Source organism: Helianthus annuus, chromosome 7 (genome assembly GCF_002127325.2).
Source record: "Helianthus annuus cultivar XRQ/B chromosome 7, HanXRQr2.0-SUNRISE, whole genome shotgun sequence".
Lineage (NCBI taxonomy): Eukaryota > Viridiplantae > Streptophyta > Magnoliopsida > Asterales > Asteraceae > Helianthus > Helianthus annuus.
Genome location: NC_035439.2, coordinates 125,366,999 through 125,439,087, shown reverse-complemented (window position 1 = coordinate 125,439,087; position 72,089 = coordinate 125,366,999). Strand labels below are relative to the sequence as shown.

The following is a 72,089-nucleotide window of genomic DNA, read 5'->3' as shown; positions in this document are numbered from 1 at the left end:
GCCATCCACGTGACCACCTGATTACCTATGAATCAACAAATAAGTCATTAGCTTTGACGTTTATGAATGATAGGATTTCAAGGTTTAACATCACTTTGAAACAACAAAAATATAAAAGTTTTCCAGGCTCCACCGTAATTTACGGTGCCACCGTAAATTACGGTGAGTGTTGGAAATTCTTGGATTCACCGTAACTCAGTAGAAAACCACCGTAAAACATTAATCTCTACCGTAATTTACGGTGACACCGTAAATTACGGTAGCACCTGGGAATTCATGTTTTTGGTTTGGTTTGAGCATTTCAACCAAAATCCCAACTCTCGGGTTTCAACATTCTGCATTATCAATGTAATAAAAGTCTGATATTTCTAGTACGTCATAATATAACCACTACATACATCAATTTATCATGTTTGGAATGTAGATCATGTTTTACTTGATTATTTGACCCGTTTGGCTTGTCTATGGAATTCCTTCCTTTGTGACAACTACCAACGAGTTTAATTCATTATTCAAACAAGTATTCAATACAACAATGCCTTCGCTTCAATTCAAAATAACTAGAAACTTTGATAATCAACTACAATGATCTAATTTCTCATAATGTAACGAGTCATGTTACATACCTTAGCGCACGCCCTTCGAACGAGAATCACCACCGGCTTGTCCGCTCGATGTCCCGGTATCTTGTCCTATAGAGTTCATTTTCAAGACATGTTTAGAACCCTCTTTAGACATCATTTCGCATAAAATACCGAAACATCTTAATTAGGCGTTAAAGCTTCAAATTTCTATTTATCAGCCTTCTTTGAGGCATTTCTACAAACACCTTGAGGGCAGAATTTTCATATCATTATATTCAAGTTCTTAGTTCACTTTTTGGCTAACTCATCATCAACGAAACTCTCATAAAGCATGTATATATCTTACTCATATTGGAGATTACCTTCTATGATCAATTTACACTAGGATAACCATCTAAACCCTAGTGTTCATCATCATCATGTAAACCCCATAACCACCTTCAAGGTGTTCATGAAATTTTCCTGAATTTGGTCATGGTTTAACATGAAATCAGTTAGGTTTCACTTCTAAACACCTTATCAATTCTAATTAAACCCAATAACACACATGCAACATCAATTTTCAGATTTTCTAAAATCATGAGAATTTCAAATGAAGAATTAACACGAGTTTTTACATACCTTGGAATCCTCTCACGATGAGGATCACTAATCTATGTTTAGATTTCGTTTTTGATGAGATTTGAGCCTTCAATTTGATTGTTTTTGTGAGTTTAGGGTTTTGGAATGGGGGTGTCGCCCCCTGCTGCTTGTCTGGTCGACCAACACTCCAATTTTGGAGTGTTTGGTTACTAATTGTAACTTAGTTTTGATTTTTTTTGACAATTCAGGCCCCTCTACTTTGTTCTACACATTATTTAGTAGGTTTTAACCCTTCATGAGCTATTTCTAGTCTATCAACTAACTAGGTTAGAAGTTTCTAGTTAGTAAATTTCCGTTTATTTATATTTTATAATTTTAACATAAAGTTTTATATTTTCGGGGTGTTACAAGTCCACCCCCCTTAAAAAGGGTTTCGTCCCCGAAACCAAATTACGTACCAAATAATGTAGGGTGGAGTCGTCGCATCTCTTCCTCGGACTCCCATGTAGTGTCTGACCCCTTTCTGTGCTCCCATTTGACTTTGACTTGGCTTATTATCTTGTTCCTCAAACTTTTCTCCTTACGATCCAAAATCGCAATTGGTTTTACCGCATAGTTGAGGCTGTTATCCACCTCAATGTCATCGTAATGGATATGAGCAGTTTCGTCGGCCAAACATTTTCGAAGATGTGATACGTGGAATGTGCTATGAATTCCACTCAACTCTTCGGGTAATTCAAGTCGAAAAGCCACTTTACCAACCCGTTCAGTGATTCTAAATGGCCCAATAAATCTCGGGCTTAACTTTCCCCTTTTTCTGAATCTAATAATACCCTTCCATGGGGAAACCTTTAGCTGACCATATCGCCAACCTGAAACTCAATCGGCCTATTTCTTTTATCTGCGTATGCCTTTTTCCGGTCTTGAGCCGCTTTCAAGTGTGCCCGAACTATGTCGATTTTCGCATTTGTAGCTCGGATTACATCATTTGGTGCTAGCCCTCGCGGACCCACTTCTCCCCAACATACTGGAGTCCGACACTTTCTGCCATATAATAGCTCATACGGGGCCATTTTAATACTCGCGTGATAGCTATTGTTATATGCAAACTCGACCAAGGGTAAATGGACATCCCAACTACCCCCAAAGTCAATAATGCAAGCCCGTAGCATATCACCCAATGTTTGTATTGTTCTTTCGCTCTGCCCATCCGTTTGTGGATGGTAAGCAGTGCTAAGGAACAGTTTAGTTCCCATCTGTTCTTGGAATTCACGCCAGAATTTCGAAGTAAACCGGGTATCTCTGTCTGACACAATGGATATCGGTACCCCATGCCTAGCTATGATCTCATTGGTGTAAACCTCCGACATTTTCTCAGATGTATAGGTCTCACGAATGGGAATAAAGTGAGCGCTTTTAGTTAACCTATCCACGACTACCCAAATAGCATCAAAACCACGACTTGTTTTAGGCAGTTTGGTCAATAGGTCCATCGTAATTTGCTCCCATTTCCAAACCGGAATTTCTAACGGTTGAAGTTTACCATATGGTTTTTGATGTTCCGCCTTGACTTGTAGGCACGTCAAACACTTTTCCACGTATTTCACGGTGTCCCGCTTCATTCCGGGCCACCAATAGTTTTGCTTCAAGTCGTGATACATCTTGGTCGCTCCCGGGTGAATGGAATAACGGGATTTATGAGCTTCATCAAGTTGAAGCTTCTTAACCCCACATGTGTTAGGGACCCAGATTCTATTAAAACGAGTCTTTAGGCCGTGACTGCCTACCTCTAGGTCTTTAACTTGGCCGATAATCCTTTCCTTTTTCCAGTTTTCTGCCTTTACAGCTTCATCTTGTGCTTCTCGAATTCGTTCTAGCAAGCTTGAAGTCACAACCAGTTGCATTGATCGTACCCGTATTGGGGTATAATCTGTTTTGCGGCTCAGCGTATCGGCCACTACATTAGCCTTTCCTGGGTGATAACGTATTTCACAATCGTAGTCTTTCACCGTTTCCAGCCATCTTCTTTGTCGCATGTTTAACTCCTTCTGGTCGAAGAAGTATTTCAAACTCTTGTGGTCGGTAAATATGGTGCACTTTACCCCATACAAGTAGTGCCTCCATATTTTTAATGCAAACACTACCGCCGCCAACTCGAGATCGTGTGTGAGATATTTCTTCACGTGTATCTTCAATTGCCTCGAGGCATAGGCTATTACCTTGCCCCGTTGCATCAACACGCAACCGAGTCCTGATAGTGAAGCATCCGAATAAACCTCCATGTCTTCGACTCCGTCCGGCAATGTTAGTACCGGAGCTTGAGTTAACTTTTCTTTTAGCGTTTGAAACGCTTTCTCTTGGTCAACACCCCAAATGAACCTTTCTTTCTTTCGTGTTAGCTTTGTTAGTGGTGACGCAATCTTGGAGAAATCTTGAATGAATCTCCTGTAATACCCCGCAAGCCCCAAGAAGCTTCTAATTTCTGAAGGGTTCTTCGGGGGATTCCATTTTGACACGACCTCTATCTTTGACGGATCCACCAGTACTCTGTCGGCACTTATAACATGGCCAAGAAATAGTACCTCTCGTAACCAAAAGGCACATTTAGAGAATTTTGCGTAAAGCTTCTCTCGTCTAAGGGTTTCTAACACTTCTCGTAAGTGATGTGCGTGTTCAGCTTCACTTTTCGAATATACCAATATATCATCGATAAACACGATGACCGACTTATCCAGCATTGGTTTGCAAACCCGGTTCATGAGGTCCATGAAAGCCGCGGGTGCGTTTGTTAGCCCGAATGACATCACGAGGAATTCGTAATGTCCGTATCTCGTGCGGAAAGCCGTTTTCGGCACATCTTCTTCTTTGACCTTTAATTGATGATACCCCGATCTAAGGTCGATTTTAGAAAACCAGCTCGCACCTTGTAGTTGGTCGAATAAATCGCCTATCCTCGGGAGCGGGTATCGGTTCTTTACCGTGAGTTTGTTTAACTCCCGGTAATCGATACACATACGCATACTCCCATCTTTCTTTCTCACGAACAATACCGGTGCGCCCCAAGGAGACACACTCGGCCTTATGAATCCCTTGTCGAGCAGGTCTTGGATTTGGGACATCAATTCTTGTAATTCTGACGGCGCAAGTCGGTACGGGGCTTTTGCTACGGGTTTCGCGCCCGGAATCAATTCGATCCCGAACTCTACTTCCCGTTCGGGCGGTATCCCCGGTAAATCTTCCGGAAAAACATCTTCATAATCTCGTACTACCGGTACATCTCCAATCTTTCGTGATTCTTTTTCAGGTTCATTAGCGTATATCATAAATGCCTTGCATCCTTGCTTCATTAGCTTGTGTGCTTTCAACATTGAGCATACTATGGGATTGCCTCCTTTTTCGCCATAGATGGTGACGTGTTTCCCGCTAGGAGATGTCAGTTTTATCTCTTTACGGAAACACACGACCTTTGCATGGTGTCGAGATAGCCAATCCATCCCAACGACGACTTGAAATTCTCCCATCGACATCGGGATTAGATTTATCAAATATTCTTCATCGTCAATGCTCAGTTTGCAATTTTCACATACATCGCAAACAATAAAACTTTTATTATTACCTATCTCTACTTCTAAGGGCACAGGTAATTTAGTTAGAACAAATGAAGGATGTCGAATAAATCCATATGAAACAAAGGATTTATTCGTACCCGTATCAAATAACACACGTGCAGGAATCGAGTTTACAGTAAATATACCTGAGACCACGTCAGGTTCTATCTTTGCTTCTGCGGCGGTTAATTGAAAAGACCTTGCCTTGGCTTTAGGGGCTTCACTCTTCGGTTCCGGCCCATCCTTCTTTTCAACCAATTCCGGGCATTCAGACTTCTTATGACCCGTTCGATAACAATTATAACAAACCGTCACCTTCTCCGGGCACGATATGGCTATATGTCCCGTTTTCTTGCATATAGGACAAGGCTTGTCCTTGTAACGACATTCGCCTTTATGACCCTTCCCGCAAATTCTGCAACTTGGTGACCCGCCTTTCGTGTCAGATTTCCTTGCGCTCTCATTTGTTCGTGCCTTCTTAGTAGGGCTTGGATTTACATCATGTGCTCTCCGTTCACCCCTTTCGATACTCTTTTTCAGCTCGATTTCCCTCTCCCGAGCAGCATTTATAATCTCGGTAAGGGTCTCGTATTTGGAAGGGGTGATAAACTCCCTATACTCGGCACTCAACATGTTATGATAGTAGTATATCTTTTGTTCTTCGTTTGTCACTAGATCGTCACAAAACTTCATTTTGTCCATAAACGTTGCCGTGATCTTGTCTATGGTCTCGTTTTTGTGCCTGAGCTGCATGAACTCTTCCTTGATTTTATTCATAACCGCTTTGGGGCTATGATGCTTCAGAAATGGCGTCTTGAATTCATCCCAAGTCATGACCTTAACAGCTTCAATACCGATCTCTCTCTTCTTGTTATCCCACCAATCTTTTGCTTGATTTCTTAGTTGACCCGTACCATAGGCTACATAGTCATTTACATCACAATGGGTCCTCTCGAATACCCCTTCGATATCACTTAGCCATCTTTGGCACACTATTGGGTCAACCTCCCCATTGTATATCGGTGGTTTACAGGCCATGAATTCCTTGTATGAACAAGGTTTCCGTCCTCCATGTTTTTCCTTTTCAAGTTTTGAGTCATCTTCTAATTTCTTGATTCTATCTTCTACCATTGATAGAACTGTGTTTTGAATTCTATCAATGAAGCTTGTCAGACTGTTTTCGATTGCCTTTCCAACCTCTTCGGCAATCACTTCTCTCACTTGTTCGGTGACTCTTGGCACCGCATCATCATTACCTTTATCAGCCATCTCTGTTTCTGAAATGTTTACACAAGTTGTTAAAACATTCCATTTATAACACATGTTGTTCTTGTTTGATTTAATCAAGTTCATAACTTGATTTAGTCGTTCTTGCTTTTGATTCAATCAAGTTCACAACTTGATTTAATCGTTCTTGCTGTTGATTCGATCAAGTTCACAACTTGATTTAATCGTTCTTGCTGTTGATTCGATCAAGTTCACAACTTGATTTAATCGTTCTTGCTGTTGATTCAATCAAGTTCACAACTTGATTTGATCGTTCTTGCTGTTGATTGAGCTTACTTGCTCTTTTCATGCATATTTGTTCATTTCTCATTCTTTACGTAATATAAGATTTATTAACAGAAATTAGTTCTTACCGGATGGTCGATCAAGCTTGAACCGAACACTTATTGGCAACCTGAGGCTCTGATTACCAACTTATAACACCCTTGAATTTATACTAAAATTTAATAGCTTATTTATACCAGAAGATAATAGTTTAACGTAAGTTTCAAAAATGTTACACATCTTAGTCTACTAAGGACTAAGGTAGAACGTACTAAGTCGTTTAAGAATTTGTTTACAACCAAAGAACAACTAATTAACAAGTTCAAAACATAGCGGAAGCTTCGAAGTGGAGTGTTCGGTTCATCATCTAGTCGCTTGATCGCCATCCATGTGACCACCTAATTACCTATGAATCAACAAATAAGTCATTAGCTTTGACGTTTATGAATGATAGGATTTCAAGGTTTAACATCACTTTGAAACAACAAAAATATAAAAGTTTTCCAGGCTCCACCGTAATTTACGGTGCCACCGTAAATTACGGTGAGTGCTGGAAATTCTTGGATTCACCGTAACTCAGTAGAAAACCACCGTAAAACATTAATCTCTACCGTAATTTACGGTGACACCGTAAATTACGGTAGCACCTGGGAATTCATGTTTTTGGTTTGGTTTGAGCATTTCAACCAAAATCCCAACTCTCAGGTTTCAACATTCTGCATTATCAATGTAATAAAAGTCTGATATTTCTAGTACGTCATAATATAACCACTACATACATCAATTTATCATGTTTGGAATGTAGATCATGTTTTACTTGATTATTTGACCCGTTTGGCTTGTCTATGGAATTCCTTCCTTTGTGACAACTACCAACGAGTTTAATTCATTATTCAAACAAGTATTCAATACAACAATGCCTTCGCTTCAATTCAAAATAACTAGAAACTTTGATAATCAACTACAATGATCTAATTTCTCATAATGTAACGAGTCATGTTACATACTGTAACACCCGACCTTCACAGGGTGAACACAAACCCTTATTAACTTATATATATTCACTTAGGCATTTCGTTTGAATTCAGATGAACCAAGTGTCTCGAAAAGATCACATACACTCACGACACAATATTTTTGAGCAAATAGATATAACTTATGTGAAATTCCCTACAATTTGAAATAGGTATAAAAATGATATGCAACTTATGTGACTTTACGTGATACATGACTTTATGTGCTATGTGTCTCACATGATTCGTTTTGTGAACCTTCATGAAGCTATGTGAATTTACGTGCGACCATAAGGTTAATAACAAATCTACAGATAAGAACACGTCGTATATATTAGCTTAAATTTCGAGGACGAAATTCCTGTAACATGGGGAGAATGTAACAACCCGTACTCTCGATCCCAATTATCGAGAAGCCAGTTATTTTACCGTGTGATTATTATTATATTGCTATTATTGTTATTTAATATTATTATTTTTGTTATTATTTTATTTGTAAAATAATAATAGAAACACGCGGCGAAAGGTTTGATATTTATTTTAAATACCGTTATTTTATTAACAAAACCGGGCCAGATTGTTGAGCGAGACACCTAATCGTTTAATGGGTTCACACACTTGGGCTATGCCCAACCTAACTAACCTAAACCCTACCTATTTAAATCTCTTTATAATTCCTTACCCCCTCATTTATAATAAAACCATGATCTTCGCATGGGAATTACCCCCCCTCGAAACCATGCAGCCCCAACCCTAATCCCATAACCATGCAGCCGCACAAACAATCCCTTTCCTCCTCTAAACCTCCGATAACCGGAAAGGGGCACTCCGGTCAGCGACCAGCTCTGACCACGTCACAGCCTTAGCGACACCCCTTCCCCACCTTGTTTCTCACTCGCACATATCTCTTTCCTATACATCATCTTCCCTAAACCTCCTTCCTTATACATACCCACCCACCTTGTCCGATGCTTTGTCCGTTAAAGAAGAGCAGGAAACGGGAAAGAATAACAGAGAGAGAGAAAGAGACGGCTGAGTAGAAGTGAAAAGCCACAACAGTGGCGGCGCCGGTGACGGCGGCCGCACCAGCGACGACAGCGAGGAACGGAGCGAGAGAGAGGAACGACGGGGTTATTGAGGGAGCCAACCATCTCCGGTGACCTCCCTGTCTTTCCGGTGAAGTACGGGACTCCAGCGATAAGCCAGGTTGCCGGTAGAACTCCGAGATAGTATCGCGAAGGCCGATGAACTCCCTGGTGGCGGCAGCGGTACTACGGTGGTGGCTCTGGCTCGGGTCCGACAAGGTGACAACAACAGAAAGGATGGTGGTGACGTGCACAGCCCACCGGTTAGTAATCGGTTGTCGATTTGTTGATTTTGAATTAAGGATGTATATATGCGTTTCTTACATTATGAGCTTTTTGAGTATATATGAGTATTAGCTGCTGTTTGCAAAACAAAATTTAAAAAAAGAGGGATTCAGGAGCTGTTAAAATGTAAGCATGAGCTGTTTGTTTTGAATGAATATTGTTGTATGATTTATTGGGATATCTGTTGGTTCTTACTTATATTTCATGATCCCTAGCTAGTATATAACAACGAACTGTTAATATGTGATCATCATCCTATGCTTGTCAATTAATTTAAAAATTGGGTTTTACAAAGGTCACGATTGAAATGTGCATGGGACTATGTAAATGCTAAAATTGAGTTTTAGTTATTAACAGCTGCCTTTCCTTGATATATTTGAGTATGGTGATATTGCAACTGAGATTGAAATTTCGATCAAGTGTAATATGAAGATATAGGAATCTGATGAATTTGTGATAAATGTGATCCTGTACGTAATAGACAGAAATAACGCCTTTGTGATACTCCATTCATTGAGATATTGTAACAATACTTCGGTGTAATAATGAGTATTTGTTATAATATAATATTTCTGATTAGTATAAGTTATTTTACCATACTAAGATATGAACAATACTCTACGAAACATGTGTCATAAATTGTGATGTTTCAATTATTAAATGTTGTTAGTGAATAATATGTTTTAGTGAATAATATGATTCAATGATGTTTCATTTATATGTTAAAAGATGTCGATGATCCTTTGGACAAACTTGAACGATACAAGTTGTTTGATTGAATCATGGCCGCACAACCTTGTGTATTCGGCTCGATCTAGTAGGCCACACACTAAAATGAGCCCCATTCCTTGTAAATTTCGCACACTTGTACTATTTACCTTAACTTAAATTCAACTGATGATCGATATGATATCTTGATGATTATGAATATGCATATGCCTGGTATAAACTGTTACTTGATTTAATGCGTATACACTGCTTGATTTAAATACATGTATGATTAAGGTATTGTACACTACTTGACAAATACGTGCTAGATACGTGTAGCTTATACGTGATTACTTGTTTACCGTCCTAATAAATGATAACCATAATAGGATATGATTGACCAACTTGGAATACGTGCTTTAATCTTGCCGAGCAAATCAAAGGTGAGTTCACACTTTCTACAAGGCATGGGATTCCCAGGGGTTGGGAATGGGTAAAGGATTTAAACTGAAACTGCGTGATCTCCTGGCTTGGGACACGTACACACCCTCTTTATTGAAGGGTGACAACACGTACTAAGAACTTAATCGGAACCTGCGTAGTCTCCTGGTTTGGGGATTACGTACACACCCTCTTTATTGAAGGGTGACAACACGGAATACTAGACCAAAACTCTCTATCATGAAGTCCCTCCTTTTATATCGACTTAATCGCCGGGCCAATGGCGAGCGGGTCATTAGTTAGATAGCGCTATTTAGGTTTGACAAGCCTCACACCGTGTCGCAGAGGACGGGCGTGAACTAATGGATCTGGGCACTAGTCAATGATGATAGACATTGACGTTAGGGCACCAACTTACTTTAGTCAGTGGTCGATATGGTAAACAGGTCTAGTGGTTAACATGGGGAAGCCCCCACCAACTATGGATATGTTTGGGAAATGGGGTAAACTGGTTAACTTACGACTTACAAATGAACTCCTGGTTTTTGAAACAACTTAATAATGAACACCAACTGTGAACTCGCTCAACTTTGTTGTTGACTCGTTGTTACATGCCTTGCAGGTCGTTAGAGGTTTAGCTGGAGCTTGCAGGGGAGCAGGAGTCGTTGTGGGACATGAACCGCTGTGTGTTCATGAAAAACTTTATTAAATTAAAAACTTAAATTTTGGTTTTGAACTTAAATGCTTCCACTGACTATTCAACTTGGTTTTGGACTTTGGTTTGGAGAACTTTAGACGTTTGGTTTTACTTTACTTTATTTAATGTTTATTATAATTGGTGGTATGATCCTGGTCAATCACACGCCTCGCGGTAATACTCCGCTTGTGGATTTTGAGGGTGTGACACATACCTTAGCGCACGCCCTTCGAACGAGAATCACCACCGGCTTGTCCGCTCGATGTCCCGGTATCTTGTCCTATAGAGTTCATTTTCAAGACATGTTTAGAATCCTCTTTAGACATCATTTCGCATAATATACCGAAACATCTTAATTAGGCATTAAAGCTTCAAATTTCTATTTATCAGCCTTCTTTGAGGCATTTCTACAAACACCTTGAGGGCAGAATTTTCATATCATTATATTCAAGTTCTTAGTTCACTTTTTGGCTAACTCATCATCAACGAAACTCTCATAAAGCATGTATATATCTTACTCATACTGGAGATTACCTTCTATGATCAATTTACACTAGGAGAACCATCTAAACCCTAGTGTTCATCATCATCATGTAAAACCCATAACCACCTTCAAGGTGTTCATGAAATTTTCCTGAATTTGGTCATGGTTTAACATGAAATCAGTTAGGTTTCACTTCTAAACACCTTATCAATTCTAATTAAACCCAATAACACACATGCAACATCAATTTTCAGATTTTCTAAAATCATGAGAATTTCAAATGAAGAATTAACACGAGTTTTTACATACCTTGGAATCCTCTCGCGATGAGGATCACTAATCTATGTTTGGATTTCGTTTTTGATGAGATTTGAGCCTTCAATTTGATTGTTTTTGTGAGTTTAGGGTTTTAGAATGGGGGTGTCGCCCCCTGCTGCTTGTCTGGTCGACCAACACTCCAATTTTGGAGTGTTTGGTTACTAATTGTAACTTAGTTTTGATTTTTTTTGACAATTCAGGCCCCTCTACTTTGTTCTACACATTATTTAGTAGGTTTTAACCCTTCATGAGCTATTTCTAGTTTATCAACTAACTAGGTTAGAAGTTTCTAGTTAGTAAATTTCCGTTTATTTATATTTTATAATTTTAACATAAAGTTTTATATTTTCGGGGTGTTACACGCAACCCAAACCGGTGCCAGAGAAATCGAAACGCGGCAGAAGGTCGCATAAGAAGAAGGAAAAGGACGAACCACGACGTAAAAATACTCACCTTAAATGGATGAAGGAGAAGGAATTCACGTTGACTCGGGTGTGACCCGACCGCCCGGTAGAAGAAAGGATAAGCGAACCGGGAAAAAAACGGTGGAGTCGTCTTCCGATCTCGAGTTGAAGGAAGATTTCGAGTAGATGAACCGTCGTCTCCAAGACATTCGTGACCTCGGCCACCAACGTTATGAGATTATGAAAGAACGAATGGCCAAAACCAAAAAGTTTAACGAGATGCAAGAGGCGAGGCAAATGGAAAAGGACATTGAGTTTTTGTCCAAACCGACCGACCACCTCCAAGGCGACGCGTTGATATTTGCGCAAATGCATCGCCAAAAAATTCGGGAAAATATGGACTCTAGATCATCTTCTTTTTTTTTAAGTTTATTTTTTTCGGGTTTTTTGTTTTCTGTTTTTTTTTATTTCAAGTAGTGTAATTTTTATTTTAAATTAATGAAGATTTATATGTTTTAAATTAAAAAATAATAATCGTGAAATGATTGCATGGGCGTTATTGGGCATTATTCTCATTACGACACTTTTGCAATAACGCCCAATAATGCCCCATGCTGGCTGGACTATCACGTGTCGTAAAACGCCCCATCATGGAGGCATTATTTGGCTAAACTACTACACATGATGTAACAAATATGTATAAAAACGGTTATTGTATGATTCATTTATGTACGTTGATGACGGGGGTAGCCCAAGACTAAATAAAGTGATTAAATATGTAAATGCTCAAATGGTTAAACGGTTCAATGGTTAAAAAGCTGCGAGATGGGAAAAGCAAGGTGGAAACAGTGGCCAGTCACATCCGGAGATCGCTTCACCAACCCATAGCCGCAAAAGCAAAGCAGGTCTGCACAATGCACGCTATTACCTAGGGGTCAAAAACCTTTAACCCCCGAAAGGGGAAACCCTCCACTGCAAGCAAGGTTACTAGTCTAATACATTCTACTTCGGGAGATGTCTTCTCTTATAAATTGACACTTCATTTACTCAGAAAACATCTCCTGGCCAGTTCTGATTCTCCAATCTCTGGTCATTCGTGTGGAGTACTTGCTTACATACAAGTCACTCCTTTTCACATCCACCACACGCATTCCATTTGCTCCCACTTCCGAATCTGAGTACATCTCAGAGAAGGAATCTTCAGCAAATAACAACAACAAACTAGTAAACCTCCTTCCACGTCTTGCAAACGTGGGGGGACCCCGCGACCTGCGTTAGGCAAAGTTGAACCCCTCAACCCTTTTGCCTAACCAACCCAGCTACTACCGTTGGTCTTGCATTTGTTGCATCAACAAGTTGGCGCCCACCGTGGGGCTACGCCGCTATTTCTTCTCAAAAAGACCTAGTAGTGTAGCTCTCTTCGCTTAAAATCACCATGTCTGAAAGTGGATCTCCGGGAGAAGTGAATCAGATACCAAACACTTCCACCCCGGGTAGTAGCCAAGCTCACGTGGCTATTCCAACATCCCTCTCAACTCCGGGGAGCACACCCGAGTTCCTCACCTTCAACACGCCGACTCCATCCAGATCCGGGGTCCCATCTCCCAATATCGGTGTCTCTGACACCCCAGCACGTGTTGAACTTACCCCCGAGGGGGTAGCAAACAATTTCCTTGAATTGAGGTCACTTCTCAACCAGCATGTGAGTAAAGAAAGAGAAAAAGGAGTGAGGATTCGTTTAGACTACGATGAACCTGAACCAACACTGTCTCCCGGACCACCTCTGCCTCCTTTTGCTACAAGGAGCGAGGCTGGTCCCAGTAATCCTTCAAACCCTCACCCTTATCTGTCCACTATGATAAATCCTACGGTACATCCTATCTTCTCTTCCCAACCAATTACTAGTGGTGCTCCTCTGGGACATGAGCTAACACTTGACCAGCTCCTACAGTCCCCAGTAACAAGCCATCCAGCATCTGTAACAACCACGTGGGAGCAAGCTCTGTCCGTGCTCCTTTTAGCACGAAGTGCTGTTATGAGCACCCCTCTCGGAATAAACTGCTCGGTTGGTCCAGGAAGCCTTCAAGGATTCAACCTCATGCCTAATATAATGACCCAAATAATGGCCAACTTCCCGTGGCAACACTTCATTAATCAAGTGCTAGCCACTCAGGGGAATCACGGCAATGGCAACAATGTAGATGCAAGGGCTGAAGAAGACTTGGCTAAACCTTACAAACCCAGTAACCTTTCATGCTTTTCAAGGCAGATAGCCGATTATGATTTCCAATCAAAGATTAAGATGCCGTCCCACATCATAACGTATGATGGGACTGAAGATCCTGAGGACCATCTTCAGATCTTCACTGGTGCAGCCCGGATAGAGAAATGGTCAAACGCTGAATGTTGCCTGATGTTCATGCAAACTCTTGTTGGATCCGCCAGAATCTGGTTTAACGACCTACCTGCTCAAAGCATTCGAAGCTTTGACGACCTAAGCAAGGGATTTCTGGCAAACTTCTCCCAACAAAGGCGATATGTCAAAGACGCAACAGTGATCTTCCAGATAAAGCAACGTGATGATGAAAGTCTTCGTGCGTTCATTGAACGATACAAAAAGGAAGGTCTGACTTATGTAGGGGCGGACGAGAAAATGAGAGTGGCTGGTTTTATGAATGCCATAACCTCTAAATATCTCACAAGAGATTTCAACAAATCCCTGCCCAAAACCCTGGAATAGGCTCTTGAAAGGGCCGAAGCTCACATCCGGGGAGAGGAGGCTGTAGACATTAAAGAACAAAGGAAAAGAGGATCCGGCTGGCGAAGCAACAGCCCAGCTAGAAAAAGGGGGAACTTCAACTCCTACGACAGGCGGCCAAAGGGTTCAGACCCTCGAAGGTCTGAAGGCCGGAACCCTTCAAGCAGGGAAAAAGGCATAAGTTTCACACCCCTCACAAAGACCCCTCAAGAAATCCTTGCAACAGAAGAAGTTAAACAAAACTTTCGGCCTCCTAGGCCTCTCCCCAAAAGTAGAAAAAACGAGAACTCCACCCAATACTGTGAGTTCCACGAAGAAAAAGGTCACCACACCAATGATTGCTTCCAACTCAAGAAAAGAATAGAAGAGGCTGTTAAGTCCGGAGAACTCGCTCATTTGGTAAAAGGAGTCCGGGACAAAATGGCTGAAGGAAGTCAATATGGTGAATGTCGATGGAAGGGTTCCTCATAAAAGACAGCGGTTGGAAGCTTGGGAGTTTCAGTGTGTCTGCTTCCCCCCTACGGAGAAAGACCCTCTTTCTAGCCCTCTTGTGGTAGACGCTACCGTAGGAACGTTGCAAACATGTAAGGTATACATAGATACTGGGGCAGCCACTGAGATCATGTTCGAAAAATTCTTCAACCGTTTGAGCAATGAAGAACGTTCAAGGCTTCAACCTTCTGGAACCTCTATAAAAGGTATCGCTGACATACCCCTCAAGCCCTTAGGGCAGCTGACCCTTAATGTTCGTTTCAGCGAAGGTTTAAAAGAAAGAACCCAACCATTAACCTTTGTGGTTATTAACATCCCCTCAAGCTATGACGTGATCATCGGAAGACCAGGACAGTGTGCATTTTACATGGCAGTGTCTGTTGGGCATGGCACGGTTAAATTTCCTACCGAGAGGGGGGTAGCAACCCTTCAACCTTCTCAGGAAGCTTACATGATTGAAGGTGAAAACTCAAACAGCGAAGAAGATAGGCAGAGGTTGGTCATAAACCCTAGGTACCCTGAACAACGAATAAGGGTCAACCCAAACCTTTCTCAAGAGACCCTTTCGTACCTTAAAAAATTGCTAACACATTACAGCGATGTATTTGCTTGGTGTCCAGAGGATATGACCGGGATCCCTCGGAACGTTGCCGAGCATGAGAATACCACCGGATGTCAAGTCGGTGGTCCAAAAGAAAAGAAGCCTGGCACCCGAGAGAAGTCTGGCAGCCTGCCAAGAGGTTGAAAAGCTTGTGTCGGCCGGTATTCTCCGAGAAGTCAAGTACCAATCATGGGTTGCAAACCCGGTTATGGTCAAGAAACCTGACAACTCTTGGAGGATGTGCATAGATTTCAAGGATCTTAACAAGGCTTGTCCTAAAGATTGCTACCCACTACCGGAAATTGATCTCAAGGTTGACTCCCTCACAGGTTACTCGTTCAAATGCTTTCTTGATGCATACAAAGGCTATCACCAAATCCTCATGAAGAAAGAGGATGAGGAAAAAACAGCCTTTCACACGGACAAAGGGATCTTTTGTTATCAAAAGATGCCTTTTGGCCTCAAAAATGCAGGAGCTACCTATCAACGACTCGTTGACAAAGCCTTCGAAAGCCAAATTGGCAAAAACATGGAGGCATATGTTGACGACTTGGTGATTAAAAGCAAGACGGAACATCAAATGCTTGATGATATTCAAGAAACTTTCAAGAACCTCAGAAAGGTTAACATGAATCTTAATCCGGAAAAATGCTCATTTGGATTCGAGGAGGGAAAATTCTTGGGTCACATTGTTGGAAAGCAAAGCATCAAAGCCAACCCTAACAAAGTGAAAGCCGTCCTCGAAGCCAAACCACCAAAAACCAAGAAGGAGGTTGAAAGCTTAAACGGGAAGCTTGCAGCCTTGAAGCGTTTTACCTCAAAGTTGGCCGAAAGATCTCTGACCTTCTACAAAACGCTCAAGAACTGCTCAGACAAGAAGGATTTCAAATGGACTGAAGAAGCTGAAGAAGCTTTCAACCAAATGAAGCAACATTTAGCTTCCCTACCAGATATCACGGCACCAAAAACCGGGGAGTTAATATCAGTGTACCTCTCAATTGCTGATGAGGCCATCAGTGCAGTCCTCACCATTGAGCGAGACAAGGCCCAGGTACCCGTTTATTTTTTCAGCAAAACTTTAAAATTAGCTGAAACAAAATACCCTCCCCTTGAAAAACTTGCCCTAGCCCTAGTTCAAACAGCTAGAAGGCTTCGAAGGTATTTCTAAGCACACCCCATACAAGTGGTCACTGACCAACCTATTAAGAGTGTGCTCGAAAAACCTGAAAACTCGGGGCGATTAGCCAAATGGGCCATAGAACTGGGTGAACATAACATCACCTATGTCCCAAGAAAAGCTATCAAGGCACAAGTCTTAGCCGATTTCATTGTGGAAGTCCCAAACCAGGCAATCACTGAAGTGAATGCTACCACTACTGAACCCTCCAACCCTAAAGCCTGGAAGCTTTATACCGACGGGGCTTCAAGCGTTGAAGGGTCAGGGGCTGGGCTAATTTTGATTAACCCAGAAGGGCTGGAATTCACATATGCTCTCCGTTTTAATTTTCAGACCACCAATAACGAAGCTGAATACGAGGCACTAATAGCTGGCTTAAGGCTAGCTAAAGAAATGAAGATTGAAAAGCTTGAAGTGTTCACAGATTCGTTGCTGGTCTCAAGCCAAGTGAATGATAGCTACATAGCTAAGGAACCAAACATGAAAAAATACAGAGAAAAATCCAAGGAACTGATGAGTACCTTCCAGGCATGCAACATCAAACAAATCCCCAGATCTCAAAACAAAAAGGCTGATGCCCTAAGTAAGCTTGCATCTCTCACTTTCGCCCACCTTACCAAGAAGGTGCTGGTAGAAGTGTTGAAGGCCCCATCAATCGATGAATTGGAAATTCAAGATGTAGTTACCGAAGAAGATCCAAACTGGATGACTCCCATCAAAAAGTTCCTCAAAAATGGTGAATTGCCAAATGATCAAGTAGAAGCTAAAAGGGTTGAGATCAAGGCAAGGCAATACGTACTACAAGGAGAAACCCTTTACAAAAAGAGTTACCTTGCTCCCTTGTTAAGATGTGTCGGTCCGGAGCAAAGTAAGTACTTGATCAAAGAAATTCATGAAGGTGTGTGCGGAGTCCACTTCGGAGCTCGGTCGGTGGTTGCAAAGCTCATGAACCTTGGATATTTCTGGCCATCAATGCACCGCGATACAACCGAAGAATTGAAGAAATGTGATGCTTGTCAAATTCATGCACCAATTCCAAGAAGTCCCAAGCATGACTTAGTCCCAATAACCTCGGCATGGCCATTCCACAAATGGGGGATGGACATTGTTGGTCCATTTCCCCCAAGCAAAGGGGGAGTAAAATTCTTACTGGTGGCAGTAGATTACTTCACCAAATGGCCCGAAGTCAAACCACTTGCCAAAATCACGGGAAAACAGGTCATTGACTTTGTTTGGGAAAACATCATTTGCCGTTATGGATTGCCGGGAGTACTTGTCACTGACAACGGAAGACAATTTGCTGAGAAGCCTTTCAGCACTTGGTGCAAGGAATACAAAATCGATCAGGTCTTTAGCTCAGTGGCTTATCCGCAATCAAACGGTCAGGTGGAAAGAACAAATAGAAGCATAGTAGAAGGCATCAAGACAAGATTGGGAAGATACGAAAACAACTGGCTTGAGGAATTGCCTAGTGTTCTATGGGCAATTAGAACAACCAAAAAAACAAGCCATAAGAAAACACCTTATAGCTTGGTATTCGGATCTGAAGCTGTGATCCCCGCTGAGATAGGAGTTGTAACCCAAAGAATTGTCAACATGAATCCCGAAACAAACCAAAAAGAGATCATGTTGAATTTACAACTCCTAGAGGAAGCAAGAGATCAAGCCGCAATTCAAGAGGCCAAATACAAGCAACAGATGGAAGCTTACTACAAAAAAAAAAAGGTCAAGAACGAACGTTTCAAGCAAGGGGACCTGGTCCTCAGAAACAACGAAGCCAGCAAGAAAGAAAATCAAGGAAAGCTCGGCCCAAAATGGGAAGGCCCATACACCATCCTTGAAGCACACAAAGGTGGATCCTACAAGCTGGCTGACTCAGAAGGCAAAAGGCTTCCAAGGCATTGGAACGGCAAAACCCTAAAAAGGTTCCATGTTTAAACAGGAAAGTTTGGTTTGTATCAAAATGTATTCCAAGCAGAATTATGAATATCTTTTGTAAAAAGCAAGTATGGCTGAAATGAATGAAGTTGCTTTATCAAACTTGTCTTTCTATCCTAAGTTCAGGTTGAGAACCTAGCAAAAAACTCCATGGCAAGGGCCATGTAAGGGGATGAGCTCCCAGGCCACATCGCTCAATAGGTTCAAGGGTTGAATGGACCTATATAAGAGGTGAGTTCCTAAATCAATACAACTCCATGAGACTTATTAAGAAAACCTAAAATTGTCTCATAGACGGGTATGAACAGCCTACACCAAATGTTCCCTAAGCCTTAAAAATATAATCAACAAAAAGGCTTGAAAAATTCAAGTGAAAACCAAAGAAATAATAAAAAGGATAGGTGCTAGATCTTCTTGTTAAAAATACCAAAGCTAAGTGTCTGTAGCACTGAACCCTTTTAGGTATAACAAACATAAGGGCAGCACAAACTGGATAAAGACAAAGTCACAAAGAGAATCTGGAAGAACAAAATCATTTGGAAAAAAAACACAAAGATACAAACCAAATCAGGCCACAAGTCTAAGAAGCCTTCAAGGCTTCAAGCCACTTGAGTAACAACTCGAAACCTTAAAGGCTTCAACCTACTAACAGACAGCCAAAAGGCCTGGAAGGTTAAAGCCAAACATATTGCCTTAACAAAAGCAGACACAAGTCTAAACACATAACATAAATAAGAAAGTTAAGATATCATACCATACCATAGAAAGCCCTAAAGGACTTCCAAACATAAGTTAAGGCAAGTCCTAGTGACTTGCAAACCTAACAATTGTTCAAACGGCCACACAGGCCTTCAACACAACCAACAGGAACCTTAAGGGTCCCTGAAAACCTAATATTGTTTAAAGATTACAAACCATAAGTTGTTTTTAGTGCTAAGAAAGCTACGAATTAAGAATCAACAGACTTGGAAACTCCAGAACCTTCACCCTTGGTCTTCTTTGTTTTCTTCAGCTTCTTAGTCTTTAAACATCCATCACCCCCTACCGCTGAAGCCTCCAAGCTTGCATCCTTAGGAACGTCCGGCTGACCTAAAAGGGTGTCATCACTATCCCCCGAATAGGATCTCTTCCTTGAAAGAGAACCCAAGATTTCGGCACAAACTTTTTCATTTAGGCCCTCCGGTTTCAAGTCCTGCAACACAGTAAGAGGCTTACCAAAACAACCAGAAACCTGATGGATGTAAGGATAGGTCAGTTTCTCCATTTGCTCAACGGAGCCTTTAAAAACATCAAAAGCCTCGGGACGAAATAGAGGCGACTTCTCCAAAGGATGGCCGGATTCATGAAGCTTGTAACCAGTAATGAGGCCTTGGTGTTTCCCCAGGTTGAGGAGCTTAGTATAAACATCACCAAGGGCAGAATTGAACTCCTTGGAATGTAAAAGATAAGTAACAACCTGCTGGAAACCATGCTCAATTAACCACTAATTGTCAGCGGTAGAACGAGCAACTGAAGCCTTCAACCCCTCTTTCTCCTCACGAAAAGCCTGTTGCTGAACAGCCAAAGTCTCCCGGTCAGCTTTTAACTTCAACAAGTTAGCCTCAAAACTCTTTTTCAAATCACCCATCTCAATCTCATTCGTCTTCCTCAAGTCACTAACCTCCTTCTGCCATGCTGCTTCTTTCTCGGCAAAACCAGCTATTTCCTTTTTCATTGAGGCCATCGAGGATTTCATCTTATCCTTCTTCTTGGAAAATTCCTCGTATTCCTGCATCCTTTGACGAAAACGGGCAATACCTTGAGGAAGCATAGCAGCAAGGTTGCAAGTACTCAAAACCATCCGAGACAACATCAAGTTATTATCCATCCCAGCAATGGTCTTGTGCACTGAAGGAGGAGCAAGGTGACTAAGAGCATCTTCACAAATAGCAGCATCTTTGAAGGTGTCCTCATTTTTCACTAACCAAGTAGGCACATAAATCCCTTCCGGATCTAACCCTTCAACGTCCCTGCTTGAAGACTCCTGAACAGGGGTGGCAACAACCTTCTTGCCTGGAACCTTTTTACCATGAACAACTAATTCTTTATCCTTCTCAGCACCTGCTTCACCACCTTGATCTTCCGAAACTTCAATATCATCACTCAAGTACACTGGTTCAGTAGAAGTGGATTGAGGACCAGCTTTCAACAACCGACGAGAAGATCGGCGGGTCGAAGACTTGGGAACGTTGGACTTCGAAAAACCCTTGACATTGGCAACACTAGCATAACCTGTGCCCTCAAACCTTTGCTCAGCAGTTCTAACAACAACATTCTCACCAGGAACAGACGGAGCATCCTCAAACACAACATCAGAAGTATCATCACTTTTGATAAAATCCAAAGCAGACATGACTACAAAAAACAAAACAAAAGCAAATAAGTCATAAGTCAGAATAAATGCAAAAAGGGCAAAAAGGGAAAATGCATACCCACGCCATTTCTCATTAGTACCGGATCCCGATCGGCTTTCCCCCAAATGTTACTAACCCCTAAAAGAACTAACAAATGTTCAGGGAAGGGACGAACCCTCAAAGGGCACCCCCGAATGGCTGTAAGAAAAGCATCATTCAATTCAGATTCAGAGGGCTCCGGATCATTGAGAACAACATCTGGATGCCTCCACACCATCTTGAAGGGAACAATAGACTCGGAAACCCAGAAAAAGCGATCCTTCCAGGTCCCAAGTGTTGTAACCATGGACGAGATGAGGCAAGTATCAACCTTTGATGTTTCAAAGGTGAACCAGTCGCCATTCTTGGCCAAATGGAAAAACCGCCGAAAGAGCAACATGGAAGGATCATATCCAAGAGCACGACACAAAACTTCAAAATGCAAAACCCTAGCCATCCCTTTCGGATGAACTTGCCCTAAAGAAACCCGATAATACTCCAACAAGTTCAAAACAAAAAACGAAAAGGGATAACGAAGATTCGACCATTGAAAATGACGGCAGTAAAGGGCAATCGAACCAGGGTTCGGTTTATCAACAGGAACATCACAAGCAGGAGCAGTTGGGTTAAATTTTCTATCAATACCATATTCCATACAAAATAAATCTACCTCCTCTTGTGTTAACCGAGAAAATGATTTTGCTAAGTCCTTACGAGCACCCATTTTTGAAAAACAGAAAATGAAGAATACAAGGTGTAAAGGAAACCGAAACTAACCTTAGAGAAGGAAGGAAATGGCAGAAACTTGGAAAGATTATGAATAATATGGATAGAATTTGCAGATATAAAATAAATGAAAACCTACAATAGGGGTAATAATGGCAAAAAGTAACTCCTGCAAAACCGCCACCCTATCAAACTGCCACGCATCAATCAAATCAATCGTCAGTTATTTAAAATTCAAATATTAACTGCCTTCAACCTTTCAAACCTTCAAACAACGAACCCTCGAAACCTTCAAGCAATAAAATACATGCATAAAAGTCAGAAGTCTTTGAGCTCATTACCCAAAAACCTCTGACTTGGGGGGGCTGATGACGGGGGTAGCCCAAGACTAAATAAAGTGACTAAATATGTAAATGCTCAAATGGTTAAACGGTTCAATGGTTAAAAAGCTGCGAGATGGGAAAAACGAGGTGGAAACAGTGGCCAGTCACATCCGGAGATCGCTTCACCAACTCATAGCCGCAAAAGCAAAGCAGGTCTGCACAATGCACGCTATTACCCAGGGGTCAAAAGCCTTTAACCCCCGAAAGGGGAAACCCTCCACTGCAAGCAAGGTTACTAGTCTAATACATTCTACTTCGGGAGATGTCTTCTCTTATAAATTGACACTTCATTTACTTCAGAAAACATCTCCTGGCCAGTTCTGATTCTCCAATCTCTGGTCATTCGTGTGGAGTACTTGCTTACATACAAGTCACTTCTTTTCACATCCACCACACACATCTCATTTGCTCCCACTTCCGAATCTGAGTACATCTCAGAGAAGGAATCTTCAGCAAATAACAACAACAAACTAGTAAACCTCCTTCCACGACTTGCAAACGTGGGGGGACCCCGCGACCTGCGTTAGGCAAAGTTGAACCCCTCAACCCTTTTGCCTAACCAACCCAGCTACTACCGTTGGTCTTGCATTTGTTGCATCAACATACGTCTATTTTTAAAGTAGTATTTTTAGCTCACTTTGTTAAAACATTGAATGGTTATCATGTAGGTTCATATACATAGTATCAATTACGTGTGTACATATTCCAGCTTAAAAAAAGCATATTCTTTATGTCACTTTTGTTTCCTTAGTAATGAGTGAAATTTAGCATGTTTATAGTCACGTATTCCTCTCATCCAAATGTGATAGAAGTATATTTTTTATTCTTTAAAGTTAACATTTTTTTATTCCTCAATATACAGCGACGGAACTAGCCCAAAAATTTAGCGGTATCCCAATTTTTTATTTTTTAGACCAGGGGTATCCTTTGTATAATGGAGACGAAGTTGTATTTTTTAGACCAGGGGTATCCTTTGTATAACGGAGACGAAGTTGCGGGGTATTTTTACACTACGGAAACTGAGTTAAGTGGTATTTTTTACACTAGGAGACGGGGTTGAGGGGTAGTCCGTGCTACCCCTACTAACATTGTAAGTCCGCTACTAACATTGTAAGTCCGCCACTGCCAATATAGATTAAGCCGCCCTAGACACATTCATATATAGATTTTAACATCACTATGTGAAAGTTGAATAACATTTTGTTTAGCCTTGTTAGACCCCCCGCGGCATTTTTTTTTTAAATTTAAAAAATAACGCTAAAAAACGCCGCCCCCATTACATAGGGCGTTATTTGGTGTTTTTTTTTTTGAAAAAAAATGAGTTTGGCATTTTATATAAAACGCTGATATGTGCATTGGGCCAAGAGGTGACCGTTGCCAACGGTCATTTCTTTATTATTATTATTTTTTTTTAAATTCCAAAATTTACCCACTATATATATACTATCCACTTTTTCCTAGTTTTTATAAAAAAACTCCACTTTCTCTCATACTTCTTCTATATTTTATACAAACATGCATCCATTCCGACCCCCCTTTGGTGTCCCCGCAAGACCCATGAACCCGAACACAACCCAACCGCAACACCCGTATAACCTTCAAGACATGGACCCGAGCATGTTAACGTACGCGGCTTACTTGAGTGACGCTACTCCGTTCGTGCCTCCCACCTTCGGCTTTGGTCAAGCCGGCTGGTCGCAACCTTCACAACAACAAGCTGAACCTGATGTCGATGTCGTGCCGGAGACGCAACCCGGACCGGTGCCAGAGAAATCGAAACGCGGCAGAAGGTCGCATAAGAAGAAGGAAAAGGACAAACCTCGACGTAAAAATGCTCACCTTAAATGGACGAATGAGGAGGAATTCACGTTGACTCGGGCGTGACTCGACGTTTCGGAGGACCACGAAATTGGTAACTTTTGTATTTTTACTTATTTTTACTTATATTTTTACTTTTATTTTTAACATACAACTTATATTTTACTTTTATTTTTTCAATTTGTAGCAAACTTTCAAACGGGCCCCGTTTTTTGGGATAGGGCCCGTGCAATCTTTTATAGCACGTGGGGTCAAGGCGAGCATCGGGACAAAGATTCCATTTCTAGCAAATGGACCGACATCAACAAGTGTCATGCCTTCCAAGAAGTGTACCAACGTAACTACGATAATCGCCCGAGCGGTTAAGGTGACGTCGGGGTTTTAACGAAGACTTTGGACGAGTACGAGAAAACGAAATGCCCTTTCCCGTACTATAAGTGTTGGGATCTACTATGAAAAAGTCAAAGTGGGCGCTAGTAGGTACCATGACGTCTAGTAGTAGACGTCGAGCTAAACGGTCAAAAACATCATCCTCCGTTGACCCTGAAACACCGACATCGGATGCCCGCAATGTCGATCTAAATGAGGTGGTGGACGTTGACGAGGAACTTGAAGAAGAGTTGACCCGACCGCCCGGTAGAAGAAAGGATAGGCTAACCAGGAAAAAAACAGTGGAGTCGTCTTCCGATCTCGAGTTGAAGGAAGATTTCGAGGAGATGAACCGTCGTCTCCAAGACATTCGCGACCTCGGCCACCAACGTTATGAGATTATGAAAGAACGAGTGGCCGGAACCAAAAAGTTTAACGAGATGCAAGAGGCGAGGCAAATGGAAAAGGACATTGAGTTTTTGTCCAAACCGATCGACCACCTACAAGGCGAGCGTTGATTCTTGCGCAAATGCATCGCCAAAAAATTCGGGAAAAATATGGACTCTAGATCATCTTCTTTTTTTTAACTTTATTTTTTTTCGGTTTTTTTGTTTTCTGTTTTTTTTCGGTTTTTTATTTTTATTTCAAGTAGTGTAATTTTTATTTTCAATTAATGAAGATTTTTATGTTTTAAATTAAAAAATAATTGTGAAATGATTGCATGGGCGTTATTGGGCATTATTCCCACTACGACACTTTTGCAATAACCCCCAATAATGCCCCATGCTGACTGGACTGCCACGTGTCGCAAAACGCCCCATAGTGGGGGCATTATTGGCGAAACCACTACACATGGTCTTAGAATTAAACATTAACACATAACTTGTTATAATATCTCCAAATCTTCGGGTGCTTCCATTTGAAGGATTTTGTCAGTCCCAAATGGGAGAGAGCAATGTTCTTGCCCAGCCCCAAGCTCCCCCATCAACCTTCCCCCAAGACCATTCCTTGCTCCCTTAGTAGTATGAATACATAATTTGTCAAACAAAGAGAAAGAAATAAAAGAGGCAAGAATTGTGTTGATATGGCTATTTTTGGACCACATATTCATATGAAACTCAATAGCGATATAACATTATTGAAACTATGATAATATATTGATGTGTACAAAATTAGAGCATGTTATCCTCGTTTTCCAAAAGAAACAAGGAAATGAAGAACCGAATGTTTAGCACGCGAAAGATCACGATCCCGGAGCTTGAAACCTTGAATCCTTGCGTCCTGAAACCTCAAATTCACCTATAGCAGCTGTTAATTCGTCCAGGTGTTCGATAATGATCACTCAAGTTCGTATTCTAGTTATATTAGGTCAAACTCGCAACCCAAACAACTTCCAGCGATCTAGAGTCCCGTCGCACGACATGACGGGCAAACCTTTCATCTCTCGCGTAGCGCAAGAACCTTAAATCACGCAATGACATTTATACCCTTGCGTCACGCGTAGGCTTGCTCGCGCGACGCGACATGGTGAATTTTTAGCATTTTCTTCGTTTTTCAATTCCCGATCAACTGTGACTCGTCCAGAGGCTCGGTTTTGTTCAATTTAGCTTGTTTTTACTTCCTTTCTCTTCTTGAGCCCTGCAAATCACAAACTATTAAATACAATGCTAAATTCTAACTAAAACGACACAAAACGATGTGAAAACTGTACAAACTTTAAACCAAAACTAGATGTATTTTGCAACACATCAGTGATCATGTGGTCGCACTTGTCACACCCTCTTAAACACGATCATGTTTGTGCAAGGTGTGTACATGCATATTTGCATATGCACCTACATGTGGCGTGCTTGTATACTATACATATTAACAATTTATAACCCATTAGCTAGATTGTTTTTAGTTTTTGTCCTTCAATGAAATCTGCATTTACACAACTTCATCTTTGACATGTTTAAAACACTTGGCTCTTCAACTTTAATAATAAAGTTATATTTCACTTTTTATAAAAACCAATTACACAACTTTTGAAAATGACTAATGTTACCATTTTTACACCAATAATTTCAAATTATTCCTTTTTACGTAGGTTTGAACCTAGAACCTCCCCTATAAGAGTTATATATTTTTTTTAAAGGTGTGAATTATTCGCGAATATCCGGAGGTCTAGCATACGTTGTCTTAATCGGGTCCGCGCTATAGAGCCCACTCGCACAATAGATCCCCAATCTAAACCCCTCAATTAGGAACCCCTATCACCCAGACTCGAACTTGAGACCTGGAGGAGAAAACTCATGCGGGCCCACCATATGTGGAACTTAAATACCGGTGGCCACCGCTAGAGCACTAGTGGTGGTTAGCTATATAAGAGTTATATGCCTCTACCAAGTAGGGCTGTAAACGAGCCAAGCTAGACCCAGCTCGAGCTCGGCTCGAACTCGGTTCGAGCTGGCTCGGCTCGAGCTCGAATTTCAAATCGAGCTGAGATTTGAGGCTCGAGCTCGACTCGATTAGAATTCGAGCCAGCTCAGCTCGATCTAGCTCGAACTAACAAAGAACCGCAAAATTTACTACTTAAAAAGCCCTTAAAAATAAATTTCTTCATAGACTAAGGGCCATAATTGCCATTTAATTTAACTATATGGCTAAATATGCAAGTATAAATAGTTAATTCACTTTGTACATTGTCTTTACCTCATTTTATAAGGGAAATACTCACTTAGTTTTTGTTTTCTAAGCGATGTGGGACAAAAAAAATTAAGGATGTAAATCTTATCGAGCCAGCTCACGAGCCGAGCCAGGCCAAGCTCGAGCTCGGCTCGTTTACAATTCGAGCCGAGCCGAGCTGGCTCGTTTACAATTCGAGCCGAGCCGAGCTGGCTCGTTTACAACCAAACCAATTTCGAGCCGAGCTTTTTTCGAGCGAGCCGTGAGCCACGAGTTTTTTGAACACCCCTACTACTAAGTGGGCTACCCCACAACTTTTAAACTTTAATAAAGTTATCATTTTGAGCTTGAAACTTCTGTTACGTGATTTTCTTAAGAGTTTCATTTTTTTATATCAACACTCCACTCGAGTTAGTTTTATCTACGTTTTGACATTAACTTTTATAACATTGTTTTTAAACCGACCGATGGTTTTAAACGTTTTTTTAAACTGTTCGGTTTTTTTTAAACGGCCCGACGCTCATCTCTAAATACACCATTGCAACTTACTTCTTTTATTTATGTTTAAAATGCACGCTATAATACACGGTCTACGTACTAATCTTTATATACGTTTTAGTATAACATTGTTCAAATAACTTGATCTGACGTAAGTTTTTTCATGACTTTTAAATATACCATCCGAACGTGATTTTATTTCGTAACATCACGATTTTCTTAATTTTATGTACGTTTTAAACCCACCATGAAATATATTTTTTTGAATAAATAACGGAATAGGTGATCTGGGGATGGTTCAAATGAAAACCACTTTTATTGTGAAAACTCGAAAACTAACTAAAAAAGCCTAAAAAAACCTAAAAAACATACAAATTTTTTTTTTTTACAATCTTTTTTAGAAAAATCGCTACTTTTTATATATGGAAAAAAATTTCAAAAAAAAAAAATTTGGTTGTACTGCACATGTGCACTAATACGGAAAGCCTAAACCACTTAACCCACCCCCACCGACACCCCCCAAAAACCTAAACCCCTCCCCCCCAAAAAAAAAAACCTAAATTCACCCTCCCACCAAAAGCCTAACCCCCCCCCCCCCCCCCAAAAAAAAAAAAAAAAAACCTAAACCCCCCACCCCCCACCCTCCCGAAAACCTAAAACTAAACCCTAAACATAAACCCGAAAAAAACCTAACCCCCCCACCCCCACCCCCCAAAAACCTAAACCCCCCTCCCCCCCACACCCAAAAACCTAATCATAATTCTAAACCTCCAAAAAAACTAACCCTAAAAGCTAAACTAGAATCAAAAAGCTAATTTTAAGCATGTAATGCACATTGTAGTACATGTTATATTGCACATGTGCATTACTATAATAATAGTATTGAAAACAAGACGACACCATAAATCTTTTTTTATGTCATAAAAAATATGCTCGAATATACTTGAATGAAAGATAAGAAAATTTGTGATCTTATGGTGCCATTTTTGTTTTAAAATGATAACGTATGGAGAAATGGGAAATGTTTGAAAAGTTATATATTTTTTGTTCCAATTTTACCCTCCTTCATTAAAAGTCTTCCCCCCTCATTTTTAGTGGGTTTTAGTTAGTTTTCTAGTTTTCACAATAACTAGTGGTTTTTATTTGAACCTTCCCCTAGGTGATCTTATCATCATATCTAAAGGTGTTTTATTATGGTACGGTCGGAAACCACGATGATACCGTCATTTTAAATTGGGGAAATATTATAAGAATTTTAAATCTCGTTTTTGTATTTTTCATACACGAGTGGATAAGATCACGGAACGACGTCGTAAATATCTGCTTTCTCTTGTATGAAATGAAAGCTCGGTACTCAGTAACCAATAATAGGGGTTGATACAACAGACCCCTTAACTTTAATAAATGTCCATGTTGCATCTCTATTGTTTTAAAAACTGACAATTCAGCCCTCCATCTTTTGAGATCATGATATCCACCTCTTTATGAGTTAAATGCCATTTTAGTCCCTGTGGTTTGGACTATTTTCCAGTTTATAACGTGCGATTTCTAATCGCGTACGTAATGTACGTTAAGGCCAATTGTACGATACACTTTTTCTATATGTGTGTGTGTGTAAACTTTCTTGCCCGCCTTGGGTTAGTTGTCCACCTCGCCCTTAACCGAGGTCGGCCATGGTTCAATGCATAATGTAAAATGTTCTTCAAGTAAGATTTGAAAAAAAAAATATGCAACTTTACAAATTTATAGAAGGACTATATAAAATAGCCCCTTTTGTATAAGATTAGATCATTCATCAACAATTTCAATTTTTGAAACAAACCATAAAATTTCCATCATTTTATATATATTGTTATAGAACTTTATATTATATTTATCTTATAACATAAAAACAAATCTCATTGTTATATCATACAAGCAACCAGTGGCGGATCTAGGATTCACGCCAAGCCGTAACGTGTTATAAATAAGCCGTAACGAAATCGAAAAAACATCAAATTTTTCCAAAATTTACACTAAAAACGTCAAATTTTTCCGAGCCAAGCCGTAGCGGAGGTTACCCCCCGGTTAAGGCTAGGTCCGCCCCTGCAAGCAACAAGGCTGTAAGAAATATCTATAATCTTATAACAGCCAAAAAACACAAAACAAAAACAAAAACCTTGGTGAACTATGGTGTTAAATGCAAAACAAAACAGAACAAGAGGGTGAAATGTGACAAACATAAAACTAGAAGGCACCCAAAAGCCATCTTAAACTCTACTCAATGTCGCTACATGAATCACTGAAACTCTCAACACTTTCACATTCTTAATCCAAACCAAGATTCCTCTTACTTGTTCAAGAACATGCTTCTAAACACCCCTACTTGTGCACACATCTTCACCCCAAAAAACCACCATCTCACCACCACTTCTTCACTTCTGCCCAAAACCCTTTTCCCCCCTTCCGGGCTGCCCTTTTTTGGTACAAAAATCAAGGGTTGTTCATCAGTTTGTGGGTTCACATCTGGGGTTCAAAGATCATGCATCAAAAGTTCATTGATTGAAGCCCCTGTATTGTGGGCTGGTAGAGTGTGCATATTTTATGCCCTGTTGAAAGCTGGCTTGGCTGGATCCCCTTCTAATCCACTCTCAGTTTCATCCACATCAGGTTTTTTTTTTTTTTTTTTTTTTTTTTTTTTTTTTTTTTAATGATGTTTTATAGTTAATACACACAGAGAGACATATAAACATGGGGTTTTATGTATTACTTATTTGGTCTTGATTTATTGTTGATTTTGTAGAAGTGTAATGCATCATTGTATTCATGATTTCAAGAATTACCTTTTTGCCAGTAAAAATCCTAACTTTTTTTGTTTATGAAATACCCATTTTGTAGAAATTTAATGGGTTTTTTTTCATAAGTAGATTAGGAATTAATTACATTGTTTGAGGCACATGTTTTGTGAACTAAAAGGTGTTTATTGTGTGTGATTTTTTTTTTTTTTGATAATTTGTTGATGATTTTGTTTTGTAGAGCTTGAGACTGATGGTGATGATTTGGGTTTCTCCAAATGGTTTGAAAAGTTCAAGCAGAACCCAGGTTTGTTTTATTTAATCAGATGTTTATAATGATATATTTAATAATGATCATTATAAAGAAAATGTAATCTAATAACAGGTTTATAATGATATATTTATCTTGTTTTGGATGAAATATTCAAATCTAATAGATTTAGTCAACATTTCACTAAAAGAATTATATAGGAAGTTAATTCTTGATTTCCTTACTGGTAGAGAAAGAAGCAGCAGATAAAAGAAAACTAGTTAGCAAATGGCACCCGACGACAAAGGGTACGCTTCGACGAAACTACAGAGTCCAATCGAAAACCGAGGGGCGTCGGCTTCTAAAAGCCGTAGCCTCCTTACTTTCAGACGACGATCACTTCAGAGACGCCACCTCTCACAAGGTTACTAACCGTTTTTTGTTCATGTTTCTTTTCTAAATTTAATAAACAATGTTCTAAAAAGCTAAGCAGTTAATATCGCCGATATATCGGTTATCGGTACCCTGGTGAGATATCAGTGCTAAATATTATCGACGATATTGATCGATGTATCACCGATTTTCCCGATATTAGTACCTTTTCTTCTTAGTTCTACCATTCGTCTTTCTTCTGCTGCTATTAGTGTTTTAAGTCTTAATTGTTAATGTTAAATGTTAGTGTTTTAGGTCTTAATTAGTTCTTACTTGCTACAATTGTTAGTGTTTTGCAAGTTGCAGAAGGTTAATTTGTTAATGGTAGGAGAGTATACTGAATTGCTAGTGTTAAATTGCTATATATATATATAAATACAACATGATAATAAAATTACCGATATCCCACCGCAATAACCCATATCTCAAATAAGGGTCCTTGATTGATATCCGATTTTTTACCACATTAACCGCATAGCTAAAAAGTAAAGTTTTGCAGGGTTGTCAAATTAGACGAGAGAGCGCTCATGGAGAAAGCGTATGCTGCAACAACGTGAGAGCGTTGTTTGATGAGCTCCCAACACCGCATTTGGTTGTCGAGATCACTCCGTTCCCAGCTGGCCCGCTCTCGGAAAGTGATTACGCTAGAGCTGAAAAGTTGGAAAGAGTTCTTAGATCGGGTCCTTCTGTTTGATCATCGTGTTGTGTGTAACATAATGTACATATACATTTTCATTTAATCATCAAAATTTGAGTTGTGTCAAAGATTGTTATACTGTTACAAGTTGTGAAATTTCTAAGTGAATGGGTAGAAGTTTGAGAAAAGTAGAGTGCCAATGAGGATGTAGGCTGCAGAGTAGCCCCAAATCAAGTATCCCCAGCCTTTGTGAGATGTTAATACATATGAAGCAAACCAATAGATTGGTGGGCTTGATGACAAAAACCGTGTAGCAACCTGTAACAAATCATATTATTATTATTATTAACACATAAGAATTTGTTTTTCATATATGTATACATGTACAGATAAACGTATATGCGTGTAGTGGCGTGTTCAATACACAATGATTTTAAGTAGAGAACCACAAAAACCGTTTAAAACACTTGTACGCACTGCCGACAGGGTGTAGCTAAAGATGAACATATCGTTTTTTAGGAACCGAAACGGGTTTTTTTTTGCTGGTTCTTGGCCAAAGGTTTGGTTCCGGGTTCCGGCCCAGTTTCGGTTATTGCGCACCCTTTTTAACCGTTTTTACGACAAGAGTTAAATAAAAAACATAAAATGCGATTTTTTTTTATAGTTTTTGAACTATTTTAAGATAATAATAACCGGTTTTTTTAATATTTTTTTAAAAACTCAATAAAATAACAATTTATTAAATAAATTGGACCCTTTTTTTTATATATATATTTTTTAAAATCAATAAAATAACATTTTATTAAGAGTAAATTGCCATTTTAGTCCCTGAGTTTTTGTCCAAATTGTCATTTTAGTCAAAATAGTTTTTTTTCTCCTCTGGGTCCCTGACTTTTCCTTTTTCTTGCCATTTTGATCACATTGCCTAACTTATTCTAAAAACCAGGTTATAATTAGTGGTAGTTTTGGCATTATATTATTAGGAGGTTTATAAATTATGTTGTAAACTACCCTTGGTTATCACTACACAACAGTTATGCCAAAAATACCACTGGTTATAACCAGATTTTTAGACTGAGTTAGGCAATGTGATCAAAATGGCAAGAAAATGGAAAAGTCAGGGACCCAAAGGAGAAAAAAACTATTTGGACTAAAATGGCAATTTGGACCAAACCTCAGGGACTAAAATGACAATTTACTCTTTTATTAAATAAATGGACCAGTCTTTTTCCAAACCGGTTTGGCCAAAAACTGGTTTGGTTCAGTTTTTGGTGTGGAGAATAGGAACCCGTCCCAAACCTACGGTTTGTATAGCAAACTGAACCGCTTTATACAATTTCGGTTCCGAACGGGTTCGGTTAACCGGTTTTGTGTTCACCTCCAGATGTAGCTAGAGAGATAACAGACTGTAACCACCTTATGTATCACAATTAAAAAGCAATAAACACGTGTTTATACGGTTTTTCCTCTACTTTAAAACCAATTTCGTGTTGAACAACCCTCTTATGTATATATGAAAAAAGTTGCAATTTACCTGGACATGCATGACAAAAAATGCTGTGGCCACCATGAAACCCAAGTGTAAAACAAACGGGACGATGATAATCGAAAATCTTTCTAATTTTTCAACTGGTACACTATCTGTGGAGAGCGCGGTAGGCCCCACTTCTTGTTTGCTGTGTTTTCTCCTTCTAAGAGCCTGGTCTTCTGTTTGAACAACAATGATCAGAAGAAAATTTTAGAGTAAAATGCCATTTCCGTCCCTGAGGTTTGGTCAGTTTTGCGACTTTCGTCCAAAAGCTTGTTTTTTCGCACCTGGATCCAAAAGGTTTGAAATCTTGCCATTTTCATCCAGCTCGTTAACTCCATCCATTTTTCTCCATTAAATCAATGGTATTCCCGTCTTTTTTGTTAACTTAAAGGGTAATTCAGTCTTTTTCACTTTATGTACACGCATTTGGCATAATGTACAAGTATTTAAAATATACCTTTGCTAAATAAAAAACAAAAATAATATAGGTAAAAAGACGAAAATACCTCTGACTTAACGGAGAAAAATGAATGGAGTTAACGAGCCGGATGAAAATGGCAAGATTTCAAACCTTTTGGATCCAGATGCGGAAAAACAAACCGTTGGACGAAAGTCGCAAAACTGTCCAAACCATAGGGACGAAACTGGCATTTTACTCAAAATTTTATAAATAGATAAAAGGCGTAACTTGCAGAATTCATGGTTCAGATTCATACCTCGACTTACTGTTGATGTTTGCGTCTCCAAAAAAGAAGCGGTTTTCGGGTCAACTTGAAAACCGAGTGAAAAGAAAACCGTAGGCTGTAGCTTCACATAATAGATAATTGAGCAGACTGCCATTGAAAGTATCGGTGATGCAAGAAGAAAATTCGGCAACTGTTTAAACTGAAAATATCGTAGAAAACCAACGCCCCTAACATCAAAAAAGATTATTAACACGAGATCATTTACGCGAATTAGCGATTATCGAAAGTTAAAAATAACATAAACATATTACATACCAGTAATGACTTTGAATAAAATTGTAAAGCAGAGGAATCTTCGCTTTACACCAAGGCCTTGATGTTTCCGGATCGCGTCCGGCACACAGGTTATAGTATCCGTATGCTTGAAAAGCAACAAACGGAATGAAAATAAACACGCAACGCAAAAATCCAGTTATAAGAACCCGAAACGCCAACTGCATAGACGGATAATAAATTAAAAAATATATTTTTCAAGTGAGATTGGAAACATGTACAATAACAACTAGGCCTGTAAATGAACACTGTTCGGTGGGAAGTTCGTTTACGTGCGTCTATTTAAATAAACGAACGAACAAGAACAATTTTTTTTGTTCATTTAATTAAACGAAGGAACATGAACACACGTTTTGTTCCTTCATTTATATTCGTGAGCGTTCGTTTATGTTCATTTATTTACGTTGGTTTAATTTTTTATAAATACATAAATAGGGGAAGGTTCATTGGGGAACACTAAAAAAGTGGAGAACAGCGGGGAACTGACTCAAACAAACTCCGATTGGACTCATTCCAGCGGCGTTGGAACCGGCTCGTCGAACCCTAACTAGGATCTCTTAACCCTAAACCCTAAATACTAACTCCTAAACTCTAAACCCTACAGCTAAAAATGAGGTAAAACCTAAGCTAAACCGTAAAATCTAACCTATAAACCCTAAAAGCTAAACCCTAAAGGCTAAACCTAAAGCTAAACCCTAAAGCTAAACCCTAAAGCTAAACACTAAAGCTAAACACTAAACCCTAAAGCTAAACCCTAAAACTAAACCCTAAAGCAAAACCCTAAAAGCCAAACCCTAATATATCTAGGGTTTAGGGGTTATGATTTAGGGTTTAGGGTTAAGAGATCCTAGTTAGGGTTCGACGAGCCGGTTCCAACGCCGCTGGAATGAGTCCAATCGGAGTTCGTTTGAGTCAGTTCCCCACTGTTCCCCAATGAACCTCACACTACATAAATAGTTACAATTATATATAAACATCAAACGGGATTTCCAACTACTTATATAAAAATAACGAATTAGTAATTGGACTTCCTAGTAATATAAAGTGGGCTTTCGAGTTAAACTTATCGTAATTAATCACTAATTTATATAAATAAAAACTAATTTATGTTCGTTTATGTTTGGTCAATTATGTTCATTTGTGTTCGTTATGTTTATCAAGTTATGTTCGTATAAGTTTGTTTGTCTATGTTCGTGAACTTTTTGTTTAGGTTTTAAACGAACACGAACATGCTCATTTTCTTGATGAACGAACATGAACAAAAAAAATGTGTTCGATTATACGTTCGTGTTCGGTTAAAGTTCAACGAACGAACACATACATGCCCGCGTTTATGTTCATTCGGTTCGTTTACAGGCCTAATAAAAACTAGAACAAGTAAGCTTACAATTAGGTTCTTTTGAAGAAACAAAGCATCGTAAGCCCGATGCATAGTCTGAAAACCGATATACCCTGCGTTTAGCACCCCATTTGATCTTGCACAACCGGAGAGAGCGAACCAGAGGGATGCTAAATTGTTTGAACCCGACAGTAAAAAGTATAGGCCTCCTATAGATAATAGTGCGTACAAGCTCTCAGAGTAACTGCGAAAGAAAAGTAGTAGTTTCGTATCACGGTCAAAACTTTTTTCGTTGAATATTGGAAGTTGAGATTAAGGATAGTACATGGATGAATAGAATATAGATGCGGGATTGAAGCAAAACAAGATTGATGCTCGCAATGATGCTTCGGGGTCCTTCAGAACAATAACAGAAAGCCTATAACGAGAAAGTTAACAAGAAAACCGTCAAGGAAAGAACACAATGTGTGATAATTATTACCTGGAAGTGTGACAAGCTGAAATTGACACACTTATTATTGATAGCGAATAGTGGACGATAATGACAAGTTACCTATACGCTAAGTAGCGATAGCGATGAAATAGCAGGTGCTATTTTATGTTTAGCGACACACTAGGAGAAAATTTTAGAAATATTTTATATGTGTATATTACATCCAAATAAGCTGTTTTATACGCTGTTTTATATGTATTGTTAACAAAAAACCTAAAATCCTGCTATTCTATACCTATAAAATCCCGCTATTTATATTAAAGAAGAAAAAAAAAACTAAAATCCCGCTATTTGCCTGCTATTGAAGGGCCAAAATCAAATAGCGACACATGAATGCTACGCCATGCTATTCGCTATAGTGCTAGCTATGAGCGCTATTAATAACTATGAAAAGGTGTCTAAAACTATTTAGGTCTTCTTTATTGTATGCAAAGGGTCTTTCGATGGGATTAGGCCGAGGTTTTTTAAACCCGTTTTGTAAGGCCTTAGATATTTTTTTGGCCTTTGATGTAGGGTTAAGACAGATACCTGTAAAGAAACAGTGCAGCAAAAACGAATGCGACGTTGCTAACAAAATACCCAGACAATGCTAACACAGCTCTATCTCCAATAAGGGGAATTAAAGGCTGAAAAACTGCATGTTAAAATAATTACATAGCTTTCATCAGTCATTACAGATCAACATGAATGCCCGTAAATTCAACTAAAAGAAGATACTTTGAATGAGCAAAATTCAACTACTAAGGACCATGATTATCTTATTTCACTAATAGCCGCAATAAGAAGAAAGACGAATGGTAAAACTAAGAAGAAAGGTATTGATATCGGGAAAACGGTGATATATCGGTCAATATCACCAATAATATCGATACCGATATTCTGACTGATATTTTGCACCGATATTATACCAAGGGACCGATAACCGATATATCACCGATAGATATTAACTACATACAAAAGCTGGCACATTCAAGGCACATAGGCCATGCCTGGAGCCAAGAGCTTAGGCGCTTAAAAAGCGAGGGCTTTTTTAAGCTAGGCACATAGTACAAAATACCATTTTTAGAGGTCTTAGATAATTAACATTGAAGCAGCGCCTGAGAGCCTGAAACCTCACCTTTAAGAACGCAGCGCATTTAGTGCACTCGCCTGAGCGCCTAGGGGGCTTTTGACAACATAGCTCTCAATGTCAACCAGGTTAGGATTCAAATTTAGAAATAGAGATTCTAAACACTAGAGGGAATAAAAGGCCAACTTCAGTCGCTAATCATACCGCAGAAAACTGATAATTGAGTCATTGACCTTAGTTTTAAAATTCAAAAGCAGAAATGTGATACCAAAATCATATCATCCCTCTTTATCATAACATTTAAAATACAGTTCTATTTTGAACATTTATAACCAAGGTTTAAAAAAACAGAAACGAGTTCCGAGGCTTTTTCCCTTCGCCTCACAAGGCGTAAGCCTCGAGGCGAACCGAGGCGTAAGCCCGAGGCGGAATTATTAAAAAATAAATATAAAAATTATATATCTTATAAAAATTAGAATACTAACTAAATTCATCATCACATTCATCAAAATCATCAAAAACACACATAAAAAAGACATAAATTGCTTGAAATTGACAAAAAAAAGAGTCAAAAACATCAAAAGATCCTAACTTTAAACCAAAACACCAAAACCCATAAACCAAAAACTAAAAAAAAACTGAAAAAAAAAACTAACCTGTTCGAGACAAGATCAAGATAAAAGCCGGAAAAAGAGGCAAGAAAGCATAAGTCTGTTCATATTCATAACCACATTGAGCAATTCTAACAAAGTACACGCTGTCCCATACGACGCCGTTTTCAACAGAGGCGGCGATGCGGGGGAATACGACGGTGGGGGCGGTGGTGGTGGTGGTGGTGGAGAGGCAGTTGGGGTTCATTGAAGCTGAAGTGTCGTATGGGTTGATGATTGATCTCCAGATGAGTGTTAGGGTTAGTAGAATGAGTCTTGATGCAATTGCTGTTTGAAGAATGATTCTTGTGTTGGAAATTGATGACTTCATTGTCAATTTGGGTTTACATTCGGTGGTTTGGAGGATTAAAGATGGTTGATCTGATCTCTCTGATTTTCTGATGGGTGATGATGGTGGTTTGGTTTCTGTTATGAACAATGAACCGGGCCCAACTTCGACTAGGCCCAACTGGCAGCCCAAAATGAATGGATGATGGAAGCAAAGCTGGCCCGTTGGGCTTATCGGCTTAGCCCACCAAAAAGAAGAGTCTCTTACTTATTTTTTTTTAATATATTAGACTTGTTTTTGTTCCATTTAAACAACGTTTCTAATCACAGGATTTTACTCCAGTGTCCATGCACACTTCATTTCATAATCCAAAAGCAGCGCCGCAACATACCAACACTGGTTATTTGCAGCGTCTTTTGAGTACCCAATGTGAAACGGATTGCGGATTGGTCGAAATTAGGGCCGACATTAGGAAAAATCATCGCCGTGCTTATTTAATGTCTCAAATCTCAATTGATGGTTTTCTTTATTCTAATTCAACAAGGTCTCGACGTTGTTGTTTGCTTAGAACCTCCAAAAACGTTGAACCGGGCCTAGATGGAGCAACAAATATAAGGTGTGCAACAAAAACAAATGAATTTGAATGTGAAAGGTCTACAGATGATTAACGAAGGCAGCGGAAGTAGTTAGCGGAGATGGTGGTCGAGAGATGCCTTGGTGTTCATAGTTTCTCATTATGTGTTGGTATAATTAGAGAGATGTGTTGATCACTTGATTTCTACTGTTTTGACTCTGCGCATATATATATTTTTGTTCAATAAATCTTGGTTGGTTTATTGAATTCATTAGCATAGGGTAATGTTCTTGTTTTTTAGATTGTGTATGTTTTTTTCTTTTAGAATAGCTTTCGATATACTGAACGAAAAAAAAGTCTGATAAACAAATGCAAAAAAATAAAACAAAAAACTGGAAAAGAAGTAAGATCTTAAGAAAAAAAACGAAATAAAAGGGAAAAGAATAAAGTTACTGCTTAAAATGGGTAAATTTGAAATTTTTTGGTTGAATTAACTTTTGTTTTGCTTTCTGTGGTTTGGTCATTTTAACAGTTTCACTCCAATAGTTTAAAAATAGCCATTTTCCTCCCTGATCTTTCGAGTTTATCGCCAGTTTGCTCACTGGATCTAACTCAGTTAAAACGTTCAATTAAAAGTAGGGGCATTTTGGTAGTTTACTCCCTGACTCTAACTCAATTAAAACGTTTAGTTAATTGTCGCGGTAGTCGTGGTCGGCAGGTGGTAGTTGCAGGTGGTGGTGGATGGTTGTGGGCAGTAGAAAGTGGTTGGAAAGATGGGTGATCAGAAAATAATTACTTATATACATGTAAATAAACAAGTTATAGGTTTATTTAGGTGAAAAAACTTACAGGCCCCTTGCTTTTATCTATAAAATTACCAAAATACCCTTCTAGTTAATGGATTTTTTGGATGGAGTTAGAGACGGGGAACAAAATGACGATAAGTTAGAAAATTCAGGGAGGAAAATGACTATTTTTATACTATTGGGACAAAACCGTTAAAATGACCAAATCATATAGAGTAAAATGGAAGTTAACTAAAAAAAAGGGTAAGTTAGGCATTCTCTAATCTATTTTTTTTTTCTTACAACTCAAGAGATCTATCCATCATGACTCACTGTGACAAACTCGAGAGATGCCAACCAATGAGAAAAACAAGTATACACTCCATCAATCGATTTAATTCAAAATTTAAATTTACGATCCATCATGACTCACTTGAACAAAACGCTTACTTGATCCAAGATATCTGTAACTATTTTCTTTTTTTTTTTCTTTTTTTTGAATTTTTTCTTTAGTTTTTATGTGTTACAAATGATCTAATACATTTTTATCGTATTTAGTCTCTTCAATAAATCTATTAATTGTCATCCCCTATCGGTGAATAAGAAAAAAAAATGTAAACATCAAAGACCCAACACAAAAATTTTCAACCCAAACGAATGAGAAAATAAATTGTGTCAAAAAATGTGTGTAGGATAGATTATCCTTCCCCACACTATTAATAAGAAAAAATGTGTCAAAAAAATGTGTGTAGGATAGATTATTCGACCCCACACTATTAATAAGAAAAAAATAGTTACTAAAATGTCCTTTAAGCAACATGCTAATATAAATAGAACCTTTTCTACAATAAATTATAGGGTCATCTGGTTTGGTTACTTGTGGACTATATATAGATAAAAACTTAATAAATTTCCAATCATAACAACATACGCACATGTGTAACCATAGTGGTCACTAACGTGGCAATTTTCTTAAAGCTCTCTCACACCAAACGTCTAATTTTAAGCATTAATATTATTACATAAGCAAAACCCTCTAGATGAAAGAAATGACATGTAGATGAGTTTTCAAATTCGATACAGGAGCCGATTCCGTGGTGCATGCTTTTTACAGATGATATTGTATTAGTTGTGGAGACTAAACAACGACTGAACGAGAGGTTAGAAGAGTGGCAAGTTGCTTTAGAAGGCAAAGGTTTAAGAATTAGTCGTTCAAAAAGACCGAGTATCTCCACTGTGATTTTAGTGGAGCAGTCGACCGTGAAGATACTCAAATCACCATTGGTGTCAAGCGGTGCCACAGGTTACTAGGTTTAAATATTTAGGATCGTTTGTACAAAAGGATGGGGAGATAGATAGTGACGTTGCCCATCGTATCCAAGTTGGCTGGTGTAGGTGGAGAACAGCCGTTGGGGTATTGTGTGACAGGAGTTTCCTAACTAAATTAAAGGGAAAAATTTATAAGGTTGCAGTTAGACCTGCAATGTTATATGGAATGGATTGTTGGGCTATATCAAACAAAAAAAATAAAACGCAGACACGCAAGATGGAGGTGGCAGAAATGAGGATGTTACGGTGGATGTGTGGGCACAGAAAGCTAGAGCGTATGAGAAATGAGGTTTTTAGGGAAAGGCTAGGGGTGACTAGTATATCGAGTAAGATTAAGAAGGGGAGATTGAGATGGTTTGGGCATGTGAAGAGGAGGCCAGTGACGGATGCGGTTAGAATAGTGGACGCCCTTTCTGTGGAAGGTAGGAGGAGCGAAGGAAGGCCCAAACTAACTTGGGATGAGCGGATTTGGCAGGATTTGCTAGAGTTGCACCTTTCTGAGGACATGGTCCATGATAGGAGTTCGTGGATACATAGGATTAAGGTTAAGGATTTTTAGGAGAGAGTGATGAGGTGCCTGAGATTTTTGGGTTACGGGTTAATTTTTCCTACTTTTCAGGTGGACTTTACATGTGTTTATCATCTTTGTGTATATATATATTGTTGTAGGGGCTATAGTTGTGTCTATTCTATTATGTTAGTCGGTTACCACTTATTCTGTGTTTGGTGGAGTCCTATTGCTATGTCTGTAGTTCACATTGTTTGCTTGATGTTTGGTTTTGAGCTGGATGTCTTTTTGGAAGCAGCCTCTTTATACATATGGATAGAGGTAAAGTTTATCTATATCTCATCTTCCCCAGACCCTACCAATAGAAAAACAAGTGTGACAAACTCAAGAGATGCCAACCAATGAGAAAAACAAGTATACACTCCATCAATCGATTTAATTCAAAATTTAAATTTACGATCCATCATGACTCACTTGAACAAAACGCTTACTTGATCCAAGATATTTGTAAACATCTTTTTTTTTTTTTTTTGAATTTTTTCTTTAGTTTTCATGTGTTATAAATTATCTAATACATTTTTATCGTATTTAATCTCTTCTAATTAATCTATTAATTGTAATCCCCTATCGGTGACTAAGAAAAACACATATGTAAACATCAAAGAACCAAAACAAAAATTTTCAACCCAAACGAATGAGAAAATAAATTGTGTCAAAAAATGCGTGTAGGATAGATTATCCTTCCCCACACTATTAATAAGAAAAAATGTGTCAAAAAAAATGTGTGTAGGATAGATTATCCGACCCCCACACTATTAATAAGAAAAAAATAGTAGTGCTAAAATGTCCTTTAAGCAACATGCTAATATAAAGAGCACCTTTTCTACAATAAATTATAGGGTCACCCTTCTTCTGGTTTGGTTACTTGTGGACTATATATAGATAAAAACTTTATAAATTTCCAATCATAACAACATACCTACATGTGTAACCATAGTGGTCACTAACGTGACAATTTTCTTAAAAGCTATCTCACACCAAACGACTAATTTTAAGCATTAATATTATTACATAGCAAAACCCTCTAGTGATGAAAAAAATGACATGTAGATATATTAAAAGCAATACATGAACTATTTAAGCCATTTGATGTTGAATGATTTAAACCATTTGAAAGAGAACCATTATAATTATATACAATGCTCCCCAGATTTTCTCAGCTACCAACCATTTCTTTCCTCTCCCAACTTCATTTTTCAAGCTACCACTTGATCCATTACCTTTCAAAACAAAATATATAAATTGATATAATGTTAGAATCACATGAATGATATAAGACAAATAAAAGAATGGCTATTTTTAGATGTATTTATAAATTATTACATATCAGGTCTATTTTTAAAAGCAAGAAAAACCAAAAAAATGTGTATATCATCTATTAGCATAGATGTTTTGGACTTATTTTCACATATGTATGTGTATGAATGAATTAGTATCGTGTAATTCAAGACATTAACGTGTAATGGAACCAAAAATTGTTATTTATAGGGTTTTTTTATTACTTTTGGTTAAATTAACTAATACATTTGCTTAATGTGTGCAAGAAAAGACAATGGGGTGCATTTTTTAAAACAAATTTAATTAGCTAAACTCTGATTAATTTGGATGATGAAAATACAGATACAAATACGTATTTGATAATTCTCTATTTATATGTATAATTAAAGAGCATAAAAATATAATAGGTTTTTTATCCTCCATAATTAGTATACTACGTCATTTGGTCCACAATGGAAAAAATAAACAAAAGTAAAAACATCTAAAAAAAGCAAATTCATAGATCTAAGTTTTCTAATTATAAACATATATAATCTTTTAAATTCAAATGTTATTAATGATAAATGAAGAAAATATAAAAATACAATGTTTTTGTTATATATAACTCCATAATTAGTATACTACGTCATTTCGTCCAAATTAGAAAAAAATAAACAGAAGTAAAAACATCTAAAAACAGCAAATTCATAGCTCTAAGTTACCTAATTATTATATATACATATATAATCTTTCAAATTTAAACGTTTTGTTTTTTTTTCTTTCTAATTTTAACATATTAAATTATTTAATATGAAACAGAAAAGGTAAATCATTAAATTCATTAAGATGACATTTTCAAAAATAAGACATATATGTTACCCGATGGAGTCACTGTGGTGTTGTCGCTTTTCTTGACGTTTTTACCATAATCTTCAAAAATCTTAGCTTCTGGGGAGTTGTATGACATGTTCATGAGTTCTGAAAACAATAAAATGGCGATCAAAAGAAGAAAAATGTGTATATATTAACTAACGTTTATTTTAGAACTAATAATATATTAAAAACCGTATAACCTTTATACTGTTTATTGTATAAATTGACTAGCATGCATACAAACAAGATATACCCGACACCCACAAATTTTATGGTTCAATAGATCTTGTCGAAAGAGCGCGATATATAAACATGCCCCTATAAGGATTTTCTAGATCCGTCACTGGAGAGAGCGATATATAAACATGGTACATGATAACTTACTAGGACACTCAGTGATATTAGCAGGCAAATGACACGAGTCGGGTAAGCCCAATGCGAGGGAGCCGTTGATCTTGACACCAAGACTAGGTTCATCACGGTCCTTGACCAATATGCACAAGCAAACTTTGCTCTTGTCCAAGACTGGTTTGAGCTTAGCACAACAGTCCATGGTTGGAGCCTTGGCTTCACCACTCACATAAGGAAGGCAGGTGGCTAGCCCAACAAGTGTGTCACCACATTGTTTTTGGTCTTTGTCAAAGTCTCCCCTTACTAGCACCATCATCATGGCCAACCATGGAAGCATTCTTCTTGACATGTTTCTTGAACCCATTTTGAAAAGATGATTGGTGAGATGGTGTTGAAAGAGGGTTGCTTGTTGGATGCCCTTTTATGCTGTGATTTGATGTGCTATTAAATGATAATTGGACAAAATATTGTTTAAAAGTATTTAATATTCATACAATGCTTTATCCGTTTGGTTTTCTTTTTTAACAACAAATTTCTTTTTAATTCCTGTCATACGTGAGACTTAAACTGAAACCTCTCCCTCTTAAGATATTTAAAGGTTTTGTCTTTGCCAATGAACCACTACCCCATTGGTCTTTATCCGGTTTGTTAAATATGCTTGTAAACACATTTAATGTTTATCTCCTATTGAGGCATGTCATAGTCGTTTGCGGGCCCAAGATCTTTTTTTTACCAATGTAGTCACTCTTTGTAAATATGCAATGAACTGGTAGCAAGACTAGATACGTACGTACGTATATTACACATAAAAATAACGAGTGTTATATTCTATAGAACACATGAAAAAATTCTCTGAAGTCATGTGACACTAGGACCCTTGTAAATAAATCGGGTCGGTTTTCAGGTTTATCGAATTTAAAATTTTTGAAACTGTATTTGAATTTCAATAGATGAGACTGAATTATTTTATATAGCTAACATGTACTAAAATCTATACATATAATAAAGTAATATAACATGTAATGATTTAATACCATTATAATACTTTTAAATTTATATATTCAATAATTGAAAAAGAGATGATTAGGGCACCCGTGATGGAAAGAGAAGCAGTGTTGTCTTGTTATGTGGGATGTCTTTGGTCCCGTGATTATATTGTCATTTATGTCATAACCACATTTTGTTGAAGTATTTATTAATCCCTTTTAATGTTTCTAATCTTATAGCTAACCCATGTGTTTGTCCTATTTATATTCATTGTACATAATATTTTAATGGATCTAGATCCATTAGAATGTCTATATATTAAAGTTAACTAGCTTTAAAGAAGTTTGCCGTGTTGCGGCAAATTTCTTTTGTTATTTAGTATGTGTTTATATGTGTTTTTAAATCACTACGAGCGTGTTGCGAACGGAACTGCTGACAAGAGTAAAAAGGAAATGTAGAAAAAACACTAAAAGATAACCGAAAGAAAATCAACCAAAAAAGTTGTATGGTAACGATGTTGTTCGTATGAAACACGTGGTCAGAGATGAGCAATTGTTCTGGGTAACGGTACCAAATTTGCGGAACCGAAAGATCTTAAGTACCAATTCGGTACCAACTTTTGGCGTTCCTAATACCGTAACCGGTGTTCTGTATCGGTTGGCACCGAGCTCATCCCTACCCTGAAACTAAAAAAAGAAAAAACTAAAAGTTGAAGAAATCAAAAAAAAAAAGTTGTACGATACCGTTGTTCGTACGGTAACCGTGATCAGGGATGAGCAAATGGTACCGGTAAGCAGCACTAAAATTTCCCGAACTAAAAGATTTCCAATATCAATTCGGCACCAACTTTTGGCATTTTCTGTATTAGTGCCGGTTTTACCTTCATGTACTGATACGAACAGGACCGTCCCGGTATTTTTGATACCAATACTGGTTCGATACCGGTTGACACCAAGCTTATCCCAACCCCTGATATTAAAAAAAGGATTATAGTTTAAAAGTAAAGAAAATAACTATTATTATAATATTAAAATAATAAAAGTATTAAAAAAAGTATATATTATTATAATAATAGAATTACTATTCATTTTATTACATGTACTGATACCGAACAGGACCGTCCCGGTATTTTCGATACCAGTACTGGTTCGATACTGGTTGACACCAAGCTTATCCCAACCACTGATATTAAAAAAAGGATTAGAGTTTAAAAGTAAAGAAAATAACTATTATTATAATATTAAAATAATAAAAATATTAAAAGAAGAATATATTATTATAATATTAGAATCACTATTCATTTCAATTAGTTTATTAATATATAGTAATATTCAAATAGAAAGCATAAATACATAAGATACATGTGAATGGTAAGTAAGATGAGCATTCAGTTTTGCAATTTTGGTTGAGGATGTTACAAATGTATAACAGATAAAAGTAATTTATAGCCGGTGGATAATTTCCAAAAAGGAGAAAAGGTACTTTCTTGAGTTTATGACGGATGATATGGTGTATAATTTATTGTTTTATAACTAATGGGGAAGATTTTAGGTTCAAGTCCCACAGACGACAGAGATTAAAGAAATTAACCATTCAAAAAAGATTTATTGTTTTATAATTATAATTCAATAACCTATGCTATAATTAACCCTATAATACTTAGCTATTAGTGAAAAATGAAATCATGTTTGTATTTCAGGTTAATCGATAGGTGAAAATTCTGGCATTAGGGTGGAGGGTATGGTTCAATCACTTTAGGGTAGGTGTTTAAGTAATTTTCTATCCAATAATAACATGTTATGTCAAGTCCACATTCCACTCTTCATTTTGCACTCAATCTAAGGGTATGGTTTAAACACCTAGAGAGTTGTAAAGAATTTAAAAAAAAATTGTGATTGGTTGAAAGGGGTTGAGACCCACTGATGTGTGCGTATATATACATAATTTTGCAATGAAATTAGACACGATTCGGTTTTAAATTTATAAAAGGGATTATTACTTTTACATCAAAACACACACGAAAGAGGCAAGTGTACCCCGTCATATATGTAGTAAAGTATCGGTAAGAACCAAGTATCGATCCAAGGAAATGGGCGGATGAATAATACTAGACCTTTGTCACTAAACTACCGGTTAAAAACATAAGTTGTTTGATTTTATAAAAACTAAAGTAAGCGTAAACAAATACATAATAAAAACATAATAGATAATAGATAAAAAGCCTTGCTTAATACACAACCACAGCATGTCAACTAAGTCGGTTTTGGCACTAGAAGCATTCGGTCAATTTTCCAATTTAAGACAATTAGTATCCCTTTCGGGAATCCTAACATGACAATCATTCGGAAAGCTAAAACGATAAACACACTTTAACCACCTAAAATTGTTCTTTAACGTGCAATTGATAAATGTCTATGAAAATCTCTTAAAAATGAGTTAGTCATCCGTTAGGAGTTTTCTAACCGCACTTAATCAAGGAAAGCAACACCGATAAACACAATGCAACCACCGAGACAAGCATAAACTAGATTAAATCACAACCGAGTTCATTTTACAAATCTTGCATAATAATTCACCAAGATAGCAATTTTGGCCTAAACTACTAACTAAGCTAACAAATCATGGCAAGAATTTATAACGACACCATCTAACCCGTTAAGGTCCTTACGTGACGGCAAGCTCTCTTGATTAACAAAAATTACATTTTATTAAATCACTAACCATTTCTAGTATCATGATGCATACATTTAAACCAAGCTAAACTAGTTAACCAAGTTCAAAGTTTACTAATACAAGATTAATTAAGCTTCATTTTTCAACTATCTTAACTAACCAAGCATCAATCATCCAACATAATTACTTATAATCAAGAAATCAATATCAATAACAAGGTTGTAAACTAATCATCAAAGATTAACACAGAAAATACTTCCAAATGTCATTACAAACAAACATTAACACACTAATGGTTATAATCAAGCAAGGGATTGTTGTGTTTTTGCCCAAAGGCTACAATAATACATAAACATTAATCTAAATGCTTGAAAGATTAACAAAATCATGGAAAGATTAGAAAACCAAACCATAAACAAGCATAAGATTAAGAATCCGGATAGTAATGGAGCTAAACGGCACAATGTGGCTTGAATCCGGGTCAAAAGCAAAGCCTCCGGAGCCTGTAAAATCGCCTGTGAAGCTCCCAAAAGTCCAGTGTTTCTTTGGGACTTAAGAACTAGGGTTTGGCCCCCCAAAGTTGGACAAATGAAATGGGAGCTAAACATTAGGTTATATCAGATCTGCGCCGCACACAGCTGTGTGGTTAAGTGACATAGCTGTGTGGACCATTGCTGCTTGTTGCTGAGATTAGGGTGTGTGGCCAAGGCTGACACAGCTGTGTGACATCGTACTCAGATAACCAACACAGCTATGTCTGGGCAAAATTTCCACAAACTTTATTTTTTCTTGAGTTTTCCGCAACGAATCACCAACAAGCTTTCCAAAACTACAATATTCAAATAAAACCCAATTAAGTGTCGATTCAATCGAATTTGTAACAAAAAATATATAAAATGGGGGATAATATGTATTAATAATATGTATATTTATTTACATATCACCCACCATTAAACCCCTCTCCCTCCTCCTTCCTTCCTCTTCCCGCATCGGTGACTATACACCGAAAAAAGCTATCACCGACCCCGAATGTTCATCACCGATTTAGCGGCAACCATTCACCGATCGGTGAATGGCATACCCCGATCACTTCACCGAAACCATACCGAGTGCCCTTAGAGTTTAGTGACCTAAATGATGATGGCTTGTTCGTAAATAGGGATCCTTATCAATGTTTTTATTTTTAAAACCGGACCAACTAACGAACCAGCTCTTCTACAGGTTCACTGGTTGAACCAGTTGAACCGTTTTTATTAACCGGATTTTATATATTTAGTAATTAACTAATAAACGACAAAAATATAATAACATGTATACAAAATACATTATAAAATAAATAAATAAATAAAAAGTTTATTAAAAACAAGCTATATAAAAATAAAAAGCATGACTTGACCTTCAAAACCCACCTTGAAACTCTACAACGAGAAATGTCAGACAAAAGTACTCGAAAAACAAACTCAACTTCAAGAGATAAACCTCATTTTTCATATTTTCAATTGTTTTAACTAAACTTTTTAACTCAAACCCACCAACAAGAATAAAAAGTCTCAATGGTCAGTCAACGCACAACCGACCACAGAAAGAGTTCCGGCGAGCTTAAGAAATAAGCTTTAGACAAGTTTATAACTATTCCTCCGGCGAGCTCAACCCAAATACACTCCAAGTTTCTTCGTTATCTCTCTGAATCATTTCTCTATCTTTCTTATTTTACAAGATAAAGCAAAAAAATTTCAAAATTCGAGTCCGATCACGACCGGCCTACCGGCCCGACCGCCTGACCGCACAAACCGGCCGGGTTTTTGCAGAAACGGCTGAACATGTATAACCGGACCGCCGGCGTCTCCGATCCCCGGTCCAACTGGCCAGGCCTGCTGGCCTGGTCGTAACAACATTGATCCTTATGCTAAGGAAATTCATCGATGTTATTGTGCTAGTCGTCGACAAGAAACCTTGGCAGGGGGGAAACGCCCCATACCGTATAGTATTAGATGAGACGGTTCCATTATTAAGGTGGAAGCGTTAAAGATGTTCTAGTGGTTCAACTCTGAGTATACGAGCCATTAAAGAATACATGCTTACAATTTGTGTTTGTTCCGATAATACATTTAAGTATATATACCGAACAATGTCTATATGACATTGATCCCAACATGATTTACAAAAGTTTTGTTGTGAGGTGTATGCCATTACTATAAGCATGATACAAAAGTAGTTTGTGAATCTATATATATAATAAACAAAACCATTGGGGGACACTTGTCAACCATTGGTTTAAGCCAAATAAGCAGCCATGTCAGCACACATGTGGCATATCTCATAGTTGAGGATTGAATCTAGCTTCTTTGGTAAGTTTCTTAATCTCTTTCTCTCTCTCTCTCTCTCTCTCATTCTATCATTAATCATCGTTCCTTCTCATTCAAAACCCTAATCTCTCTCTCTCTCTCTCTCTGGCGAACACAACAATTCGATCAACCTTCATCGGAGCTTAGGGTTTTCAAATCTTCCTCTCAAAGATGACTCACACATCATCGTGAAGCAATTCTAAGCCGATCCATCTTCCTGAACGTCCTTAGGGTTACAACTCTTTCTCTCCAAGGTGATTTTATCTTACATCGATTTGTTTCACCGATTTGATTTGATGTTTATCTTAGAATTATCTTCCTCTCCATCTTTTTTTTTTGTTGAGAATATGGATTCTTAAGTCAGATTTATATAATGGATTTTGGGGATCAGTGATACCAGTAGGTCAATCAAGATTGGTTCCGCTTCGAACCCGACGACAGAGATGATCAGAGGTTTTCCGGTAATGGATTTGGTAATGATTTTCTAATTTTTATCTTTCTGTTCATGTAATTTAAACATTGATGTTTTAAGGTTGTTTGGTTTTGTTGATTGTGTATATCAATTTTTTCTTTATTTAACAGTTTTCATCTATTTTTCTCATCCGATTTGGTCTAATTGCAGTTTGGTAGTCGTTTTCGAACAGGTTAGTAACAGTCTCCAATTGTTATTCTTGATTGCTTAGTTTCTTTATTGTTTAATTTAATCGAATCTGTTCTTTACAATTCAAGGATTTGTGATTTTTTAATGTGGATTTTTTATTATTGTAGATATTTGCAGTACTCGGTTAAGGAGATTGTACAAATCGTTGAAGTTCACTAATAGGCGTGGAAACTAAACTAGAAAATCCATTCCATCATCTACTGTTAGGATCATAATTATGGTTCTTTTTTGAATTTGTTTTTTTCCTGTTTGCGTGTGTTGTGTGGATTGTGGATAGCCTTCATCTACGTTCTTGAATACCGAGGCACAGGCTTTTCGAATAGCATGGAAATTCATTCGTGTGGCATATAGTAAGTTGTTTTTCAAATTGAAGTATTATTAATAAATTCCTATAAATTCTCTGTTTATCACAAGATTTTTTTTATTCATGTAGGTAGTTGAGAGATTTCCGACAACAAGATTTTGTTGTGATCCAAAATGTGGGGCAAAACTCAGGGATGAGACTAGGGCTTTCAAGGTTTCTAAGGTAAGTAGAACATGGCTGTTTACCAGCATGCTTGTAGTGATAAAAATGTGAATAATGTTCGACTCTTGATGTTTCTTCTTTTTCTTTGGTAGAATGTACCTCCGGCTGTGTTGGTCCGGTTTCTACGAGAGCATCAATCAGAATGGGCCGATTTTAGATGCTTACTCAGCTGCTTCGGTAAAAGCTAGCCCGTGTATGGATATCAAGGGACACTGCCCATGAGGTTTACAGGTAGCCAGATCATCATGTCACTTGGCCTGACAATTGAACATGAAGAGGTACCTTTTTGCGCATCTTAACCATTTTCTTAATTTATGGAATACTTTGTAATCTAAATAACCCTTTATATAAATTTGGTGAAATTGTCATATGAGACACCCAGATGTTGAATTTAATTGATCTATGTACAAATGTTTGAAGTTATTAGACTCGAAGGTCACACAGTTGGTCAAGAAGATCCTTTTGTGTCGAGGGACATTCATCTCTTACAGGTGCTTAATCAGCTTCTTTTAAATTCATTAAAACTAGACAAGGTTGCAATTTTGACCCGTTTACTTATTAGCGGGTCGAATATCTCATGTGTGAAAATAAAATTAGCTAAAAGTGGAACTGGCCAAACAGGTTTAAAAGTCGACCTAAGTTTATTTTTTAATGCATGCAGCCTCCTAAATCAGTCTGCTCAAATATTTAAATTGTTACATTAATAGTATGGTTACTCAATAGTGTAATTATTTTCTGTAGTTATGCAGCGGAATCGATTAGAATGCAGTGGGTCGAGTGTTGGATAAATATTTTCTATCCCCAAACCCGAAGCATCGTGAATCCTACATCTTTCTCTATTGCTTCTCTTTTCGGTTGCGTCTGCCAAAGTCTTTTTCAAGGTAATTTGGAGCTTCTTCCGAATCCAGCAATCTGTTAAGCATATGAGCAGAACCTTGATTGTGGTGGTGGCTATGTGAGATGGCATATGTGCAGTTATAACCTGTTACATTGACTCACTGTTTTTCCAGGCCTAAGTGCAAACAGGGTATTCATCCAATTGGCATTATTTGGGATTTGGTGATGTTATGCCAAGAAGTTAGATGAATCGTTTTTTGGACTCTAAATGAGGCCCCAACTTTGATTACGAATCACTCTCTGATGCAAGTATAGGCCATGTGAGTCAAACTCTAAAATTAAATTTTTTTATTGTTTTGTTTGACATTTTGGTTGTCGTTTGTTCACCGGTTCTATTGGCGATCCTCTAAATGTTATGTAGCTTATGTATTGTTGGTTTATAATTCTCTCTCTGTTTATTTTAGATCATAACTATTGTCATTCACGTTTATAAGATCACAACTGTTGTCTCTCTTTGTTTATTTTAGATCATAACTGTTGCATATCCTTGCATATTAAACTGGTCAAAGAGGTCATAATTTTTTACATGGGTCAACTTTCAGTAGAGTACATAAAATTTCATTAAATGTATTTAATGGGTCAACTTTATAGAACGGGTCAAAAGATTCTCATAAGTTTTAATAAATAGACGTCCACACTTTGACATATTTCAATCATTTTAGTCTTATACTGAAAAAGATGGTTTTTGTTTTTCTCAAGTAAATCGTTAAATCTACAGGATTTTTGTCAATTTTTTTCTGATATTTTTACCTTTTTTTTTGCGTAAAGCTATTTTTAAGTTACAATTTGGACCACATGTAAAAAACAATTACATGTTAGTGTGTTACAATCAGTTCCTCCTATTTTAGCTTATGGATTTTGGTGTAATGCTCTAAGTGTCGTTTTATCTAGGTTTCTAATCTTAGGAAGAGCCTAAACTTAGTAAACTCAGTAGTTTTGGTGTAATGCTTTAAACGTCTTTTTATCTAGGTTTCTGATCTTAGGAAGAGACTAAACTCAGTAAACTCAGAAGTGGATCAGGCACCTTCCACATGTTGAATGTTAGTTGTTATATCATGGTTTATACTAGAATGATGTTTGTCACTGAATAGGTTTCTCAATAATTTGGTTTCTCACTATCAGGAGTCTAGATGTTTATGTTATGTGGTATCGTCTTGTCTTTTATGGGGCTTTATGAGATATGGACTTTAGTTTAATAAAAACCACCATTTATTTCCATCATGAAGATAATTCTTCTCTTGTATTTATAAATTTGTAGTGGTTTTAGATGGTGGATTAGAGGTGAGTGACATGACGCCTATGTGGAGGATCATGGTGGTCATGAGGGTCATGACCACACCCTTTAGCCTTATGTATTTGGTAAAAATGTGTTACTTTTGAATGAAGACAAGTTGCAAGAATGATTTTGATCAATTTCATATTCATATTGCAATGAATAATATAGTCATACGTGTTATTAGCCTTCCATAATTTCAACTTTTAATTATGATTTTTGTTGTAGCCATGTAATCTTAGGTTGTTGGCTGGAACTGTTATCGTCAAGGCATTTTGAAAGATAATAATGGGAGTTCAAAACAGGAGCTGGAGAATAATTTGACGACTTGGGTTGTTTGTTCCATTATAGGTTTTCATAATTTTTATTATTCGGTAATTACCTTATTAGCTTTTTTTACCAATTGAATCTTTTTTTCTGTTTTTTTTGCTAGCGTAGATTATTTATATTATATGCTATAGAAATAATACATGGTGTTTGTAATGTATGGTGTATTCAAGTATCAGTCATGCAATAGCTGTGTATATGGTTGTTGGCGACTTACTGTCGATGCCTTTCTAAGAACCAATACTTTTTGTGTAGGCCACTCATCAAACATCTGCAAAGCCAAATCGTTGATAAAGTGGAAGTATTTCTTAAGATCATCAATGGAGAGAGGTTCATCAATGAGGCGCCTAAAGCGCTTGTGCTAAAAATCGTATTAATTCCTACAACCATCAAACATATGTTATTGTTGTGTGTAGATTATTTTTTTCTTTTTTTTATCATTTTTATTGTTTTCATGGCTTTAGCGGCATGTAAAAATTTTCCAGCATGTGAATAGTTTTCTGTTTTTTTTCTTTCAATGTTTGTATTTGTACACAACATTTCATTTCAAAGTAAATAATATAGTTTTGGTTGAAGCCCGCATATTACGCGGGCATTAACCTAGTTACCCATATAAACATAAGTACCAAATTTAGTGGTGACCCTATAAATGTATTTTACTATATTGTGGTTTTTAGATGCTTGAGATTTTTATTCCACGTGAGCCATCAAAATTAATCAAAACCCTAATGTATATTTTATGATCGTTAAATAAACACAATTGTACTCCCATCAACAATTTCTTGCTAACACATGCTAAAAGTTTGAAACAAATTGAAATCCTAAGAATCATGTTTTTTTATTTAATTATTAAATGCAATTGAATTCGAATAATAGAAACCTTCAATTCACGTATACATATGTTAAAACAGGTTGATGGCCGAATTTCGAACTAGAGGACCAGTAGGTAAAGGCTTGAACGAGTAGTAACGACATGAGAAAATGAGGTAGTTGTGTAAATTGTCGTACTAGAAATTGATAGATGTGTGTCATGATTTTGAAAATATATGGTGGAATTTAACATCTCATACATATATTACATAGAGTGGTTGAGCCAAGGATTTTTTTCATGGGTTTTGCAAATTTCAGGCACTCAAAACCACGTACTCTTAATTAAACTAGGTGTACACCCGTGTGAATACACGGGTTTGTTCTAATAATGATGGGAATCAAATACTAAAAAACATATTATAATATATTATTTAAATTCTTTGTGTTTAGTTACATATCTTTATAAAACAATGTTAAACATATGATCCGTCATAAATTTTGCTTAGTTCGGTCTCGTTTCTCGCCCTATAGTCCTTAATTAGCTTGACATGATCTTCATTCCTACGGCTCTCTTTCTTCTGGTCAATAGAAGATATGATCCTCCATGATGCCCTCCTGGATCGATATGTCCTGATTTCTCGATAGAAGTAAACGACGGGCTGCTATTACTTGCTTTAAATTTCAGCAGTAGACCAGAAGCGGAATTACGGTGACGGGATAAATGGCTGTGTTTCTGTATGCAAGACATTCGAGCCATTTTAGTCTTCTACTATAACCATACCAAATTGGGCAATGTCTGCTTAACAGGATTTCAATCGACCCTAAAGCCCATTTGAGCACTTGGTTTAAACAATCCAACAGGTTTATAGGTACAGAACCTTTAAAGGCTGGTCTAGGTGACATACAGTATATCGATCGCCAACCACGTGCATGCATCTTGAATCCTGTAAGAATATCTTCCATCACAGAACACAATGTTGACTTAATGCACATATATATAAGTTGGTGTTTACCTGGTCCTGGAATGGAAATTCTTTCTTTTTACCATAATGGAACTCCTTAGGATTATAGTGAATGATCTCGGGCTCAGGGAATCCACCAGCCTGCAAGATTAAATCATAAAATATCTTGTTATAAATTTTTCGATTAAAACTTCAAAAATTATAACGAAATTTACCTTAGCGCAAGTTCTTGCTAATCCATCGAAAGTAACATATCTATCTCCCGAAATGTTGTACACTTGTTTGCTTGCTTTTCATTCCGCAAAACTTTTATAAAAGTTGTAGCCAAATCCTCCATTTGGTCAACGTTAACACATCAAGACTGTTTGACTTTTGAAGTCACAAAATAGTTATTAGTTTTACTCTTGAAGAGTAACCTTTACGTGACTGAGTTGGGTTACTTGCAAACCTGATTTGGGAATGGGGATGGTCGGCCCGCTTTCAACCTATGGAAAAAACACTCTTCGACAGGGTTGTAGTTCAATGGGTCGTAGATATAAACGGGTCTTATAGAAGTGTAGTTGACACCTTTTGACTCTAGTAAGGCCTCGGTCTCGAGACTCCCCTTGTGTCAGCTTTTAGGGTCAACCACATCAATCTGCAGCATATTCAATTACATCAACTTGGTTATATGGAATAAGATGAGTAAAGGTTGTTTAAAAAATGTTGAAAAACGGACCTGACGATGTGGTAAAATATCGGATTCAAGGTAAACATCGGCTATTAGAGCAGTATATGTACCTGTAATTTAGTAAAATATTCAAAAAAATATATAAATCAAATACGAAACAAATATAACTTATCATCATCAGTTAATTCTTATGTTGATAACTTACTGTTCTAGATTCGAATAGTGCATCTAGTATAGGCTTAACCTCTTCCGCCTCACGCCTTTGGAAATAAATATTAAAAAGTCAAAACTTATAAAAATGGTGTGGAGCATATTTATATAGAAGTTGTAGCCAAATCCTGCATTTGGTCAATTTGACTCATCAAGACGTTTGACTTTTGAAGTCAAACAAAATAATTATTAGTTTTACACTTTTACTAACCTTTACGTGACCGAATTGGGTTACTTGCAAACCTGAGTTGGGAATGGAGGTGAGTCGGCCCGCTTTCAACCTATGGAAAAACCACTCTTCGACAGGGTTGTAGTTCAACGGGTCGTAGATATAAACGGGTCTTATAGAAGTGTAGTTGACACCCTTTGACTCTAGTATGGCCTCATTCTCGAGCTTCCCAGTAAAAGGTGGTTTAAAAAATGTTTAAAAAACGGACCTCACGATGTGGTAAACTTCTGGACATATAACATAAGAAAACTGGTGTCAAACTTTCTGGAAATGAAATATTAAAAAGTAATTATATTACAAATAAAAAAGAAGAGTGTGACCAATTTTAGCATTGAGAAGATTAAAAAGTATAATTATATTATAAATAAAAAAGAAGAGTGCGACCAATTTTAGCATTGAGAAGATTAAAAAGTAATTATATTATAAATAAAAAAGAAGAGTGTGACCAGTTTTTGCAATGAGAAGTAGTTTTTCAACCTCGTAGCAGATTTGACTTTAGCATTTTTAAGAATTTTGAGATCTGTTATGAGTATTTACCGTCAATTTCAGTAAGTTGCCCCATCGGTTTCCTAGCCAAATGGAAAATCCATCCTGTTTCATCAATCTTCATTAGCCCATAGTTTGACACCCAACTACAAAGCGAAAACCAGAGAAGTTAGCCCATTAATAAAAAATCGCATGCCTAATTTATAGGATTTGGACAGATGAGTGGGTCGGTCTGGCTGGGTAATTGGTCAAAATAGGGTGGGCCAAGTTGACGAAAAAACAATTTTTTTCTAGTGTATCGCTATTTTATAAAATAGCGGTCGCTACTTGTCGCTATTCGCTATGTAGCATATAGGTCCCTTGTCGCTATTAACAACTATGCCTATACCGAATATAACTGAATACAACCGAACTTATTAAACTGGACCGAAAATAAAATAACAAAAAAAGGCCCAGGCCTGTTAACCAAATAATATGGCATCTGGGTGCAGAGTGCTGTATAAATTGCAAATCATGGTGCATAGTGTTGTATGATGATTAATGACCACCTAGAAATATAGATATGAAGCCCCCTCCCTCCCAAAATACGCACATAGCAAATAACATCAACATCAAAAAAGATAGTGGAAAAAAATAAAAAATTAACCTAATCCAACACAATATTATTGTGATAATTTCCATAAAACATATGTAAAATAGAGGTTGCTATTCAGGTTCTATCTTTAGATAACCATTATGCATCAGATAGTGTTTAACAAAGTCCAGAACAACTAATGGACAAAGGGCCTCTGTTAAATTTCCATTTACTACTCCCTCCCATAACATATGTAAAATAGAGGGTGCTATTAAGGTTCTATCTTTAGATAACCATTATGCATCAGACACCTAAATATGAAATATGTGTATGAAGATTAGAAACCACGAAAGCCTCTAAGCCAAAAGCTCTATCACCTAAATACTTCATGCCACACATTCTAAGCCAAAATCTTTGCAAAAGAACACCATAATCTACTAATTCAACTTAAACAATTAAACTTCAAATAATACTAATACTGATTAATCAATCAAACTTTTTATTTTTTCTCGATTCACTTGTTTCACCAACCCAGTCAGAATTAATATTCAGCACAAGGCAGCCTTCACATATTCAAATGTCTATGGAAAGATCTTCATATCCTGATTAGAATAATATTTACATTATTATTTAGTTGTTAATTACTAAAATCTGTATTTAAATTCTAAAATGGGTTGCCAATCATGTCGTAAGATGTTCTAAAAAGTCTTAACTATGAACAAAAGAAATACATGTTGGATATCTTTGAGGTAAAGCATTGGTGAAGTTTCATAAGCTCCGTTTTCATCTTCAATTGTATATTAACGATCTAATACATGCCGTGCCACAATTGGAGGCTATGCATCACAACATGCCTGAAGAAAACAGCAAACTTGGAAGCAAAGAGCAGCAGGCAGTAGAGCACATATCTACAATAATTAGCTACAAAATATTAATATGAAAAAACAATAAACACATTCACTTTAAAGGTTATAAATATAAGAAAAAGTGATTGGGGCACATCGGAACAAACCTAATGAACCCATCAATGAGGAATATAGTATGAAGCGTTTAATTTTGTATACTTGTCCTGGAATATAGTCGTTGAGGATGATCGGAAGCCCCCTGATCAACGCCTCAGCAATCGTGCCAGGCCCCGCCTACAAAATCCGATGAAATTAATCAATACCTAGAAATCTTTTGAAATTAAAATCCAACAAAGATGAACTTGAAAAGATGCAAATTTCTAGTGAGCCCTTTTGCATATTTAATAACCCAAAAAATCATATTTTAAAAGCTGGTATTCATAAACTGATAAACCCGAATGCAGGATTTGAGTAGATCATACCTTGGTTATAATGAATGCAGTCACAAGCACCCATCCATTTCTGCATCTGTATCTCAAATCCTCTAACCTATAATAAAAAACCGCAAACCACACTTATGTTTTTTGCTTTAAAATCAAGATTTAAAGGTGGCAATCATAAACCAACAGCCGTATTTCCAATCATAAACCAAATTAGATCATCAATTAGAACACAAAAATCGAATTTACAATAACAGTTGACCCTAGATGAAGTCAGAATCTAGAAACGGAAACCGTACCAGTAGTGGATTATGAATCTTGAAAAGGTCTGTACCAAAATCAGGTAAAAAATGAAAACTAAACCACACAATCTGAATCAAAAACCTAATTTATCTGATCATCAAACAACATCTACACTCAAAACACAAACAGATCATACCTCGGGAACTGCAAAACCAAAACGATTGGCTTCATGCTAACCGCCACCGTTGTTGATCATGAAACACACGTTGCTTCGTCTGCAACCTGAAGACTCCCACCATTACATGCTATATAATCGGATATTAGGGTTTGACTGATGAAATTAGAGAATACATGCTTGAATGAATAAACGAAGACGAGAGAGAAGCTGAGAGAATGCAGGGTTTGACTTTTGAAATTAAAGAATACATGCTTTCTGAAATCTCAGGGACTTGGATTCATGGAGGTTTTCTTGTAGGAGAGAGAGAATCAGATCTAGAATCAGAGAGGGAGAGAGAGAACGAAAGAGAAAGAAGGCATGGTTTGAATTTTGAAATCATATATATATATATAGAGAGAGAGAGAGATTATACGGGGGGCCACATTTTAAAAGGGATTGAAAATATTGTTTGAATTTTGAATTGAAATTTTGAAAGTGGAGCCAAATTTTGAAATTATGATTTGAATTATGTATAGATTAATTATTAATCTTTATGACATCAGCAAGGACTACGTTGGCATACCTGAGAAGTTGATACGTAGGCATTTCTATGTCATCATCTAAGCTCCCTTAATAGATAGTATAGATATTATTAAAAAGTAAGTTTATGTAATGACCTAAAATCATTATAAGGTATGGTAATTGAACTTGTAATACCCGTTGTATGGGCAACCAATGTCAGGTTTAACAGGTATCTGATAATGCGAACAACAAAAAATTTAAACATGAATATGACTCGCTTAACTACTTTATATCCAATGTCTATAAGACAGATGTATATTTTATGCACCTAGAAGGAGAAATAATGGATCCTAACTTTCAAATTTTGATTATTTTTAAAAACGTAAAAAATCACATGTTGTACTTTTCCGTTATCGTGTCTTAGCAGGTTACCTACAGGTTACCTATTGCCAGCCCTTTATTGTTACCCCTATACCAAATGTGCTCTCTCACTTACCAGAATAGTCTTTGGATTGAATTCTCTCGTTTAGTATGTCACATTGGTATCAGAGCTAGACTTGGAGTGGTGGCCTGAAGAGAGCCAGCTGTGATCAATGAGTGTTGACCCTTAAGGAGGGTCGATTGTTATGGACTGAAATCACACTATATGCTTCTCCATACAATCCATATTACCTACTGCAGAGAAGGAAACGCGACTCAAGCGTGACACCGAGTGAACAGATAGAGTAAAAACTGAAAATACAAGTCTAACAACGAAAATCATATACAAGTCTCAGTTAGTAGCAAATTATTTGCATTGTGCACGTATCATTTATCTTTTGTGTTTGTTCACAGAATTGGTAATCTGCATCCACTTATTAAATGTCAAATACCCAAATAAAACCATGAAGGTACAAGTAAATAAGATAATAAATAAATTGGTCATGTCACATGCATCAATTCTTGCATGAATAATGAAATGAAAAACTATTATTAATCCAATAATATTCCATCCTATCACATGGGCTAGCTACCACAGTTTCAGATATTAATTTGTTGGGCAAGAACATGATCATCTTGGAATATGAAGTCTTAAAGGGAGTTTGAAAACAACCAGGTGGGAAAAATGTGGTCAACATTAGAGAAAATTCTATTTAACAACATATAGATAATATTCCTTGCTAAGCTCTCATTCAATTCAAACAACAGTTTTCACTTATTCTTGTTAGTTGTGATGTTAAGTTCACTTCTAGAAATGAATTCACAGCAACCAGTTTCATCTCCCTCTCTTATTCATTTCCTCTTTCATGTTGTTATCATATTTATAACATCTACAACCATAAAATGTGACCGATCACCAGGCTTTGCTGAAGATTAAATCGATGATCCACTTTAAAAAAAAAGCTATTTAGTGACATACAAAAAGTGTTATTAAAAAACAAAAAAGTGTCACTAAAGACCCTTGTAGGAATAGGGGCTGTTTGGCAACTTCTGAATGGTTAAGTGCTGAACCAGTAAGAGGTCTGAACCATTAAGAGCCAATATAATGTTTAACCCTTCAGAGGCAAATGTCTGACCAATTTAGATTAGAGGTCTTAACCATTCAGACTCTGTATAATACTTAACCATTTAGAGGCAAATGTCTGAACCATTCAGACATCTGCTCACGAAACAAACAGTTTGAACCATTAAGTGCTTTGAACCATTAAGTGCTGAACCAATAAGAGATCTCAACCATTAAGAGCCTCATTAAGAGGTAAACAAATAGCCCCTTAGTGGCACTTTTTGGATCTGCCGCACAAAGTTTTTGGACTTTTAGTGGCACTTAAATTTTTTTGCCACATTATAAAAAAAACTTTTGTAGCACAATTTTTGTGCCTCTAAAAAGTAATTATAGTCACATATCTATACTAGTTTTAGTGACACTTAATTTCTTTTTGCCACATTATAAAAAAAAAACTTTTGTGGCACAATTTTTGTGCCTTTAAAAAGTAGTTATAGTCACATATCTATACTAGTTTTAGTGGCACTTTTTTTTGCCACAATATAAAAAATCTTTTATGGCACAAATGTTATGTTGGTGAAAACTGTTTCGATTTAAATATATCTACTATATTTAGTGGCACATAATTTGGCACAAAAAATACATTATTTACAATATCTATACATCTGTATAAAGCATTTCCTAGGGACAAAGATATAATTTCCTCCTCAAATTTTAAGATGGCAGCCCAATAGTCATACATTTTCTCTGATTTTTCATCCCTTTCTCTCAAATTTGCCCTCAATTCAATGTCTGTCTGTAGCCTATATGATTCTTCCACAATGAACTATTCATCCAACAGTCGGTGTACATTGAAGACATGAATTAATGAAAGTGTAAATTGAAGACGTCGATTGATGATTGAAACGGTGGCACCAATTATCTATACTACCTTATTAAGAGAACTAGGATTTCTACCCTTTTGGTAATTTTGCCATAGGTACAAATCTTGAAGCACCATGTACAAATGAAGCAAGCCATTTTAGAGAGGGAAAACTTGAATATTGTCCAAAGTTTTAAGACACTTTGAGGGCAATCTAGACATTTCATCCATACCCACTAATGTCTTCCATTAATTGAATTAAATTAAGGAATTAAATAAATTTTTTATAATAATTAAATGAATTAATTGATTAAATTAAAGGTTAGACATGCAACCTTATAATTTAATAGTATGTATAAATATAATAAATAGATTTAATAGCATGTATAATAATAGTATGTAATAATAATAATCTATAATACCTTATTAAAGGGTTTTTTACCCTTTTGGTAATTTTACCATGTGTACAAGTTTTGAAACTACATGTATAAATAAAGCAAGCCATTTTAGAAGGGGAAAATTGGGACAAGTTCCAAACTTTTAAGACACTTTAAGGATAAATTAGTAAATTAATTTCCACAATTTTATTAACACTCATGATTACATAATAACAAATTTTATACATGTTAGTTACGTAAATAAAAACTAATTTTATACATATTAATTCATTATAAATTGAGAAAAACTAATAGCCTTTAATCATTATATACTTGTAACATCATAGCAATTAATCATTATATACTTGTAACATCATAGCAATTAAAAAGAATAATGTGAAAAGATGTAACTCCTTTAAAAATTAAATGAAATAATAATTACTTGAGCAAAATTAAAGAGATAACAAACTCTTATAAATTGTGTTCTTTGTTCATCTCAATCCTACATCTTTATTATTTACAGTTTTATATAGGGCTGTTCACGAGCCGAACCGAACCGATCAGACCTTTGCTCGTGCTCGGTTCGTTTACAAACCGATCCGAACCGAACCGAGCGTTTTTTCAACCGAGCCAAAGTCGAGCGAGCGTCTTTCGATCCGAGCATTTTTCGAACGAACGTCGAGCGAGTATCGAGCGTCGCAGAATAAACAAGGAAAGTGACGATGGGAGTGCTAGTTATTAGAATAAAGTGCAGTTTTCGTCCCTGATGTTTCGTCCAATAGAACACAAGTAAAAATTTAACAAATAACAAGGAATACAAAAACACTCAACTAGTTCTATCGAGATTAACTAAGCGGGAAGATAAATCGTCGACCGATTGAAACATACCCTTGTTCTATCGGAAGTTTGAAATTGAATGAATCGATTGAAGCAAAACCCTGACGAGTTGGCGTATTGGCGAGTGGCGATGGGGAAATCAAATAACGATGGCCAATGGGGGCATTTGATATGTTCTTGCACTTCTAAATCAAATAGCGGGTTGAGACTTGAGTATTGATCGACGACGCTTCACATTTTAGTATTTGAAATTTTGACCCAATTACTCAAATGGACATTGAAGTATTGGATAGTGGACAATTGGTATTGAATTTCGATTCTAATTACTTAAATGAGCTCTATTTGGATCTTGGACCAAACATTGTTAATGTTGGTCTCTAGTCATTTCATTAAAAATGATACACACAAAAACACAAATATGTATATATATATATATATATATATATATATATATTAAAAAATAAATCGAGCCAACCGATCCGAACCGAACTGAGCGGACCTTTGCTCGTGCTCGGTTCGTTTACAAACCGAACCGATCCGAACCGAGCATTTTTTTAATCGAGCTGAATCGAACGAGCAAATTCCGAGCATTTTCCGAGCGAGCATCAAACGAGCGTCGAGCGCCGAGCAATTTGAACAGCCCTAGTTTTATATTTGTAAAACACATGCAATTAAGCATGCCTTATTGTCCAAAGAAAAGGGGAGATGCATCGAGGAAGAAGAATGACACGATTTCTAAAACTTCAACAAACCCTGAATCTCATTCTCATGGTACTAATCCTTTGGTAATTTGGTATTTTAAAATATATTATTTATTGTTATTTTTTGTGAAATTGTTTTACTCTTTGTGGCTTGTTGTAATTAAAGGAGAAACTGGTTGTATAGAAGGAATGACGCGTGACTACCAAGATACAAACATAACAAATGATATGTACAGAAGGAATGAGGCATGACTGCAAAGATACGAACATTACCAATGATATAGCGTGTAAAATTTCACCATCTTGTGTAGATATAAACTTTATTATTTTATGGAGTTTTATATTAATCTTGTCTTACTTCCATTCATAAGTTTTTTTTTATTCTGATGTTAATTATTTCATTTCAAATCAATTGTTCTACAATGTTTTGGTGAATATCGTGTACGATGCGTTTGGCTCGATGGGCATGTCATTAACATATTTATCTAAATACATTAGAAAACAAAACGAATGGACAAAATCAATCATTCTGCAATGTTTTGGTGAATATCTTGTACGATGTGTTCGACTTGATGGGCATATTATTAACATATCTATCTAAATATACTATAAAACAAAGTGGATGGACAAAATCAATCATTCTGCAATGTTTTGATGAATATCTTGTATGATGTGTTCAACTCGATGGGCGCATCATTAGCACATCTATCTAAATACATTATAAAACAAAGTGGATGGACAAAGATGTAACTTACTTAAAATTTGTCACTTACAACATATTTTATCTATGGTATCACGTACCACATCTAAATGTAGATGATCTTACAATTTTGCATCTCTTAATAATTATATATACACTCATCCTCTACCATATCAGTTTCTTCCTCTTTTGAGTTTTCATCAAATAAACATAATCATTTATGAAAAATAGTAATAATATCAAATATTATAATCTTAACCCCGCATTAAAAAAATAATCAAATTCTAACAAATAACGGAAAGCAATACGTAAAAATAAAAAAAAATTACAAGTTTAATAATAAGATTAAGGTTATTCATAGTCCGGCTATTCAATATTCTAATATTAAGTCATTCGAACCTTACTAATAAAATATTATAAATATTAGTGATTGGAAACAGAACCGCTTATATATACTCAAAATACTAAAGTTTAATGAAGAGGTGTTTATGAGAGCTCATGTTATTCAATTCTACAATTAAATGAAATACTTGAAATATAAAACATATAAAAAACAATATTTAGTGGTTTTTTGTATTAATTAAATGGACTATGGTTGTGTGTATACAAATGAATTATGGTTTTTTGTTTCATATAACTAACAAAATAAATGGTCCACCTACATAACCGAGTGAACCCCGAATTGATACGTTGATTACTTCATGATAATTCAACGTAGTCAAGGAGTGTTCATGAATGACCACAAAGTTGTTTGATGCGTATTATGTTTCTATCGTATATTATCCACCCGCCGCAACGTGCGAGCATTCCCACTAGTTTATATAATCAATTAGGTTTGATGATTGAAATCAACTCAAGAATTGCAGAAATCGCCCTCTGGTTATTCTTTTATTCACTCGCATCGGTCCAATTGAAGAGGTAACATCGGCGAGGGAAGTAGGGTTAAAACCCTGGCAACGACGATGATTTCGTAGGTACTTCTTCTCTCGGTTTAATGTTCTTGAATCATGTTTCTGTTATTGATATTGAATCGAATTTATTGGATATAAACTCTGATTATAATATCATGTTTGTGGCTGTGGTGCAATTGAAGTCATGGTTTCAACTTTTCTTTATTGGTTTCTTGTTGTTTTGCAATGAAATTCCTTTTGATATAATATGGTTATTGTTGTTTAGATCTTTCAATTACGAGCTATCTGTTTTGTTATGTATTAGTGTTGATCAATCTGATGCAGGAAGAACACACACCGTCTTCAATTCAGGTTTTTTTTTCATCTTTTCTTTTTACACAAATTCTTTTCACACATTAGATCAAGACTTAATATGTGGTAGTGGTTTTTTTATGCTTTGATTAGGTTACTAATTGTGATATGAACAGTTATAGATACTGATTTTTATTACTGGAATTTTTTAAATAATTATGTTTTTAATGTTGCCTCAATTCTATGTTTAGTCGTTTATGTAATATTCATAATATGTTAGATCATTTAAACTGTAGAGGATTTGATAAATGAAATGGACAAGATCGATCTATAGTTATATGGGTGGTTTCCATTTGCTAAAATTTATTGATTATTAGACGAAAACGGTATGTTATAAAATTTTATGATTGTACTGAGCTATGAAGCACGGTGACGCCAAGAAGCATGGAGTACCCGTCCCGGAGACGTTTTGGGGACGGAAACGCCATGGGGAACGTTCCCTAAACCTTTCCGGGAAAATGGGGACGACGACTACACGTTTCGGGTACGTCTTCAGTTCAATAGAACGAAAATGGGCACGACGACTACCCGTCGACCTTTCATTTAAACATCGCGATCCACATTCAAGTATTCAATAGTCTTCAGTTCTTTGTAGTGTTCTAATTCTAAAGCAAGTATTGATGTTGATAGATTGAACAAATACCAAATAGTTACTTTACAAAAGTAAAAGATAGATTATGTCTTTGGAGTTGTTTGTTTTCATCATCATTGCTTCAAAAGAATATTTAACAAACAAGTTTTTGAAATCATGGGCTGTGGAGACAGTTATTTTCATTCATGGAACTAGAGGCTGATATAATATTTGAAGACCTAGGCACAATATTGGGCTGATATCATGCATTAACTCGTATGAAATTGCTAAGTTATATCTATTTATCTATTTTGTTTAATATATTTTTATCTTTTTTATATATTTTTTGACGTACCTTTGCCATACCCGTATCTTGGATTTCTGAGTTTTGCCGTTCCCCGTACTCGTATCGTCCCCGTATCCCAGTCCCGTACCCGTGCTACATAGGTACCAAGTGCCCTTCCGTATGTTTTCGTTCAAGGTTCGACCATGTTTAAGGGCTTATTTTATGCAGAACGTTAATGAAGGGACAAAGTATTCGACTTACAGGTTTTGATTAAACATTCGTGAGTTTTTTGTCGAACTTTTACACATCTAACAACACTTTTAAGCATTATTCTTATTTATTTCTTTCAATTCTGGAAGTTCAGGTTTATGTTTTGTAATAGTTCTGGAGGATATGTAAAATTATTCAACAATTTTGTAAGGAATAAGCTGCTAATGTGTGTATTTATCCAATCTGATACACATTTGCAGGCCTGTTAGTTCTTTTTTAAAATAATGTTTGGGTACCTAATACCTAACCTAAGTGAGCAAGGACTCATTGAGGGTGTCACTAGGATTCTGCCAATAGTGGTTTCTTTATGGCTTAAACTTAGACCATGTGTAGTGGTGAAACAAAATAATGCCTCCACCATGGGGCATTATTCGACATGTGGCAGTCCAGTCAGCATGGGGCATTATTCCAAAAGTGGCGTGGTGGGGCATTATTCCAATAACGCCCATGCAATCATTTCACAATTATTATTATTTTTTTAATATAAAACATAAAAATCTTCATTAATTTAAAATAAAAATTACACTACTTGAAATAAAAAAAACCCCGAAAAAAAACAGAAAATAAAAAAATCGAAAAAAAAATAAAGTTAAAAAAAAAGAAGATGATCTAGAGTCCATATTTTTCTCGAATTTTTTGGCGACGCATTTGCGCAAGGATCAACGCGTCGCCTTGGAGGTGGTCGATCGGTTTGGACAAAAACTCAATGTCCTTTTCCATTAGCCTCGCCTCTTGCATCTCGTTAAACTTTTTGGTTTCGACCACTCGTTCTTTCATAATCTCATAACGTTGGTGGCCGAGGTCGCGAATGTCTTGGAGACGACGGTTCATCTCCTCGAAATCTTCCTTTAACTCGAGATCGGAAGACGACTCGACCGTTTTTTTCCTGGTTCGCTTATCCTTTCTTCTACCGGGCGGTCGGGTCAACTCTTCTTCAAGTTCCTCGTCAACGTCCACCACCTCATTTAGATCGACATTGCGGGCATCCGATGTCGGTGTTTCAGGGTCAACGGAGGATGATGTTTTTGACCGTTTAGCTCGACGTCTACTACTAGATGTCATGGTACCTACTCGCGCCCACTTTGGACTTTTTCGTAGTAGATCCCAACACTTATAGTACGCGAAAGGGCATTTCGTTTTCTCGAACTCGTCCAAAGTCCTCGTTAAAACCCCGACGTCACCTTCACCGCTCGGGCGATTATCGAAGTTACGTTGGTACACTTCTTGGAACGCAGACACTTGTTGTTGATGTCGGTCCATTTGCTAGAAATGGAATCTTTGTCCCGATGTTCGCCTTAACCCCACGTGCTATAAAAGAGTGCACGAACCCTATCCCAAAAAACGGGGCCCGTTTGAAAGTTTGCTACAAATTTAAAAAATAAAAGTAAAAATATAAGTTGTATGTTAAAAATAAAAGTAAAAATATAAGTAAAAAATAAGTAAAAAAAAATATAAAAGTTACCGGTTCGTGGTCCTCCGAAATGTCGAGCCACGCCCGAGTCAACGCGAATTCCTCATCCTTCGTCCATTCCATTTAAGGTGAGTTTTTGTACGTCGAGGTTCGTCCTTTTCCTTCTTCTTATGCGACCTTCTGCCGCGTTTCGATTTCTCTTGCACCGGTTCGGGTTGCGTCTCCGGCACGACATCGACATCTGGTTCGGGTTCGGCTTGTTCTTGTGACGGTTGCGACCTGCCGGCTTGACCATATCCGAAGGTGGGAGGCACGAATGGAGTGGCGCCAGTCAAGTAAGCCGCGTACGTTAACATGCTCGGGTCCATTTCTTGAAGGTTAAACGTGTGTTGCGGTTGGGTTGTGTTCGGGTTCATGGGTCTTGCGGGGACACCAAAAGGGGGTCGGAATAGATGCATGATTGTATAAAATATAAAAGAAGTAGGAGAGAAAGTAAGAGTTTTTTTTTATAAAAAATAGGAGAAAGTGGGTGATATATATATAGTGGGTAAATTTTTTAATTAAAAAAAAATAAATAAATAAACAATTGACCGTTGCGGCGTTGCCAACGGTCATGTGTCAACCCCAATGCAAAATCAGCGTTTTAAATAAAACGCCAACAACATTTTTTTTCGAAAAAAACGCCCAATAACGCCTAGTGTAATGGGGGGGGGGGGGCGTTTTGGGGCGTTTTTTTTCAATTTTTTTTAAAAATACCACCCCACTACGGGTGGTCTTAGTGTTTACAGGGTGCGATCGGAATTTTAACCTATAAAATACACTAAAAAAATTATTTTAAGGAGTGCGCACACCTACCCAAGCTCTAACTTAGGTCCGCCCCTGATAGTATATACTAATACATATATATTAACAATTAAGTATCAGGCTGAAGTCAAAAACTCAAGTACTGATTGGGGATCCTAAGGATAAAATATGTGAAGCTGTTGAGGAATTGCATGCTGATTTGCTTGTAATGGAATGCCGCTCTTTTGGTCCTATTAAGAGGTAACATTGTTTCTTGCAGCATCCTATATTTTTTCTTGTTAAGCTGTTATCTGAGCATCTTCAGCCATGCCCATTGTGAAATTAGATATTCATATTAAATACTTGAGACCTATAGAGTCCATTTCCACATTTATGTGGATATGAAGTTGACCCTTATCTTTGTCGTTTCATGTTTGTGTTCAATTTTTAATGTGTTTCATCTGCATTTTTGGAAGGCAGCTTACTTTAGTATTCTTGATCATACTAAATACATAAACAGAAGGCGAGCCGAGCCGAGCTAGGCCAAGCTCGGGCTCGGCTCAATTATAAACCGAGCTGGCTCGGCTCGGTTCGGATTCGAAACCGAGCTGAAAATCAAAGCTCAGGCTCGGCTTGGTTTTAAACCGAGCTGGCTCGGCTCGGCTTGGTTTGGCTCGATTTTAAAAATAAAAATTAGTACATAGCTTTAAAAATTTAGTAGTCTAAAATATTATTCAATACTTCAAAAGAAGATATCCAAAATAAGTTCAACCTAATACATCACAAGCCAAAATCAAGTTAAACAACACAAAATAAGCTTTAAACCTCGACGAAATACAATATTAGTTCATTAGTATGGTAATCGACATTCAAATAAGTTATAAATATAAAATTACAAACCTAAATACATGTAAATAATAATAGTTTTTTGTAATATATTAAAATGTATATAAAATTAGGAGTAAGGTTAACATACAAAAAGCCTTATCAGTTATCATACATCACGTAGGAGACAATGGTAACCGTTGGATCAAGGGTATAATCACGCATGGGACCACATAATCACGCATGGGACCACATAATCACGCATGGGACTATAATCACACACGTTTTATGATAATAACGCACGTTATATTTTTTGTCATGTATGTTAATGTAGGTTAAGCCTTGAAGTACATTATACTTTCTCATAAAATTAGAATATATTATAAGTAAAATGATCCGAGCTAAGTCGAGCCGAGCTAACAAGCGAGCCAAACCGAGCCAATCCGGCTCGTTACGAGCCGAACCGAGCTAGACTCCCTTTCTAACCGAGCCGAGCCAGCTCAGCTCATTTTCAAACCGAGCTACATCGAGCGAGCTTTTTCGGAGCTAAATCCGTGCGAGCTTCGAGCGAGCTCCGAGCCACGAGCTTTCTGAACAGCCCTATTGATGTTTAAATGAATAGCAACTTATTGCCTATGCCCCAAAACTGGATGTTACATATATTTGCTTCATTCAATTTTAGTATGAAACTAGAATTACGACCCGCCGCAATGCGGCGGGGATTCTTTAGTTATAACTAAGTCGATTTAGGACGCACATGTTATGTTGAACTTGTCAAACGGGAAAAAATAGACGATGTAAAAACGTTCACCCACACACGCACGTTGCGTCGTGTTAACTCGCAAAATTTAGAACGAAACATAAAAACGTTAAACCAAAGACGCACGTTGCGATGTGTTAAGTCACAAAATTTAGAACGAAGCATAAAGCGAAAAATTTGCGGAAAATGAAAACTATAAAGGATCAAAGTTGAAAGTAAAAAAAGTTGTGAGAATAGATTGCAAAAGATAAAAAAGTTTTGTGTTAAAAGTAAAAAAAAAAACAAATAGTTTTGGGTTTAAAGTAATTTATGAAATACTTTGGGTGAAAAGTAAAAAAATCAATTTTTTTTTTTGAAAAACCCCCAAAGCCAAGATTACAACAACCATATGCATAACCATTTTTTCTTTGAAAAACCCCAAAGCCAAGATTACAACACATAAGTAAAAAAAATCAAAGTGGTTAAATCGCAAAAGATGAAAACTTTTGAATTAGAAGTGAAAAATCAAATTAATCAAAGGGGTTAAATTGTATAAGATGGAAACTTTTGAATTAGAAGTGAAAAATCAAATTAATCAAAGAGGTTAAATTACCAAAGATTAAAACTTTAAACTTAAATTGTCAAAGATTAAAACTTTAGGGTTAAAAAGGAAGCAAAAATTAAAACTTTAAACTTAAATTGTCAAAGATTAAAACTTTAGGGTTAAAAAGAAAAATTTCATTTTTTTAAAAAACTCCCAAAACTAAAGATACAACAACCTTAAGCACAATTAAGGTTCTGTTTGTTTTTGCTTCAAACATCTGCAAATTGCTTATGTCTGCAGGCGGGCAGACATAAGATGTTGAAGACTGTTTGTTTTTTTTTAAACAGATCTACAAATAGCTTCTTTTTTCTTAAAAAAAAGCTAAGAACATTTGCTTCACACATCTTCATAAAACATCTTCTGATACATCACCTCCTCCAACACCACCTCCACCACCACCTCCACCCCCACATTCCCGCCACCACCTCCACCACCACATCTCCACCACCACCTCCACCTCCACCTCCACCCCCACATCTCCGCCACCACCTCTTACATCTCAGCCACCACATCTCCACCACCACCTCCTACATCTCAGCCACCACCTCCACCACCACCATCGTCAAAACCCACCACCACCAAACCATCGTCAGAGAGAGAGAGAGAGAGATCTGAGAGAGAGAGATCGGTGAGAGAGAGAGATCTGTGTGAGAGAGAGATCTGTGATAGAGAGAGATCGGTGAGAGAGAGAGATTGGTGAGA

General features: G+C 37.2%; 3 protein-coding genes and 3 long non-coding RNA genes across 22 annotated transcripts in view; 3 read left to right on the top strand and 3 right to left on the bottom strand.

Annotated features, from left to right (window-relative positions):
- The first annotated feature begins 29,889 nt into the window (after positions 1–29,889).
- Positions 29,890–31,900, top strand: LOC110868468. Its single transcript, XM_022117628.2, has 4 exons — positions 29,890–30,268; positions 30,635–30,700; positions 30,895–31,067; positions 31,575–31,900. The coding sequence occupies exons 1-4, from the start codon at positions 29,965–29,967 to the stop codon at positions 31,767–31,769; spliced, it is 738 nt and encodes a 245-aa protein (XP_021973320.1). The 5' UTR covers positions 29,890–29,964; the 3' UTR covers positions 31,770–31,900.
- Positions 31,793–38,222, bottom strand: LOC110868467 (GPI mannosyltransferase 2). Of its 2 annotated transcripts, none has more exons than XM_022117626.2 (8): positions 37,820–38,222; positions 36,623–36,728; positions 35,927–36,019; positions 35,650–35,845; positions 34,245–34,423; positions 33,960–34,156; positions 33,247–33,419; positions 31,793–32,030 (listed from the first exon to the last, which is right to left on the bottom strand). In XM_022117626.2, the coding sequence occupies exons 1-8, from the start codon at positions 38,142–38,144 to the stop codon at positions 31,872–31,874; spliced, it is 1,428 nt and encodes a 475-aa protein (XP_021973318.1). In that variant the 5' UTR covers positions 38,145–38,222; the 3' UTR covers positions 31,793–31,871. The 2 variants fall into 2 exon arrangements, with proteins under 2 accessions (XP_021973318.1, XP_021973319.1); XM_022117627.2 differs by having other exon boundaries at positions 33,247–33,416.
- Positions 38,223–42,237: 4,015 nt separating this feature from the next.
- Positions 42,238–44,254, bottom strand: LOC110868466 (protein YLS3). The gene is made up of 3 exons (XM_022117624.2): positions 43,873–44,254; positions 43,495–43,593; positions 42,238–42,578 (listed from the first exon to the last, which is right to left on the bottom strand). Exons 1-3 carry the CDS (start codon positions 44,201–44,203, stop codon positions 42,460–42,462), a joined length of 549 nt encoding a protein of 182 aa, XP_021973316.1. The 5' UTR covers positions 44,204–44,254; the 3' UTR covers positions 42,238–42,459.
- A 5,616-nt stretch (positions 44,255–49,870) lies between these two features.
- LOC110868465 lies at positions 49,871–54,046 on the top strand. Of its 5 annotated transcripts, none has more exons than XR_004862630.1 (11): positions 49,872–50,098; positions 50,236–50,305; positions 50,467–50,488; positions 50,613–50,855; positions 50,939–51,031; positions 51,124–51,309; positions 51,452–51,522; positions 51,773–51,912; positions 52,042–52,188; positions 53,430–53,575; positions 53,784–54,046. It is a non-coding gene; the product is annotated as an uncharacterized LOC110868465 (long non-coding RNA). The 5 variants fall into 5 exon arrangements; XR_002552467.2 differs by having other exon boundaries at positions 50,427–50,488; XR_004862629.1 differs by having other exon boundaries at positions 50,236–50,317.
- Positions 54,047–54,741: 695 nt separating this feature from the next.
- Positions 54,742–59,529, bottom strand: LOC110868464. 11 transcript variants are annotated; one of them, XR_004862625.1, is made up of 13 exons: positions 59,194–59,529; positions 59,054–59,082; positions 58,797–58,863; positions 58,482–58,608; positions 58,201–58,377; positions 56,947–57,041; positions 56,176–56,636; positions 56,019–56,080; positions 55,749–55,937; positions 55,516–55,669; positions 55,352–55,441; positions 55,217–55,282; positions 54,742–55,071 (listed from the first exon to the last, which is right to left on the bottom strand). It is a non-coding gene; the product is annotated as an uncharacterized LOC110868464 (long non-coding RNA). The 11 variants fall into 11 exon arrangements; XR_004862628.1 differs by having other exon boundaries at positions 55,244–55,282; XR_004862626.1 differs by having other exon boundaries at positions 55,244–55,441.
- A 5,781-nt stretch (positions 59,530–65,310) lies between these two features.
- LOC118480413 overlaps positions 65,311–72,089 on the top strand; it is a 10,390-nt gene continuing 3,611 nt past the window's right edge. For both annotated transcript variants that reach the window (XR_004862619.1, XR_004862618.1), the window contains exons 1-2: positions 65,311–65,898; positions 69,361–69,480. This is a non-coding gene — a long non-coding RNA (uncharacterized LOC118480413). The remainder of the gene's footprint in view (positions 65,899–69,360; positions 69,481–72,089) is intronic.

Coding starts and splice junctions, on each gene's coding strand:
- LOC110868466 (XM_022117624.2), bottom strand. CDS start 44,203: ATGGGTTCAAGAAACATGTCAAGAAGAATGCTTCCATGGTTGGCCATG. Junction 43,594..43,872: donor TAATATCACTGAGTGTCCTA/GTAAGTTATCAT, acceptor TATTGTTTTCAG/AACTCATGAACATGTCATAC. Junction 42,579..43,494: donor CACCACAGTGACTCCATCGG/GTAACATATATG, acceptor TTGTTTTGAAAG/GTAATGGATCAAGTGGTAGC.
- LOC110868467 (XM_022117626.2), bottom strand. CDS start 38,144: ATGAAGTCATCAATTTCCAACACAAGAATCATTCTTCAAACAGCAATT. Junction 34,424..35,649: donor TTCTTCAAAAGAACCTAATT/GTAAGCTTACTT, acceptor CCGTCTATGCAG/TTGGCGTTTCGGGTTCTTAT. Junction 32,031..33,246: donor TTTTTGTCATGCATGTCCAG/GTAAATTGCAAC, acceptor GATTTGTTACAG/GTTGCTACACGGTTTTTGTC.
- LOC110868468 (XM_022117628.2), top strand. CDS start 29,965: ATGCTTCTAAACACCCCTACTTGTGCACACATCTTCACCCCAAAAAAC. Junction 30,269..30,634: donor CTCAGTTTCATCCACATCAG/GTTTTTTTTTTT, acceptor TTTGTTTTGTAG/AGCTTGAGACTGATGGTGAT. Junction 30,701..30,894: donor AAAGTTCAAGCAGAACCCAG/GTTTGTTTTATT, acceptor CCTTACTGGTAG/AGAAAGAAGCAGCAGATAAA.